The following is a 72,089-nucleotide window of genomic DNA, read 5'->3' as shown; positions in this document are numbered from 1 at the left end:
ATGTATGGATGTGGATGTGTGGATGTGGATGTATGGATGTGGAGTGTGGAAGTATGGATGTGGATGTGGAAGTATAGATTAGGATATGGATGTATGAATGTGGATGTGAAAATGGATGTATGGATGTAGATGTGAATGTGGATGTATGGATGTAGATGTGAAAATGTGGATGTATGGATGTGGATGTGTGGATGTGGAAGTGGAAGTGTGGATATATGAATGTGGATGTATGGATGTGGATGTGTGGATGTGGAAATGGATGAATGGATATAGATGTGAATGTGGATGTGGATATAGATGTGAATGTGGATGTGGATGTGGATGTATGAATGTGGATGTGGAAATGGATGTATGGATATAGATGTGAATGTGGATGTGTGGATATGGATGTGTGGATGTGGAAATGGAAGTGTGGATGTATGAATGTGGATGTGGATGTATGAATGTGGATGTATGGATGGGGATGTGGATGTGGATGTATGAATGTGGATGTGGAAATGGATGTATGGATGTAGATGTGAATGTGGATGTATGGATGTGGATGTGTGGATGTGGATGTATGGATGTGGATGTGAATGTGAATGTGGATGTATGAATGCAGATGTGAAAATGGATATATGAATGTGAATGTGGATGTGGATGTATGAATGTGAATGTGGATGTGTGGATGTGAAAATGGAAGTGTGGATGTATGAATGTAAGGTGGATGTATGAATGTAAATGTGGATGTGCGGATGTATGAATGTAGATGTGGATGTTGATGTATGAATGTGAATGTGGATGTTGATGTATGAATGTGAATGTGGATGTATGAATGTGGATGTGAAAATGGATGTATGGATGTGGATGTGAATGTGAAAATGGATGTATGGATGTGGATGTATGGATGTGGATGTGAATGTGAAAATGGATGTATGGATGTGGATATGGATATGTATGGATGTGAAAATGGATGTATGGATGTGGATGTGAAAATGGATGTATGAATGTGGATGTGAAAATGGATGTATGGATGTGGATGTGAATGTGAAAATGGATGTATGGATGTGGATGTGAAAATGGATGTATGGATGTGGATGTGAAAATGGATGTATGGATGTGGATGTGAATGTGAAAATGGATGTATGAATGTGGATGTGAAAATGGATGTATGGATGTGGATGTGAATGTGAAAATGGATGTATGGATGTGGATATGGATATGTATGTATGAATGCGGATGTGGAAATGGATCTATGGCCCCTCTCTTCTTTAGTAAATCCAACCATTCTTTATCCTAGATGAATGATTAATGGATAAAATCAAGTTTTTCATAATGTTTCTCTTAAATTAGTAGAAATTGTTTACATTAGAATGAATTAAATACTCTTGGTGAAATTCTAGTGATTTTAGGAAGTTAAAATTTGAAAAATGGTCAGCCATCCAAAGGAGGTTATGGCAAAATTTTCTAAAATTGTGTAAAAATAAGTTTTACTTTTTATTCTGAAAGTGTAATTCCTACTAAATTGGATTTATGCATGGATAGATGCATAAAGAATTTAAATTAATCCAAAAAGTGTTATTTTCATCAATTTTTATTTTATGCATAGAAAGATGCATAAAGAATTTTATTTTTAAATTTAATTTTTATCATAAATGATTTTATGCATAAATTAGATGCATACAAGAAATTCTTTTATATTAAAAGAGTGATTTTCATCATAAATGATTTGTATGCATAAACATATGCATAAAAGATATTTTTTATATTAAAAGTGTAATTTTCATCATAAATGATTTTATGCATAAATTAGATGCATAAAAGAAATTCTTTTATATTAAAAGAGTGATTTTCACCATAAATGATTTGTATGCATAAAAGATATTTTTTATATTAAAAGTGTGATTTTATGCATAAATTCGATGCATAAAAGAAATTCTTTTATATTAAAAGAGTGATTTTCATCATAAATGATTTGTATGCATAAATGTATGCATAAAAGATATTTTTATATTAAAAGTGTGATTTTCATCATAAATGATTTTATGCATAAATTAGATGCATAAGAGAAATTCTTTTATTCTAAAAGTGTAATTCCTACTAAATTGGATTTATGCATGGAAAGATGCATAAAGAATTTATTTTAACCCAAAAGAGTTATTCTCATCAATTTTGATTTTATGCATAGAAAGATGCATAAAGAAATCTACTTTTAGTTCAAAAGGGTTATTTTCATCAATTTTGATTTTATGCATGAGAAGATGCATAAAAGATTGACTTTTAATTCAAAAGTGTCATTCTCATTTAAAATGAATTTATGCATAGGAAGATGCATAAAATATTGATTTTTATTTCGAAAGTGTTATTCTCCTTAAAATGAAATTTATGCATAAATAGATGCGTAAAGAAATCTTATATCAAAAATAAGAATTCTCTTGTATTCTATAAATAGATATGAGGATGTGAAATGAATCAGATAGATGAAAAAGAATGAAGAATGGATGGAGATGTATGTATGTGAAAGAATGGATGTAGATATATGTATGTGAAAGAATGGATGTAGATGTATGTATGTGAAGGATGTATGGGAAAGGAAAGATGTATATGTATGTGATAAATATGGATGTGATGTATGAATGAGGATGTGGATGTGGATGTATGAATGTGGATGTGAAAATGGATGTATGGATGTAGATGTGAATGTGGATGTATGGACGTGGATGTGTGGATGTGGATGTATGGATGTGAATGTGGATGTGGATGTATGAATGTGAATGTGGATGTGTGGATGTGGATATGGATGTGGATGTATGGATGTAGATGTGAATGTGGATGTATGGATGTGGATGTGTGGATGTGGATGTATGGATGTGAATGTGAATGTGGATGTGGATGTATGAATGTGAATGTGGATGTGTGGATGTGGATATGGATGTGGATGTGTGGATGTGGATGTGGATGTATGAATGTGAATGTGGATGTGGATGTATGGATGTAGATGTGAATGTGGATGTATGGATGTGGATGTGTGGATATGGATGTATGCATGTGAATGTGGATGTGGATGTATGAATGTGGATGTGGAAATGGATGTATGGATGTAGATGTGAATGTGGATGTATGGATGTAGATGTGTGGATGTGGAAATGGAAGTGTGGATGTGGATGTATGAATGTGGATGTATGGATGGGGATGTATGAGTGTGGATGTATGAATGTGGATGTATGGATGGGGATGTGGATATGGATGTGGATGTATGAATGTGGATGTGGAAATGGATGTATGGATGTAGATGTAAATGTGGATGTATGGGTGTGGATGTGTGGATGTGGATGTATGGATGTGGATGTGAATGTGGATGTATGAATGCGGATGTGGAAATGGATATATGAATGTGAATGTGGATGTGGATGTATGAATGTGGATGTGGATGTGTGGATGTGGAAATGGAAGTGTGGATGTATGAATGTAGATGTGGATGTATGAATGTAGATGTGGATGTATGAGTGTAAATGTGGATGTGCGGATGTATGAATGTAGATGTGGATGTGGATGTATGAATGTGAATGTGGATGTGGATGTATGAATGTGGATGTGGATGTATGAATGTGGATGTAGATGTGGATGTGGATGTATGAATGTGGATGTGGAAATGGATGTATGGATGTGGATGTGGATATGGAAGTGGATGTATGGATGTGGATATGGATATGTATGTATGAATGCGGATGTGGAAGTACGAATGTGGATGTGTATGTGGAATAATGAATGTGAATGTGTATATGAAATGATGTGACGTCGATATGAGTGAATGGATGAGATGTGATGGCATGTAAATTGGGATGTGAATAAATGGTATGTGATGTGAATGAATCTGATGTGATGAGATGGAAAATGATGTGATTGGATAAGAATGAGTACACACATGAATGGAATGTGGAATAAATAATGTGCACTGATGAGAGATAATGTGGAAAGATGAGAGTTCATTATAGAAACTGTATTTGTAAACTATTTGTAAATGACTGTATTATGTCAAGAATGATGGGGAAGCATTTTGACCGTCTTGTGATTAAGGTCGTGGAGACCTAACTGATAAAGTTGCAACTGCTGTGACGGAGAGTCAATGGAGGACGTCTCGCGTAACAAGGCCGACCAAGGTCTTGACCAACCTCGATTCGATTTAAATGGTGAGCTTCCGGTACGGTGGATGAGGGACCAAGGAAGCGGCCTATGAGTGAAGCGCTAGGTGACCTGCGAGACGAAGGATCCTAGAGGGTGCTAACCATACGGTGCTCCGGCTCTGGGTCGCCGAAGATACCCACACGTGTGTCGTGAAAGATATTGGAACAAGGAGTAAGAGTTGTTTTCAGAAACCGAGTATGGATCTGGTTGATTGACCTTGCTGGTCCTCAACTGATGAGTCCATAGCTCTCTTATATGGATCTGTTGGTTGATCTTGCTGATCTTCAATGAGGATTCCATCTTGATTTTTATAAGTGATTATCTGGCCGGACACTATGAGCTAGAAACTATCGACGAAAAGGCCCTTGAGTGAACAGGTGGTGAGCGTTCTGGTTACCAATGATGTCATAGATTGTTAACCTATGACGGACATTGAGACGTACTATGTTTTACGTCATTAATTTAAATATTTTGAGTCATGGGCCGGGCTTGTCGGCACCATATGTTAAGGATAAAGGGATTGGGTGATCGCCGATGAGAGGTGCACCTTGAATATCAGCAGGGTAAGGGTTAGGATCGGCCGGCCATGTATGGGCGCCCATGTGTGAACGGCCAAGTCACCTATAAGAGTCAAATGTAACCCTAAAACCCTCATTCTCATGTGTTGTGAATACAAGAGTGCTCTTGCCTTATCTGCTTGGTTTCCTTCTCCTGTGTGTGTGTGTGTGAGAGACAGAGAGAGCGATCGAGCACTGTGTAGCGGCACGGCCGGCGGAGAGGCGGTAGAGCGACGACGATGGCTCCTTCTTCACTGCAACGTGGGAATCCTTCACGGCAGCGGTTCTAGCGGTGAGTGACACACCTTTTGCATTCTGTTTGAGCTTGCTTTCCTGGTTGTATGCTTGTAGCCATTCGTGGCTCGCATATGGTGTTCGGCAAGTCCCCAGCTACGACTTGTGCAGCAAAAGCGCACATTTTTGGCGCCGCTGCCGAGGAGATGCCCTGCACCAAGCTCCAATTTACAGCTCGAGCTGCTGCGTGAAGTGAAATTTACACTGTAGGAAAGGCGACTGTGTGTTTGTTGTTGAGGTGTTTCCGTGTTTTGAAATCTGTTTCTGCAATTTGTCTTCTGCAATTCTGTTTCTTTTGTTATTTTTCCGCTCCGCGTGCGTTCTGTTCTCTGGTTTTCTGCGTGTGAGGGGGTTTTTTGAATCCCCAGAGACCTGCGCTGTGTGCGAATTGCGCCACGGCAAAGACTGAACCCTAGAAAGAAACCCTAGAAAACTTATCCCAAACCAAAAAAAAAAAAGAGAAAATTAATTTTGAGAAAATAATAATAATAATAATAATAATAAATTAATTTTTTTTTAAAGAAAAAAACCAAACGTGTGAAGAGGAAAGATTTTTTATTTGGAGAAAAATTTTTGAAAAGAAAAACCCCCAATTGACCGACCCCGGTCTCGGTCTTTTGATATATATATATATATATATAGGAGAGTGAGCCTTCATAGCTTTCTTTCAAGTGAGAGCTTATGGGAAGTTGTGTCCTATATGTAGCCCACCCCCCAAGGAGTAAAGTGAGCATGTGGGATAAAGCCCTCACCCTTTCCTCCACAAGCAAATAGGCTTTTGCCCCTTCCCCACAAGGAAACAGACTGTTTTGAGGACTACAGGAGCTCTGGATAGGCGAACACGGTGCTGTAAAGCACGCTAGGACCCTTTAAACGATACGCTCATTTTGAGCTATCACACGCCCTAGTTCAGGTTCGACCATAAGTAAGGGGGTTAAAAATGGGTTAAAAACAATACAAAAACAAGTAAAAACGGGATGTGAAACACCTGAGAAACCACTTGGGTGGGCTTCAAGGGTAGTCACCAACACCCGTAGGTACCCACGTCATATGCATCTACGCTTTTGTCAGGTGCTAGAGCCTGAGCCACTAGAAAGCGTTTCAATTTACGTAGGCTCACACCATCCCTCCACGTTGGCATCTTGGCCTTCGGCTGGAACCCAAGGGAGTGCAACCCAAGATCCACGAATAGTGGATAGTGACTCGTCCTCTGACTCAGAAGCCATGGAAGGGCACCCTACCAAGAACCCTGAGGAGACAAGCCAAAACATGCCAGTTTGGGTCCCACAATCCGGATCTAGCATGTTTAGTCGTCTAATAGAGACCTTTAGTAGAGCTACACGCTCTGAACATGTGACAAGCGAAGTAAATGAAGAAGGAGGGGTAGTGGATTCGCCATTCACATCTCATGTAGACCCTATCCCCCCAAAGAGTGTCCATGTGGATATTCTACCCACTTCGTTTAATGAGGGCCCTACTGAGCTACCACCTTCCGACGCACCTCCTAAAGTAGAGGTCCCTAGAAGCCAATCCATAAGAAGTGACATTGCGTCCACTTCAAGAGAACCGTTTGGCACACCAAGTCTGGATGGGATATTTTTCAATGAAAATTGGGAATATGATCTACACACAGAGACTCTAACTGACCTATATACGGGCTACACATACCATGTAGGTTGGTTAGAAGTCCTACGATCTACATCTAGCGCCACTAATCTAGAGAAGCAACAACAAATGATATGTGAGGTTATTCATAGAATTATCCAAATTGAGAGGCAAAATAGGGGAGTGAACTTAGTTTCCACTGGCCCTATGAGATTTTTGGATACGGGCAAGGCCAAACAACCAATCCTTGGAGACTCGGTGAGTCCCATACACCCTTCGTATGTTGTTTCGCCTCGAGTCTCAATGCAAGTTGAGCCCACGAGCAGTAACTTTAGCTTTCCAACCTTGGCTCAACTTTCCATTAAGGAATCCACAATGCCTACCCCAATGATGAGTATGACGGAAGGCGCACTTGTTACCGCTGTAGTTAGTACGACGCCGCTACCTAGTGGAACAGTACCTACAACAGTGCGTGCCAGTACCTATCGACCATATGTACCTATCGCTACTCATGCTCATGTAGCTCCAACGCCTCTTAGTATACCAATGGCATATGCTCCACGACCGCCTTATCACAACCCTTATCCAAGAGGAGCTAGGCCTAGTCACATGTCATATCCTACGTCATTTGCCAACATACCCAGACCAATGCCAACTCCTATCAGCCAGGCTATCCCAGAAGTGCCTCCACCACCTATGCCTGCTCACCTAGGTGATCCCGCAACGTTTGCTCAGACGATCGGACGATCTATTGCGGAAAACATGCGGGGCATGCCTGAGAGAGAACCTAGAAGCAAGGCAGTACAAGTGGCTAAGCTCACTCAAAACTTCAGTGGGTAACGAGGATGTTAGGAAGCACATTGAAGTCTTCGAACACGTGTGTGATTCCTTGGAAGAGCACAATGAGCTGCATAAGTGTAAAGCCTTAGGCTTAACCTTGAGTGGGAAGGCCGAAGATTGGTATCGAACCTTAAGGGTTGAAGAGCGCACTCACTACCCCACTCTCAAGAGATTGTTCTTGAAAGAATACATACGTGAGGGTGTGCTTTGGGGAGTAGCATCTCAACTCCAAAAAGCTGAACGCGAGAAAGGGGAGTCAGTGAGAGACTTTATAAGTCGATTGAAGCATCTAAATTCTCGCTGCACTCCCGATGAGCGCTTCAATAATAACCAATTGCTCGATAGATTCATCCGAGGATTGCGCCACAAGGACATATACAATGGCCTAGTCATTAGAGGTCTTACAACGTGGGAAGCAGTCACTGCCAATGCAATCCAGCTAGAAGACAGGTAAAAAGGTGTCTTCGGAGACAAAATCCGTTAGTTCGCAAGTATCTGGGCACGAGCCAATGACGGTAAAACCTATTGCCAAGGAGCCCAAGATATCCAAAATGTCTGTGATGACCGACCTTACTAAGGCTCTCCAAGAATACTTTAGGGGTAATCGAGCTCCTCAAAATAGCCATATGTACCCAAGAAGAGAGCAACAATGGTGTTCAGTTTGCTTAGTACCACATAGCACGAGTGAATGTCCCACATTCAGAGTCAAATTCAATGGGAATTGCAATGCATGTGGTAAGTATGGCCATCAATCTAAAGATTGCCTAGTACTTAAGCGAATGTTGGCAAATCAAGCACCACTAGCCTGGTCAAACACACCTCAAGTACCCGCGCTAATGCCTGCACAACCTGTTGAGCAATCGTCACAGCACATAGTTCCAAGGAATCCGAATGTAGTCCAGTCTGTGTCGTTACCACCGCTAGTGCTAGGACCACAACCTCCACATCCAAGGATTACCCCTGTAAACCAGATGGGTTGTGAGTCACATAGTGCGTGTGGGGATTATGAAGAGGAGATAGACCCCACTGTTTCATATGGGATTGATATGTTTGAAAAATGATTCCCCAGTACTACATGGAGGATCATTTCGGGCAAGTCAAGCCTGTATATCAAGCAGCTGCTCTCGCCACAAGAGAGCAAAACCTTAATACCTTAGCGAGGAGACCACCTCTTCAATGCTACGATTGTGGTGGACCGCATCGTGTAGCGGAGTGCCCTAATAGGCTACAGAAGATCGCTACTCAAATGCAACCAAATCAAGGGAGCACATCGGGAATGCCGGTACTTACATGTAATCGTTGTGGCATAGATCATTTGATCGCTCAATGTCCACATAATCCTAATGCACCCAAGATTACGCCATTGAATTTGGTTGAGGTCACCAACCAAGCATGAGGAACCACACGCGAATGTAGTTACACGATCAATGCTTCAAAATCAAAACTACATTCTCGAAGAGAGGGATACTGCATCAGTCGCTCAGGCAAAGAAAAAGAAAATACGGTGGAAGAGATCGCTTAATGCCATGAGCTCCAAGCCTAGTTCAAAGACTAACATAGGTACAGGAGACGACCCCGTGTATATGAATGATCCTGAAGATGATTCTGATTCAATAGAAACCATGGGGACCAAAGCCATTACCTTAAGGGAGGAACCCACTCGGGAGCTCAATGAAGGAGAATCAAGCGAGTACATAAATAAGGGAAACGGAAGGAAACTTCCTCGGCCCCACAACCAAGTCAGTTAATGCCCTCTCGACCACCCAAACCGACTGAGACTCCCAAAGACAAGCCACGTGGGCCAAAGACCCTCAAGAAAAAGATTGGAACTTACCTAAACCTAGTTGAGGAGATTGAACAAGTGCAACACTTAAGGGGTTTGGTGGAAGAAACACAAAGAGAACTGGAGCCAAACCCCAGAAAATCAAAATTCCAGACACAGTGTTTCCTACACAAGTTCAGCCTCACAGGAACCATAAACCGTTAGCTATACCTAGTATCATTCGGGAAGAAAGTGAGGATAGGACATCAGGAAGTGAGGATAGGACATCAGGAAGTGGGCAAACACCCTTTTTGCTTGAAAGAATGTTAGTGAGGGAATGCTTGACCCCATCGAAGAGGAAGTGATTCCATCTTCACCAGTCCCTAGTCAAGGGGCGATGTCTCGAAAAGTACCGTTGAATGTGTCTAAGCTAATGGATTTCATGTCCTCTGAAATCAGAACCACGATCATATCCAAATTATACGGAGATCCTGAGCTATTCTTAGCTCTTCAGGCATTTCTCAATGGAGAACTAAAGGCGGGGCTACCACAATTTGCAAATATGGATAGACCCGACACGCTTCAAGATGAAGGGGAACATTGGGATCTACAACCCAACCTAGATGAAGATTCGGTCGTGGAAATACCTGTTAACAAGGTGGGACAGTACTTTGAAGGGGACGAATCTAATGCAACCCTCCCCATTACTACCAAGGGATTAACTCTAAAGGGAATCCTTGATGGTGGTGCTGGAGTGAGCATTGTGACTAAAAACTGTTGGGAATCCATGGGAAGACCTCACCTCGAAGTCACAAACATAATGGTTAAGATGGCAAATGGAACTATTGCTAAACCTATTGGAATGTTAAGGGTGTTACCATATTATAGTAGTGATGTGTGTGAACACACTTAGGATCGCCGGGGCACTTTTTCCCTCACTAGGAGGTTTTTTCCCCTGTGCATTGTATATACGCCCATTATCTTCTAGGACTTGTTATCTTTCATTTTTGGCACTCATAATACACTACTGTATTGTGCTCAAGCTTCCTCATCTTCTTGAAGTTGTGTGTGCATTCCTGCAACCCTAATTCCAACAATTGGTATCAGAGCAGGCTTCCTCCTCCCGGGCAGCATCACCGGCACCTGCCGCTTCATCTCCTCCGATTGCGACGAGGTTTCACGAGCGTCTGCAGGTTAGTATATGCCGTGGGAAAGCCCGTAGGGCTTGGTCATTTCAGAATTTTGATCTGAAGTCATTTCGCCCTCCGTTTTTGCATTCCAAGTACTGCGCAGGCAAAATCGTCCTACTGTGCAGATTTTCTGTCAAGATTAAAATCTGCAGGACAGGTGCCCATTCGTCTGTTTTGGGCTGTGCTACATAGCACAGGTCGATTTTATACAGGTTTACCTCTTACAGACAGCATTTACATCTAGTAGTACAGTCATTGGCCATGGCTGACAACAATGATGTGTTCCGCATGTTGGCTGCTGAGGATAAGTTGGATGGCACCAACTATCCATTGTGGGCATATATGATGCGACATGTATTGGTAGCAAAGGGGTTATGGAACATTGTGCAGGGTATTGATGCACGTCCTATTGTGGCTGGGAATGCTGCAAACACATCAGAAACAGGTACTGTTGATGATGGTGCAGGCACAAGTGCTGTAGCAGCTGTTCGAGAACCACCACTTTCAGCAGAGCAGATTCGTTGGGATGGTAGAGATGCGCAGGCTCATGCCTTGATTGCGCTGTCTGTCAAACGTACCATTATCCCACATATTCGCTCCTGCAGGACTTCTAAGGATGCTTGGGATGTACTTGCCACATTGTATCAGGCAAGAAATGAGGCTCGTGTTGCTTATCTCCGAAAACAGTTGGAGAGTGAGCATATGAACGAAGGTGATTCTATGGATAGCTTTTTGACAAAGATCAAGGATTTCAAAGAGCAGCTCATTTCTGCAGATGAAATCCTGTCTGACAGTTCACTTGTGCAGACTGTTTTGAATGGTCTACCAGATTCTTATCAGGGTTTTGCTTCCACTCTTCGCTTGATGATGAAAGGCAATCCCAATGCCTTATCATTTGAGGAGTTAGTTTCTGTTTTGCTGCAAGAAGACCAGTCAAGGCAAAACAGGAATATTATGCGTGTCGCAGATCAAGCTTTCGTTGCTAGTCAGAGAAGCGGGAAAGGTAAAGCTGGCTTTTCTTCTAGTAAGCAGAAATCTGCAAATGCTGCGCAACCAAAGAAGGAAGACAAAGATGAGAAGAAGGGTGACAAACAGAAGACATTTTGCAAGTACTGTAAGGGAAATGATCATGTCATCAAAGCGTGTCCTAAGCTGGCTGCGAAAGAGGCTAAGAAGAAAGAGGCTGGTATGGCTGTTGCAGATGCCTCTCCTTCTAACAATGAATCTGCTAATGTTGTGCTAGATACAGAATGGGCATTCAATGCGCAGTGCAGTTATGACCCATCTTTGCATGACACATGTATGTCTGCAGTAGATTCAGATGTATGGTACTTTGACAGTGGTGCCACTAAGCATATCACCTCGCAGCGCAGTTTATTCACTTTCCTTGAGTCTGCTCCCACAGGGAATACTGTCACTTGTGCCAATAACTCCTCTTATCCCGTTGAAGGAGTTGGACAGATTGTGCTGAATGTTGCAAATGGCAACACCTTTACACTTTTTGATGCATTGTATGTGCCAGGGATCAAAAAGAATCTGCTGTCAGTCTCCGCATTTGCCAAAACAGGTTTGGTTGTAAAATTTGTGGATGACAGATGTACTGTTCATGATCTCTCTTGTGGTGACATCATTGTAGCATCTGGTACACTATGTCGAGGGCTGTATAAGCTCAATATGGATGGCAAATGTGTAGAGGATTCAGCATGTGCTATTATGGATACGCAGGCTATTTCAAATGCAAAACTGTGGCATGCACGTTTTGGTCATCTGAATTTTGCAAGTTTGCTGCGCCTGCAGAAATCTGAAATGGTGTCTTCTTTGCCTAAGCTTGAGGCACCTGTCAAGCATGTTTGTGAGGGCTGCATATTGGGTAAAATGCAGCGTGCTTCCTTTCCCAAAGATGGATCAGTGAGAGCTGAACGCAGATTGCAGCTTGTTCACAGTGATGTTTGTGGTCCCATGCAAACTCCATCATTTGGAAACTACCTTTACTTCGTGACTTTCATTGATGATTTTACCAGGCATGCGTGGGTATATCCTTTGAAGGCAAAGTCCGAAGTGTTTTTGTGCTTCAAACAGTTTTTGGTTATGGCTGAAAATGTGTCAGAAAGTAAGATGGGCACCCTCCGTTCAGATCGAGGGGGGGAGTATATGTCTTCAGAATTTAATGCATTTCTGGCTGAGCGTGGGATAAAACACCAATGTACAGTGCCGTATACACCACAGCAAAATGGTGTGGCTGAGAGAAAAAACAGGTCTCTCATGGAAATGGCAAGATGTATGGTTAAGAGTCAAAGTCTACCACATGGTTTTTGGCTTGAGGCTGTCATGTGTGCCACTTATGTACTAAACAAGTGTCCCACCAAAGCATTACAGGTTGTCACTCCATATGAGGCTTGGCATAGCCGCAAGCCATCTGTTGGCCATTTACGTGTTTTTGGTTGCCTGGCATATGCATTAGTGCCTGTGCAACATCGAAGAAAATTGGATGACAAAGCTGTCAAATGTATTTTTGTTGGATATAGTGCTGAGAGCAAAGGCTATCGTTTGTATCATCCACAGACAAAGCGCATTTTGGTTAGCCGTGATGTTGTATTTGTGGAAGATGCAGTTCAGCCCTTGGTTTCATGTACTAAGGAGACAGATATCAGCTCACGTGATGTCTATGATACATTGTTGCCTCTTTTCAGTGGTGCACAGTCAAGTGCAATACCTCATGAGGCAGTTTTTCAGCCTATGCATGTTTTAAATGATGGCACAGATCAGCCTATATCTGATGCAGATGTGCATGATGCACTTGAGGATGAGAGACAAGAGATTGAGGGCTCTAGGAATATGCCTAGATGGCTGGTGCAGACTTTGCGTGACAGCAAGTTGGATGCCCCTTTGTCTAGTCGCACTCGTTCTGGCTCTCATGGTGCCTCTTATGCGTCAGATTGTTATGCATTGGCTGTTTCTAGTATGTGCGATGAAAGTGAGCCTGTTTCATTTGATGAGGCACAAAGTTCAGAAAATTGGATGGCTGCTATGCAAGCAGAATACGATGCTATTATGAAGAATGGTACATGGTCTTTATGTGACTTGCCCCCTGGCAAGAAGGCCATTGGCACTAAGTGGGTATACAAATTGAAGCGTAAGCCTGATGGCACAGTGGATCGCCATAAGGCTAGGCTTGTTGCAAAAGGTTATGCTCAAGAGAAGGGTATTGATTTTGATGAGACTTTTGCTCCCACATGTCGTATGACCACTGTTCGTAGCATCTGTGCATTAGCAGCTCATAATGGTTGGAATGTACATCAGCTGGACATAAAGACTGCGTTCTTAAATGGAGATTTGCATGAGGAGGTGTATGTATCGCAGCCTCGTGGTTTTGTTCAAAGAGGGCAGGAAAACAAAGTGTGCAGGTTAAAAAAGGCTTTATATGGTTTAAAGCAAGCTCCACGAGCTTGGTATGAAAAAATACATGCATATTTGACTGCACATGGGTTTCAGAATAGTCCAACAGAAAGCACTTTGTATGCTAAACGTGTGGATGGTGTACATCTAATCATTGCTCTCTATGTCGATGACATGCTGCTCACAGGACCAAATGAGAGTCATATTGCTGATTTTAAGGCTGATTTGAATGCCTCTTTTGAGATGTCAGATTTGGGGCATTTGCATCATTATTTGGGGATACAATTTAAGCAGTGTGATGGAGGTATTGCTTTGTGTCAGACAAAGTATATTGAAACATTGTTGCGGAGATTTGGCCTTGAAGACTGCAAGCCTATTGCTACTCCAATGGAGACAGGTTTGAAGTTGAGTCTTCATGATGCTGGAGATCACTTTGATGTCACACTCTATCAGACAGCTGTTGGTTGCCTCATTTATGTATGCATTACGAGGCCAGACATTCAGTTTGCAGTCTCACAGGTGAGCAGATTTATGCATAGCCCAGGCATTAAGCATTGGCAGGCAGTGAAGCGTATCTTTCGCTATTTGAGTGGTACTCGGCATCTTGGGTTGTTTTATCCCAAGGGGGGATCATTGCCGCCAGATTTACATGCTTTTTCAGATTCTGACTGGGCTGGTTGTTATGACACACGCGTGTCCACGAGTGGTTTTTGCTTCATGCTTGGAAGCTCATGCATATCATGGTTGAGCAAGAAGCAGCCTACTGTGGCCACTTCTAGTTGTGAAGCTGAGTACAGGGCAGCTTTCACAGCTACGGTTGAGTGTGTGTGGCTCAGACGCCTTATGGCTGATTTGGGTGTTGGGCAGCCATCTGCCACCACCATCTTCACTGACAGTCAGAGCGCATTGGCAGTTGCGCGGAACCCAGTGTTCCATGCTCGTACGAAGCACATTGAGGTGCACTACCATTATGTCAGGGAGAGACTCTCTGCAGGAGAGATCAGTTTGGCTTATGTGCCAACACAGGATAACCTTGCAGACCTTTTCACAAAGGCTCTGCCTCGTGAGAAGTTCGAAGCTTTTCGCAAAGCTTTGGGCTTACTCCCTTTTGTGGATTCGTCCACATAGCTAGACACTTCCCTATACATGAGTGCTAGCTCTTGTTCACCGCATCACTCCAGGGGGGATTTGTTACCATATTATAGTAGTGATGTGTGTGAACACACTTAGGATCGCCGGGGCACTTTTTCCCTCACTAGGAGGTTTTTTCCCCTGTGCATTGTATATACGCCCATTATCTTCTAGGGCTTGTTATCTTTCATTTTTGGCACTCATAATACACTACTGTGTTGTGCTCAAGCTTCCTCATCTTCTTGAAGTTGTGTGTGCATTCCTGCAACCCTAATTCCAACAAAGGGACCTTAAGATCAAGGTTCTGGGATACAAGGTAAAACATACCTTCATTGTAATGGATTTCTCCAAGCATCCTATGTCATATCAAATGATCTTAGGACGTCCTTTCATGAGGGAAGCACAAATGGTACATGACTGGTCAAAAAACCATGTCTACCTACAATTCCACGACTCTGTCATTCGAGTTGATCTTGAGAATGGTTGTGCGCATCCTTTAGGAAGCAAGGTTATCATCGATAATCGATCGGATACCACTGTTCACTCCGCCCCATTAAGATATTGCTATACATGCAAAAAAGAGACTGATGATGGGAAAGATTCTCCTTATATGGATGTCCTACCGGGTATGACTGAGTCGGATAACGTGGATTGGGTACACCTAGCGGCAACCATAGACACATGGGGAAATAGAGGCACAAGTTGGGTAACACCTGAGGGGCAAGATATGCCACCGTTCGTGCCAATAAACATGATAGGTGTTATGCACTTGACTCCTGATGGCGAGAAAGTGGCAAACTCCACTGACACTGAAAGTAGCGAAGACTCTGACCAATGCAACTCTGAGTATGAATCTCAAGAAGAAACTAACTCTGAGCCTGATGGGGGGGATGAATCAAATTATCACCCAAATGTGGAAGCAAGGTGCTCAAGGCCTAGGACAGTGACCTCCTGCAGTTCATCCGAAAGTGAGGGGGAAACAAGTGAAGATCGACCAAGTGAGTCCGAATCTGATAGAAACAAAAATCAAAAACTTGGTAAGAAGAAAACGAGACATAAGCGCCAACGCTATCGAGCTAATGTACGCACTGCAATAAACAAGGAAAGATCCACTGCAGAATGGCTTAGTTATGTAGGAGCCATTGATGCTCATCGGAAGTTAGCGGATAATTGGGAACAATACCTCCAAAGTGTCATGTGGTGTATTCCGCAACCTCATGATGTCGCCCAATTAGAAATCGAAGAGAAGCCAAAACTAAGTCGTACTGCAAGAAGGCGGCAAAACCAAGAGTTGGCTCAGCAACAAAAGGAAGCGGAATTGAAAGAAAAAAGCCTGGCACAACAAGAACCAGTAGACTTACACCCCGCACCCGAGCATTTCAAATCATTTACCACAGGGGAACATAAAGTGGTCTACACAAAAGCCCAAGGAACGCCTACCAATGGGAGTAGCGGTGTCTACGATGGCCCTGTGGTAGTTAAGGAGATAGACTTAGCAGATCCGGGTGAGGAGTCTAAACCAATTTTTATTGCTCAAGACCTCACCAAGGCGGAAGAAGCTGCACTTACGAAGCTTCTTAAAGAATTCAAGGACATATTTGCTTGGACATATCATGATATGAAGGGTGTTCCACCCTCGGTGGTGCAACACACGATTCCAATGATTAGCACTGCTAAACCAGTCCAGCAACGTCCCTACCCAATGAATCCTAAGTACGCAAAGATTGTACAAGAGGAAATTAAAAAGCTTGTAAAATGTGGATTCATATATCCTATTGAGCACTCAGAATGGGTTTCTCCGATAGTCATCGTACCAAAGAAGAATGGGAAACTCAGAGTGTGCGTTGATAATGCAGCCACCAGAAGGGATGATTACCCCTTGTCATATTCTGAACATGTGCTGGAAAGAGTGGTAGGCAAGGAGGCATATAGCTTTTTAGATGGGTACTCGGGTTACAATCAGATCACAATTGCAGTCGAGGACCAAGCTAAAACAGCATTTATCACAGAGTTTGGAGTGTTTGCCTTTCGCATCATGGCTTTTGGCTTGACCAATGCACCTGCAACATTCCAACGATTGATAAACACGGCCTTTAAGGAATATCTAAGGGACTTCTGTGAAGCTTTCTTAGATGATCTTTGTGTTTATTCCTCTTGGGACGAGCACTTGATGTGTTTACGAAAAATATTTGAAAGGTATAGATTATATCACATCTCATTGAATCCTTTCAAATGCCAATTCTGGGTTAAACACGGAGTTATCTTAGGGCATATAGTTTCCAAAAATGGGATTTCCACTGACGAGAGTAAAATCAAGGTCATTCTGGAATTACCCCCACCCACCAACTATAAGGGAGTCCAACGCTTTATGGGCCACGTTGGTTATTATCGAAGATTTATTCTATTCTTCACCGAGATAGCTCGACCATTGTATAAGCTTCTCATCGAGTTTATTTGGACCGAAGAATGTGACCGTGCCTATGAGCTATTAAAGAAGGCCTTGGCAAGTGCTCCAATCTTGAGAATGCCTAACTGGGATTTACTCTTCCATGTGCATATTGATGCATCAAACTTTGCTATTGGGTGTGTGTTAACTCAACCTGGAGAACACAAGCTAGACTACCCCATTAGCTTTGCCAGTCGCCAGTTGAACGATGCTGAGATGAACTACACCACTACGGAGCGAGAAGGGTTGGCAATGATATATGCAGTAAGAAAATTTCGTTATTACCTCCTTGCCACCAAGTTTGTTTTCTATGTGGATCATCAAGCATTGTTGTATCTGGTAAACAAACCATGCTCCACAGGAAGAATCACACGATGGCTATTGATTCTTCTTGAGTTTGATTTCACTGTTGTTGTGAGACCTGGCAAAAAACATGTTATGGCTGATCATTTGTCTCGCATACCTAATGGTGAGGCTCCTATGGGGGTCGATGATGACTTACCTGACACTTCCTTGTTCATGGTGGAGACAATGCCTGAATGGAGTGAGAAGATCGTTAACTTTTTGGTTAATGGCTTTCCACCCAAGGAGCTTCGTAAAGATCTAGCTCAAAAGCTGATCAAAGAATGCGAACCCTATTGCCTGATAGCCGAGACTCTTTATAAAAGAGGAAAGGATGACGTTCTTAGGCATTGTGCCCAAGAGGATGAGTATCTATACATTTTGCAAGAGGCACATATGGGTGTAGCCGGTGGTCACTTCTCAGGAGACTTAACTGCGCGAAAGATCTTACAATCGGGGTATTGGTGGCCCACTATGTTCCAAGATGCATCACTCTTTGTGAAGGGTTGCGACGATGAATGCCAACGATACAAGAAACCCCAGCGGAAAGATCAGATGCCCCTACATCCAATCAAAGTAAACCAACCATTTGAAAGGTGGGGTTTAGACTTTGTAGGTCCAATTAGCCCAGCGGCCCGAAACACACAATCTCGCTATATTATTGTGGCCATTGACTATATGACCAAATGGGCTGAAGCGAAAGCAACACGTAAGGTAGATGCGAGGACAATAGCCAAGTTCCTCTTTGAAAATATAATCACATGCTTCGGTTGTCCTTTTGAACTTGTGAGTGACAATGGGACGCATTTTATAAATGACGTGATTAAGGAGCTCACAACAAATTTCATAATATCCCATCATAAATCTACTCCTTACTATCCGCAAGCGAATGGCCAAGTCGAGAGCACCAACAAGACCTTAATCTCTATTTTGACAAAGACAGTTGAAGCTCATCGCACAGATTGGGATCTAAAGCTTACGACGACAGCTTTATGGGCCTATCGTACTGCATACAAAGTGGTTATTAATTGCACACCATTCAAAATGGTATATGGCCAAGAAGCAGTCATGCCGTGGGAATTTGTCATTCCTAGTCTTCGGGTTGCTACTCAAGAGGGTTGGGATGGTAATCCCTTAGCAGAGCGTCTGTATATCCTTGAGCGGCTAAACGAAAAAAGACAATTGGCTGTGTACAATGCCCTTGTGGAGAAGGATAGAAGGAAAAAATGGTTTGATCGCCACCTAAAGGACAAGGACATCAAGGTTGGGGATAAAGTCCTGATGTATGGAGTGCGAAACGAAAAGAAGAAGCTCAAATATGCTGGTAAGGGACCGTATAAAGTATGTGAAATTACCCCGCAAGGTACCATCAGAGTGGAGACTCTCGACGGAGTTGAAACCATTGGATTCCTTAATGGGAGTAAATTCAAAAGATACTATGACCCCCTGAGCCAAGAGGAGTTACATGCAATCCATCAGAAGAAGGCAGCTAAAGAACAAGCTGAGCTTAAGAAAATACAAGCGAGAGTTGAAGCCAAAGAACATCAACAGCGTGCTAGGCGCCAACGAGAAGCCAACTTGGGAATTACGCAAGTATTTTTCGAGGAGGCAGAGGAGGATTCACTGGAATCTGACCCACCTCTAAGATACCCAATTGAGTTACAGAGTCCTTACGGGGAGGTGCTGTATAATGCATTATTGGATACAGAAGTTCAACACAATTTGCTATCATATGGCGTGTGGTGTCAACTTGGAAAACCACCTTTATCCAAGAGTGCTATCCAAGTTCAAGGTATCAACAAGAAGAAAACCCTTGTCTCAGGAATTCTGCACACTCCGGTTGCCTATGACAAGGGGACCGTAATTCAAAGCTTTTTGGTTATGCCTATGGGTACCAGATGCATAAGAGAAATTCTTTAATTCTAAAAGTGTAATTCCTACTAAATTGGATTTATGCATGGAAAGATGCATAAAGAACTTATTTTAACCCAAAGTGTTATTCTCATCAATCCTTGCTGGTCCTCAACTGATGAGTCCATAGCTCTCTTATATGGATCTATTGGTTGATCTTGTTGATCTTCAATGAGGATTCCATCTTGATTTTTATAAGTGATTATCTGCCGGGTACTATGAGCTAGGAACTATCGAAAAGGCCCTTGTAAGATCCCCGTCCCCACCGTGTAAAGGATTCTAGGTGCTAGCAGCGGAAGTAGCACTTCTTGCGTGGGGCAGGGTCCCACACTCGGGGCCTCGCCCACGGATATCCGGACAAGAGACTAATCCATCGGTTTTTCCAAAACCGAACCCGGAAAAACTTCCTTTGCCCGGAAAGCACAGGCGATTCCACCAGGATAATTTTTCCCTAATGTAGTCAAAAGTCTTAAATAACTGAACTGATCTGACCGAACTCGTAAGTTCCATAGTCAGATCAAGGGACAGGTTGCACTTGGATCATAGAGACCAACGCTTTTTTTCGCATTGAGAGAGACAGCCGTTGATTCTTTTCCATAGAACAATTTTTATCCGGGATTTACTTCATCTATCGAACTAAACAGAAATTGAGTCTCGATTTACGGATCCATCAGTCCAGCCTAACCCCATCCAGTCCCATGGGTTAGCCAACTGCCCAACCACTGTAGTGATGGGATCCAATTTATAATTTGGTTAGGTTTTGTCCCAGGTATACCAGGGAAAGGAGTTCCCAGGCATCAGCTATCTTTAAAACAATCCTTTAATGAAACCATTATGTCACTTATCACAATCCTCAAAATCTCTGGTTGAATCCTTATTTCCAATCAATCCTTCATCGGTGTGGCATCATTGGCAACCAGAACACTCACCACCTGTTCACTCAGGGGTCTTTTCAATAGTTCCTAGCTTATAGTACCTGGCAATATAATCACTTATAAAAATCAAGATGGAATCTTCGTTGAAGATCAGTAAGATCAACCAACAGATCCATATAAAAGAGTCATGGTGGACTCGTCCGTTGAGGACCAGCAAGGTCAATCAACCATATCCATGCCCGGTTTCAGAAAACAACTCTTACTTCTTGTTCCAATATCTTCCACGACGCACGTGTGGGTATCTTCGGCGACCCAAAGCCCGAGCACCGTATGGTCAGCACCCTCTAGGATCCTTCGCAAGTCACCTAGTGCTTCACTCATAGGCCGCTTCCTTGGTCCCTCATCCACCATACCGGAAGCTCACCATTTAAATCGAACCGAGTCTGGTCAAGACCTCGGCCGACCTTGCTACGCGAGATGTCCTCCATTGACTCTCCATCAGCAGTTGCAACTTTATCAGTTAGGTCTCCACGACCTTAATCACAAGATGGTCAAAATGCTTCCCCAGCATTCTTGACATAAAACAGTCATTTACAAACAGGTCACAAATACAGTTTCTATATTGAACTCTCGTCTTTCCACATTATTCCACATCAATCCATATTACTTGATCCAATTCCAAATCATATACGTATCCATTCTTGACCAGATACATCATTTTCCATCCCATCATATGCGTATCCATTCTTGACCAGATACATCATTTTCCATCCCATCACATCAGATTCATTCACTTCACATAACATCCATTCTTATCTTTCTTAATTTACATTACGTCTCATCACATCCATTTCTCATTATATCTCATTCGTTCAGATCTTATATTATTCATTCACATTCTGATTCACATTACATCTCATCTCATCCATTCGCTCATATCGACTTCACATCCATTCACATTCATATTTGCATTCATTATTCCACACACACATCCACATTCACATCTACATCCATACATCCATTTTCACATCCACATTCATACATCCACATCCACATCCATATTCATACATCCACATCTACATTCATACATCCACATTCACATTCACATTCACATTCACATCCATACATCCATACCCATATTCCACATTCATACATCCATATCCACATTCCACATTCATACATCCACATCCACGTTCACATCCACATCCACATCCATATTCATACATCCACATCTACATTCATACATCCACATTCACATTCACATCCATACATCCATACCCATATTCCACATTCATACATCCATATCCACATTCCACATTCATACATCCACATCCACATTCACATTCACATCCATACATCCATATCCACATTCCACATCCTCATTCACATTCACATTCACATACATCCACATCCACATTCCATATCTACATCCATATCCCCATTCACACATCGACATTCACATTCACATACATCCACATTCACATTCACATTCACATCCATATATCGATATCCACATTCCACGACCTCATTCACATTCACATACATTCGCATCCACATTCCATATCTACATCCATATCCACATTCACACATCCTCATTCACATTCACATACATCTACATCCACATTCCATATCTACATCCATATCCACATTCACACATCCACATTCACATTCACATACATCCACATTCACATTCACATTCACATCCATACATCCATATCCACATTCCAGATCTACATCATTTCCTTCACATACATATAACTACATCCATTCTTTCACATACATACATCTCCATCTATTCCTCGTTCATTTTCATCTATTTGATTCGTTTCTCATCCTCATATCTATTTATAGAATACAAGAGAATTCTTATTTTTGATATAAGATTTCTTTAAGCATCTATTTATGCATAAATTCCATTTTAAGGAGACTAACACTTTTGAAATAAAAATCAATCTTTTATGCATCTTCCTATGCATAAATTCATTTTAATTGAGAATGACACTTTTGAATTAAAAATCAATCTTTTATGCATCTTCCTATGCATAAAATCAAAATTGATGAGAATAACTCTTTTGAACTAAAAATAGATTTCTTTATGCATAAAATAGATTTCTTTATGCATCTTTCTATGCATAAAATCAAAATTGATGAGAATAACTCTTTTGGGTTAAAATAAATTCTTTATGCATCTTTCCATGCATAAATCCAATTTAGTAGGAATTACACTTTTAGAACAAAAGAATTTTTCTTATGCATCCTATTTGTGCATAAAATCATTTATGATGAAAATCACACTTTTAATATAAAAAAATATCTTTTATGCATACAATCATTTATGATGAAAATCACTCTTTTAATATAAAAGAATTTCTTTTATGCACCTAATTTATGCATAAAATCATTTATGATGAAAGTAACACTTTTATAATAAAAAAATAATCTTTTATGCATGAAAATCAAATATGATAAAAGTAACACTTTTATAATAAAAAATAATCTTTTATGCATACTTCTATGCATGAAAATCAAATATGATAAAAGTAACACTTTTATAATAAATAATAATAATCTTTATGCATACTTTTATGCATGAAAATCAAATATGATAAAAGTACCACTTTTATAATTAAAAAAATAATCTTTTATGCATACTTCTATGCATGAAAATCAATTATGATAAAAGTAACACTTTTATAATAAAAAAATAATCTTTTATGCATACTTCTATGCATGAAAATCAAATATGATAAAAGTAACACTTTTATAGTAAAAAGATAATCTTTTATGCATACTTCTATGCATGAAAATCAAATATGATAAAAGTAACACTTTTAATTGAATGCCTTTCTTAACTTTTACTTTAGAATATAGATACGCACACACTCCTCTTTAAACTTTAACTTATAAAACAATCCATTGACAAACAATTACTGGTTACACATATCATAACTTTTTCACAAAACAGTATCACTCTGGACTCTTCGTTGAGACCAGCGGGTCAACAACGAGATCCAGTATACGCATGGGTGTCCTCTCGACGCCGCGAGCCCATGCATCGCGGTCAGAACCCTCCAGGATCCTCCTTAGGTGTCCTGGCACTTCACTCAGGGACCACTTCGTCGGCCCTCGTCCATCGTACCGGAAGTGCACCATTTTAACCATACCGAGGCTAGTCAAGACCTGGGCAGGCTTTGCCACGTGAGCTGTCCTTTGAACACTCCCCGCTAGCTATTGCAACCGAACTTCCCTTAGAAAAAACACATATACCAAATGCTCCCTCCAGCATTCTGGCGTAAGACAGTCCTTTAAGAAAACAAGGTTTCTATGAAAGTTTTCAATTTTGATTTTCTTTTGAATACAATGAGTATATCTTAATTCCGCATCCCAAGACTTCTAGATCACAGTCTGGATTCCCAAGCAGAATTCCTCGAATTCTGAATTCTTGATCCTCAGATCAAAATCAAAGGTCTCAACTTAGTTTCAAAATAGGGTGGGTGATTTGAGTGTAGATTACTGAACTTGTCACATCGTCTTTTCTTGAAACTAACGAAAGGGTTACGTCTTGGTCATAGTTTAATTCAGGTTTTGAGTCTGGAAAGGTTATTCCTGAACTATCTTGATCAAAGGGTAATATTTCAATTACTACTTTATCGAATTTAAATTATACGAATTCCTATGAGGAATCATTTATCTAAATTTCTGATTTCAATAGTTTTTCTGAAATCTTCTCATTACCATCCTAGAGAATATGGAACGGTAGAATTTTCTTTCACAGAGTATTTACTTATTCATTTACCAATATTCATGGGAATTAGACATAGGATTAAAGAGAACTCTTATTTTGATATAACAATTCTGTATGCATCTAATTATGTATAAGAATCAATATTAGTGAAAGTAACACTTTTAAAATTTAAAAAAAAATCATTTATGCATCATTTTATACATAAAAATCGATATTAGTGAAAGTAACACTTTTACAATAAAAATATTTCTTTTATGCGTCATTTATGCATAAAAATCAATATTGATGAAAGTAACACTTTTATAATAAAAAAAATACTTTTTTATGCATCTATTTATGCATAAAAATCAATATTGATGAAAGTAACACTTTTATAATAAAAAAATACTTTTTTATGCATAAAAATCAATATTGATGAAAGTAACACTTTTATAATAAAAAAATATTCTTTTATGCATAAAAATCAGTATTGATGAAAGTAACACTTTTATAATTAAAAAATATTCTTTTATGCATCTATTTGTGCATAAAAATCAAAATTGATGAAAGTAACACTTTTATAATAAAAAATTATTCTTTTATGCATCTATTTATGCATAAAAATCAATATTGATGAAAGTAACACTTTTATAATAAAAATTATGCATAAAAAATCAATACTGATGAAAGTAACACTTTTATAATAAAAAGTATTCTTTTATCCATCTATTTATGCATAAAAATCAATATTGATGAAAGTAACACTTTTATAATCAAAAAATATTCTTTTATGGATCTATTTATGCATAAAAATCAATATTGATGAAAGTAACACTTTCATAATAATAAAATTATTCTTTTATGCATCTATTTATGCATAAAAATCAATATTGATGAAAGTAACACTTTTATAATAAAAAGATATTCTTTTATGCATCTATTTATGCATAAAAATCAATATTGATGAAAGTAACACTTTTATAATAAAAAGTTTATTCTTTTATGCATCTATTTATGCATAAAAAATCAATATTGATGAAAGTAACACTTTTATAATTTAAAAAAAATATTCTTTTATAAAAAATAATCAATATGCATCTTTTAATGCATAGAACTTAATTCTATTGAAAATCACTCTTTTATAATAATAATAATAATAATAAATTATCAATATGCATCGTTCTATGCATGAAAATGACACTTTTAGAATATACAAACGGTAGGGATTACTCTTTTAGAATAATAAAAGATAATACTTATTTCACCAAATTTTAAAAAATTTTGCCATAACCTCCTTTGTATGGCTGGCCATTTTTTAATTTTTCTATCTTAAATTTACTTAAAAATTATCCCTAATTGATTTTAAGCACTCTAAACTAAACAAATTTCACTTTTAAAAGAGAAACAATATGAAAAGTTTAATTCCAACTGTTAGATCACGTAACTAGGATAAAGAAGGGCTGATTTTAAGAATGAGAGAGGGGGGGGGAAGCCTTTCCAGCAAGGCATAGCATCAAAGTTTTCAATTTAAACAAAACAAGATTAGAAAAACCGTTAAAAGAATAGGAAAAGGCAAAATTACTAACTTACATGAATTCTGGGAGCTTTCCTTTGGCTTGATGGTTTGAGGGTTCTACTCTTGTTTGCAACAAGAGTGGCCACCAAATCTTTAGAAGAGGGAATGGTCAAAAACTAGTGAATTATTAAGAAATTCACAGTTCTTGGCTCTTGGGAGGAGTAGAGTAACAGGGCATAAAACACTATTAAACTTCAACAAAGGGGGAGGCTTCTATTTGTAGGAAAAAGTGAGGAAATCTTAACCTTTGGAGGAAGGTGAAAGAATGGATAGAGGGAATTTCAAAGCCACATGCTAAACTGGGAAATGAAATAGAGGTCGATGCCTTGCAACCTTAGAGGATAGTAATTGTCCTAGGTTCGTCTAGATTATCATCAATCAATTGGGACATTATTATGAAAATGATAACACGAATGTTACCATTTCTATCTACCATAACAGATATTAAGCTATGATACGAGATGGTGGAATAGAAGTGAGTATCATTATAACTCTGATCCTAGATGGCGGACTAGGAGTGAGTATCATAACAAAAAAAATGCTAGGAAATATGGAAAAAAACCTGCCTTAGAACGAACGGATCTTGTTGTAAAGATGGCCAATGGAACATGATCAAGACCCATGAGAGTCTTGCAAATATCTCATACTAAAAATCTTTTCATTTTGATATCATCACCACACATTCATAGAGTGATGTATTTCTTGTGCCAACCAGATTTGTATGATGTGATACTTGACAAACCTTTCATGAGGGAGGCCAAGTTGATGCATAATTGGGCCCAAGTTATAAAGATAGACCTACCCTCTTTAAAAGTGATTCTATAAATGACTAACTAAACCACATCATTACAAGTGTGCAAACCAAAAAAAAATATCAACATTGGTGGGGAAAGGAAGATGTGATGTATGCATACCTCACTCCTCCAAATTTAAGCAAAAACTAGATGCAGTAGTTTTCAACAGTTGATGTAATCCTAGTCAAGAAACAAAGTACATTGATTTGGAATTCCTAAGAAGGTTCCTTTGGACTTACTAAGAAGGCTCCTTCAACTTCTGCCTTTATGATAAAAGTTGGGACTATTTATTACATTTCAAAATCAAAGTTGTCAACAAGTTTTCAAAACAAAGTTGTCCACCAAAAGGGACGCGCACCGAAAAGATGGTTAAAGCAAGAGTGTTATCAAGAAGACATAACAATTTATTATATGGAGTAAATTAACACATGCACAGTGGTTAAGATACGTCGAGGCTACAAATGTGTATGAAGAGTTCTCTCAGAACTAGGGCACATAACTGAAGAAAGGCACTATCCTTGGTAATACACACAAGAGAGACCCCAATCTCTAAGAACTAGGGAAAGGAACTAGAGAAAGTTATTATCCTTGTTAAGACACAAGAGATACCCCAATATTCGAAGAAAGTTGAGTCACGTCTTTCTATATCAGAAAGGCACAAGTGAAATAGAGCCTTGGCAAAAGTAAAACGAGAAGCCCAAGATGATGATGGTCCAAACATAGGCAAAAGAGGATGATGGAACGAACCTAAGTTTAATCCTTGAACACTATAAATCCTTGAACATTGGTTTGATTAGATAATCGTTTCATGATTAGATAATTGTTTCCCTTAGAGCACAATGATCTAAGGAGAGTCAGCAAGGTGTTTCATATGACGGACTCATGGAGGTCAAGGAAGTGGGCTAGCCAAACCAGTGTTCAATACTAAAGATATGAACCCATAGGAGGAAAGGGAGTTGGAGGAGTGTTAAAGGAGCTTAAGAATTGCTTTTCTAAAGATATGATTGCAGAGGAGAAAAGGAAGCTAGTGGAGTTGTTTTAAAGGAGTTTAAGGATTACTTTATATGGAAACATATAGACATGAAGGGAATACTGCTTGAGGTGGTATAGCACATGATCACTTTCATTAAGGAATCAAGACCAACTAGGCAAAAGCCCCTTCCAAATGAATCCCAAATATTCATCCATTGTACAAGAGGAGATTGACAAACTCATTACTGTGGGATTCATTTATAAAATCAAGCATAGTATCACCCATTTTCATCATGTCAAAGAAGAATTGAAAGTGTTTGGACTTGAAAAAGGTATAAAAAAGGCTACACACAAAGCTCATTATCACTAGAATATATTGAACATGTTCTAGAGAGAGTTACTCTAGTGAGGAAGCCTATAGCTTCTTGGATGGTTTCTCATGCTACAATCAAGTGTCCATCACTCTTGTAGACCATCACAAGACCGTATTCACCACAATGGGACGCACATTTGCCTATCGGGTTATGCCGTTTAGAATAACCAATACCCCCATAATATTTGAGTGGCTTATGTGCACAACATTTAAGGACTCCCTATAAAAGTGGTTGAAAGCATTCATTGATGATTTTTCTGTGCTCATTCCAAGTGGAAGGACCACCTTGCTTGCTTAAGAAAGGTATTAATGTTAAATATCCTTAAGCCCATTGAAATATCATGGGGTCATATTGGGGCACATCATGTCTAGAAATGGTGAGAGTAAAGTCCAATTTATTTTGTAATTAGCCCCAACCACAAACTTCAAGGGAGTACAAAGATTCATGGAGCATGTCCGATACTACAAAAGGTTCATTATATTCTATGTAAAAATTGCATAGGCTATTGTATAGACTATAGTACAAAGATTCATGGGGCATGTCCAATACTACAAAAGGTCTGTTATATTATATGTAAAAATTACAAGGCTATTAAATAGACTATTAGTAGTTTTTTGAAAGGATTGAAGAATGCCAATAGGCATATAATAAACTAAAGAGATCCTTAGAAAGTGCACCCATCTTGAGACCCCCAAACTACGACATAATATTTCATGTGGATATTGATGCTTCAAACTTTTCCATTGGTTATCTGTTGGCATAACCGAGGGAACACAAATTGGACTAGCCTATTTGTTTTGCTAGTAGACAACTTAGATGAGGCAAAGATAAATTATATGACCACAGAAAGAGAAGGGTTGACCACCATGATCTATGCTATGAAGAAATACAAGCATTATCTTTTTGCCAACAAATCTGTATTTTGTGTGGACCACGAGGCATTGTTATATCTCATAACAATCCTCACACAATGAGACAAATTACTCGATGGTTTCTTTTACTTTTGGAATTTGACTTTACGACCACTATGAGAAAAGAATAGCAACATGTTTTAGCTCATCATATGTCAACAAAGTCCTAATGGAAAACCCACTGGAGTAGATGGTGATCTTTCAAGTGCATGTTTTTTCAAGAGTGACATGGTGTCTATGACTAGAGTGACAAAATTGTTCGAGTGGAGATGAAGGTAGCAACACACACATAGGTGCAACAAGTGAGGAGAGATAGAAAGAAACATAACACTCAAAGTAGATTCATGAGAATAAGTGAAGTAACATGATAAGGTCACTTGAACACACTTATAAGAGAGTGCACATACACTTGGGAGAAAAAACCTCCTAAATAGGGAAAACGTGCACCCGTCCCTTCCTACGTCCACACATCACTACCATATAAATGGCTACAAATTTCCCCTATAGTGATGATGTGAACATGTACAGGGATCATATGGCTTATCAATCCCCAAATGGAAATAAGCTCGAATCTTTGCAAAAATCTTTGAACTTATCTTATGAGAGAGCCTTTATGAATATATCTACAACGTTGTTGTGTGTAGAGACATAAGCCAGGCTAATCTTTGCAAAAATCTTTGAACTTATCTTATGAGAGAGCCTTTATGAATATATCTACAACGTTGTTGTGTGTAGAGACATAAGCCAGGCTAATCTTTCCTCCAATGAGCCTAGACTCCCTAACATAATGATAATGCACCTCAATGTGCTTTGTGCAAGCATGAAACACTGAGTTCCTTGCACTTTAGCTATTAGTGAAGATGGAGGTGAGGGACAACACTAAGATCTGTCAAAAGGCATATAGCTATCTCCAGCGAAGATGGAGGTGAGGGACTATTGTTAGTGAAGATGGAGGCGGGGTGCACCCTAGCTATCAGTGAAGATGGAGGTGAGGGACTATTGTTCGTGAAGATGGAGGCGTGGGGGACTGTTGTCCACACTAAGCATTCACTCCACAGCTAATATAAAAGTTACCCTATATTCAGCTTCACACCTCAAAATGGGGCGATGACATACGTGAATCTCCAAGATTAAAGCAAAAGACACTAATGGACACTCTTGTTTCATAACATCCATCCCAATTGGAAATATTGAAAGCATGCAACTGAATATCACACTCCTTGGCATAGAATAGGCCAAGGGGCTGAGTACTTATAAGTATCAAAATACTTGCTTGGTAGCCTACCAATGTTTTCTTATGGGAGTGTCCATACACCTGCTCAATTTGGGAGACCCTATAATAAATGTTTGGCCTCCCTGGCAAAACTTTTAGTTATTGTTTCAAAATTTGCTAGTGTGAAGGAAAGGTTAGGCGGCAAAAAGAGTTCTAACATCTCCTCTTTATCATTTAGTTTGGTGGAGTTCATGAGCACTCCACCAAACTAGGATTTGAGGTTTTGGACTATCGGATGTAGGGCATATGTATGCATGGTTGTATAGTCACTAATATAAATATCATTATATGAAATTCGGCCATGATGATAGTGGGGTTTGAATCTCTATTTGAATTCTGTTGCATCAGTCCTATATCTCTCCTTCACTAATATCTATATCATATTGTAAGAGAGAGAGTGTTAGTGATGAAAAAAACAAGGTAAATGTATGAGGAGGGGGCCTTGAAAACACTATCAAGGAGGCCAATTTGTGAGGCATACTCCACGAGTTGTTTCACCTTTTCATTGGGCCCTACTTGCAGCTCTTGATTTTGTGACAGTTGCTACTCTAACTCTATGATTCTTGCGGCCTCTTTATTAAGAATATTATGATGGCTATTTTATGACTTTCTCTTATTTGGAGGAGATTGGCATAGGTTTTGTTGGAGACTTGGGCTTGTCTTGTTACCTCTTTGAGTTGGGCTAGTGCTTTCTGAAGAAGTCCCACTTTTTCTTCATTCAGAGAGTTGGTTAGATGGCTTACCACTTGTTGTTAGTGGCTGCTGATTGTTAACTCCATCTGCTCTTACCCGTTTGTACTTTAGCATATGGAGGGAGTGGATAGCTTGTGCATGAGCTTTGTTCAGTTCGTCATGCTCACCTTCCATGTGTGCTATGCACTACTTGTGAATTTCTTTGGTCGTTTGAAATTCCCTCAGGTGCCTTAAGCAGGCTGCTCGAGTATGGTTTGAGAAGATAAAAGTATACTTGGTTGTAAATGGTTTTTGCAACATGCTAATTGAGACTACTCTCTATGTTAAGAGGAGTAAAGATTGTTTTTTAGTCATCATTTTATATAGTGACGACATGCTGCTCATCATAGGCCCTAATGAGGAGAAGATTTCAACCTTTAAGGCTGAATTACATGTCATTTGAGATGATATATTTAGGCTCATTGCATTATTATTTGGGCATATAGTATATGCAACATGATAATGGTATTGTGATGTTGTGACTAAAGTACATATAGAGGCTACTTGCACGGTTTGGTCTTGAAGACTGTAAACCTATTATACTACATTAGTAGAGACAAAAGCTAGGCTTAGTCTCCAAGATGCAAGTAAACCAATTCGATACATCCGTGGGTGCAACACATGGTTAGCTAGAAGCATATGACACTCATAAGCACCTAATTTTACATGAAAGTACCATGTATCATCCCAATGGTATACTAAAGCTCTACCAAAAAAATATAGACATCTGAATCGAATACTTGTATCTATAGCGTATGAAACCACGCCATTTCCACCACTCACATCTAATGAGGATAGAGAAGGTGATAATTCATATAATTATACTTATCCCTTTAATCGCCATCTCATAACTTAACTCATAACTAAACTCACAACTAAACTCATTCCTTCACGTACACCCTCCCCTAACAACAATGAGATACAATATACTAACTTAACATCTTCTTTTCACATTAAATTACCCACTCACACTCTAACCCCCAAAGAATCACCAGTAGCAAGGCCTACAGCGAGTGCATCCACCACAGAGGTAATTACCAACGCATTATTATGATAAAAATGTGTTGGAAGAACTCCCTATTGCATATTATGAGGATATGATCAAAGTTGGTAATCCGCTGCTCTGTGGCCAAAATTGTTCTTCAAGGTCTTAATACTGCAGATAATGACATGCAACCCTACAACATGGATGTTATTCCCATTTTTGGTGGTTAACTAGGTGGATGACTCTGATAGGCCCCATTAAAGTTTATTTTTATTGCCAAGAGTTGTGGATAAAGTGCCCGAGTTCCAAGAAGTACAAATGTTTGGTGCTTTGTAATAATGTCAGGCCCAGGTGGACACTAGCCACTTAATGGTAGTAAATGAGGAAGACGGATTTGATGGGCTTCTTTGACACATTTTTTAGCAAAGTCAGAGTCATTACAAGTGATGGGCATCAAGAAATCTATACATTTGGGTCACTGTAAATTTGGCCACTCGAGCAATTTTTTAACACTTCTTGTAAATCTATTAATTTTGTTGCTCTAATGTGCTCATAATGATGTAAACAAGGATAACCAAGAATTTTTTTTTCTCACTTCATGTAAATCTCTTACATTTTCGACTTGAATTTTTTTATAACAATATAAATCTATTAATATTTCCACTGTAATGTGCTCATAACGATATAAACAAGGGATGACCGAGCTAAGTGTAATTATGGCATTGACTTTTGAAACAACAAGAAGAGATGTTGCAATTTGCAATAGAGATACAAGAGGATAATCTGCAACAACTACAACTTTATGCTAATTAAAAGTGGTTAGCTAGAATTTTGGAAGAAGGCAAATGAATTCACTTCGAAATTCCAAAGATTCTTAGGTAATTTGGCACTACAATTCACCCTTGAAACAACAAGAGATGTTATAATTTAATACAAGAGGATAGACTATAACTATAACACTATGCCAACTAAAATTGGTTAGCTAGAGTTCTAGAAGAAGGCCAATGAATTTACTTTAGAATTCCTAAGAGAATTCCTTAAAATTCTTAAGAAATGAGGATTGGAAGAGTTTATAAGTTATCTCTAAGGTATTGTGAACCTTATTTGATAAGATTAATGAGGGGGCTTAGAATTTGCATACACCCTATCTCTTATGTTGATAGACCAAAATAGATATATTGAGTGCAAGAGGTATGACTAAGGGCTTGCAAGACGTGCAGATTTACATAATTATATTTCCCATGAGTCGGTTATGGTTGTTTAGCAAATGAACTTTTAAAAGCATGATGGTTTTTGAGTGGTAGATTAAATGAATAGATTGTGTGGATAAAATATGGATGAAAACACTTGAGAAAATGTTACTTCATTTTGGAGTTGGTTTCTAGATTTTATCTCCCATTCGTCCTTTTGTTAAGAGGTGAAGAATGTTATGTCTAGTTGTTCAAACACAATGGACCTATCTTAAGGCCCTTAACAAATCATTATGGAGTGAAATGGGTTATTGGGCTATTATATAATTATGTTGTGGCTTATTTTGAAGGGAGTTTTTGCTTGAGACTCAAACATTAATAGAGGAATCTCCTAAGGGCAACCATGGGTTAGCCTAATGTTAGGAGATGTTGTGTAGTTGTTCAAACCTAATGAGGCTATCTTAAGGCCCTTGACATTTGTGAATTGGACGGTCGGGCTATATAATTATGTTCAGTGGCTTGGGGAGTTTCTCCATGGGATTGCCTCCTAAGGGCACTATTGGTTACCCCAATGGCTAGTCTAATTAGTGATAGTTGTAAGGTACAAGGGTGCATGGTATGGGATATGCATGCCTCTATGACGTGGACTATGCTAGTCTCATGACTTATTATTAGCCTATGGTTCCCCCACACAACTGCATATTTTTAACCCCCACACAACTGCATATTTTTAAGATACCACAAAATAGACCAACCCAAAATTTGGGGGGCCATCTGCAACTTTCAGAATCAAATAAGTTTTTTAAATGGCTAAAAAAAATCTGAGTACTTACCCGTGCGAACTCTATGAATGTGCAGTGTACTTGATGTTGTGGATGGCACACATAAGAGAATGAGTATATCGAAGGTCCAGCTTCAAGCTGCAAACTAAGGAACATGCTCATGTCAAGATATACATGGGAATCATATTGCGCTTCTCATTTGACCCATGGGACCAAGTAAAAGCACTGGCTCGTAAAGGTCTCGAAACATGATCCAGGACAACAAATTTCAATTTTTTCTTAAACTACTCTGCCAGTGTAACTTCATGGCCTAGAGATGCATCAATCGAAGTCTCAGTTTGATTTGGAGATACAGTTCCTTGGATATAATAGCTTATCCATCTCTGGATATTTACCCACTTACGATCTTGCGAGCTGCTCAAACCTGAGAGACAGAGAGAGAGAGAGAGAGAGCAATTGAAGTGCATCAATGCTAAAACAACATTCATTCCTCAGAATTTTATCTAGATATGCTATCAAACACATAAATACATTGTTCTTGATTCATTTCAGAAAAGCTACAAATTTTACACGGTACTGCTTGTCCCATAGTACCATTATATTGGGAAGTTTCTCCCATGGCTAAGTTTGCGTCCTGAGGATCACATATCCAGGCATGTGCCTACGACATGAACGAATCCTTCATTCTTTCTTCGGTAGCAGCTTCATGATAGGAAGAGAATAAGAGAGAGAGCCCTTCTCAACCTCTTCTCAAGAGCCAAGAGCCATTTGCTTTCAGCTTTTATGGGGAAGAGGTCCATTGATCTTGAATCTGTCACTGCATTAACAGATTTCAAGGGCAACAATACAGGTCCATCCTCGCCACCTTCCCTGTCAGGCTGCAAGGTGGGACCACACTCAGCTGGCATCAATTAGGTGTAGCAATGCTTCATTCTTGCTAGCTTGCACTGCGTCCCAGTGCCCATCAACGACAGGGAGAGGATAAACAGGCTATGTATGGGACTGTAACCAGCCTAATGCTCTTACAGTGACAGCGTTTAGCTTTTGCTTGATATAACTACCTGGGCTCTAGAATCCAAGCAACAAACTCGTGCAAGAGTTCAAACTCATGGTAAATTGCGATGTTAAGGAAAACACGCATTCTCTCTTGGAAGCTGGAAAATATCTCAGTGCATTTGAAAGCTCCTGCACATGCACATTGTTCAGCAAGATGGGAAGCCTTCACCTGAAAGAAGAAAAATGGAGATTTTATTGGGCAGATCCATGACATGAAAATTTTTGAACTAGCAGCCAATTATCATATCAGCTATTAAGGACATCACTCACCTGGCGGCACTTTAAACAGACGAGATCCTGCAGATGATAGAGGCGTTCTCGCTGGCGAACTACTTGAATCAGAGCATTTTCAATCCACTCCCTATCATAGGGCTGCCCACATTGTGAGACAGAGCACCTCCAATCTCGCTCTAGAAGAGCTGCATCTCGACAAATGTCTAGGTCCCTGCAGTCATTGCAGTAACTGGGCAGAACCACAATTTTAGTTCAAGAAAAACCTTCAACACAACCACTTCAAGAATGCCCTATTTGCTTCAAATAAATATGATTTACTGAATAATAAGGGTAAATTGAAGAATTCAACCATGAGCTCTACCTGCATATTACATTAGGAAGAGTAAAAGAGAGGCATGGGTCATGGAATTGAGCCTCTGAAGAAAATTCTTTCACACGGACCAGTTTGAGAAGATTCCTTCTCATAACCTACAAAGATCCAATGGACATGTTCCATCACAAGCGAATATAAAACATGCTTGAAAGTTGTTCTTATGTGCACCTAAAAAACAAGAAGGAAGGTAACTACAGATCACTTGCACAAAACATGAGAAAATCAACAGAATTGTGATCTTGCAATCTCGCATTTCTGGAGCAGTTCACATTTCTCCCATTTAACATCTATTTCCCCGTAGCCTTAGTGTTGAACCTTTGAGGAGTCTTAAAGAGATCCCAAGTTCATCTAACATGTGGATTCCCAGGCATCCTAGTCACCGCGCAAAAATGGCCATGGTACAGAGTATCCGATAGGAGTTTCTCCAGCCGTATCCACCTCTTGTGAGTATTTGAATGCCACATGTCATCTCTCCTGTGTTGGATGATAGAGTGAGGGAGTAGGATAGGTGAGGAGATGCCTGTGTTGCAGACCGGATGGTCATAAAGTGAGGGCAACGTTGAGAACACCAACAAACAACAAGACAGCAGGGTGTGCAGGTCAGAGAAGTTGCAGACTCTGAAAAACTGCTGCTGGATTGCTGAGTTGAGGATGATTTGGACACCTTTCTGGCAGCTTAATTCAGCTCAAAGAGGGATCAGGGTTGCTGAATGGAATCAATGACATGAGGAATTGGGGGGACCCTTCATAGGCTCCCCCCCACCTCACACCTCAAACAGGCCAGTTGGGCTACTCCGTTGCCTTCCAAAATAGGGGATTTTCCCTCTTGCCCCCTATTTGGGCTAGTTCACATGCCCTGGACCATGTGCACCTTTTCAAAGCTGTTTCAAGGCCTTCCCATGGGAGACAAGACCTGCTGCCTCAAACTACTCCCTCTGTTGTACAAAGTATCCAGCTGTCCATAAGGCTCTTTTAGTTCCCAGCCTGTCATTCATACTCAAATTGCCTTACGGACTTGAAAACCCATCAAAGGTGTGCATCTTATTTGCCTATGTGCAAAAAAGATGCATCCTTAATCCTCACCTTCACAAGGCCTCTCCATTCACAGCCCTAAACCCATCCCTTCCTAGTCATGACACAGCGGATGATGCATGTGACAACAGCAGACTCAGCCATAATGAAGGTTAAGCCTTAACAGATGACTTGCCAAACCACACACAGACACACACTTACAAGACAGGGTTGCTGGCCAAATGAATGCACCATCTTGACAGGAACCAGCTGACTGCATCTTTGACAAAGTGCCAACGTATACTCTGATATGTTCAGGTTAACCCTTAGCTTAAACAAAACTCAATCTTCAACTTTATTATGTTTCTCATCCTTACATAGTCTTTCAATTGCAAGGAAACGCCCAGTTCATGTTAAACCCTTCAAATCAAGAAGCAGCAGTAAGCATCCTCCAGATTTCTAACCATGATAAGTAAATCTAGAAACATACCAGCGCTTCATGCTGAACCCTTTGGTCCAACGAAAATACAGCATGAACATATTTGATGAACTCCAAAGCTGGATCTCCCATCTGCAGGTGGGATCCCGCCAACTTTGGAAAGTCACGAGCTAGTCCTGCCTCCATGTCTGCATCCTCTCTCTTCTTGGCACTCATGTGACGCAGCACATCACGAACAATCCTGAGAAGCTTGTCTGTGAAGTAGGAGGTAATCTGCAAATTATGGAGTTCTGTGGTTACTTGCACACGAACTCACATTCAATCACTATCTGCAAAAAGTTGCTGAGAAAAGCTTCCTTGAACTTGCAGTTACCTGGTCCTTGAGAAAGGCTGTCTCTGCATACTCAGCATTGGCAGCTGCAGCCACTGTAACAGAAGGCGTACAGGATGTGCTAGCACCGGCTTTGGCTGCAGCACGTAACATTGCCTGCTCTTGTGCATGCTTCCAAGGAATGTACAAGAACTCTGATACAATAACTATGAAATAATCCTGCATTTTCAGAGAAAAAACTTCGATATACTTGAACTCAACATAACCAAAGGCTTCTGAAGCATATGACAGAGGACATATGTTGACTTACAAGTTATGCCTTTTACAAAAGCATACCTGAGTCACTTTAGGCAGATACTCTGCAATATTCCAGCTAGAAATTATGTCCGGCTGGGCAAGTTCGGATTCATTTTGCGAGGGATTGTCCTCTGGCAATCCTTCAGCAGTAGACTTCAAATCTAAAAGCTGGACATCTTTGACTTGTATACCGCCATAGTTATACTGCAAGAAATGTTCCCATATTATCTTACTAACACAACAAAGCAAGGGCATCAAAACATAACTCAGCTAGTCCAACATTGCAGCAGTGTCTCAAGCATTCTGCACAGGTTACCTGGTCCATGAAGAGGAGAGAGTGCCAGTATCGTTGAGGGTCCAATTCAATCCACTCAAAAAGATCCCTATGAAGTAACATAGCATGTCATATTGTGTCCAAGACGAGACTTTAAAGTGCATGTTCTTTTTTGCAAAAAAAAAAAAAAAAAAAAAAAAGGAGGAGAACGTTGCATATCATCAAACAGAAATAGAGACAAAAAATCAAATCCCTCCAGAGTCATTGGTACCTGGTTTGAAGTGTTTTCACTAGGTATTCACAGTAACCTTGTGCTGCTTGAACATTTGTTTTTCCAGTTGAAATGATGATTCGAGAAAAGTCTGCAAACACAATGGTTGCCCCTAGCTTACGAAGCTCTGCCAGAAGCAATGCAAAAACTTTTTGCATCACCTGCCATGGAAAGGATTTTTTGTTATTATAAAGAACTTTAAACAACCAATGCTAGCTGCAAAGAAACGTATTATGGTCATCACCAGTCGAGCTCCAATGAAAAGGACAAAGACTATGAGTTAGCTTTCATAGAGGAACAGCCAAACTACTGCTCATTGAGCCTTGATGGTGGTAAATCTTCGGCTGTAATAGTAAACACCTTGATTGACCTTAAGACACTTTTTGCATTCTATTTCGGGTAGAATGAGCCACAGACCTTACCAGCCACAGTTAACCACACATGGAGCAATCCACATGCAATTCTTCTGGATATCTGAGAAGCTGGAAGCCTTTAGATCTGGAGAGCCCAGAGAGCTACAAAGCATGTCTCAAGAGCCAAAAACAGTTGTGCACTGTCCAACAGGTGACATAGCCATAGACAGCATCAGTCCCAAAACTGGACTCGGATACTTGATAGCGCTTCTGCACTCAGGACAGCAATACCTTCTTGCAAAAATGGTATGCGGTCACCTTAACAAAGATAAGTCCGCATCAAATACCCGTAAGGGTCAACAAGGCTTCCACCCTTTTTGCCTAGCCAAAGTTCTTCAAGGCTTTTAAAGAAAGGCTAGATGCCGAGCCCAATGAGATCATCGTACCATAATGAATGCCCATGCAATGATGTTATGAAGCAGAAATCATTGCCCACATAAAACACCACTCAAATGGAGCATCTCTCTCATCACAAAAGGTGCGTAAGTCTTGTAAGAGTAAATAAATAGAAAGATAGCAGGGTTCGCAAGACAATCAGATTGAACTTGAGAAACTGGCATTCAGGCAGGAGAGTAGACCAAAACCCTGTCAAATGCAACCATTACCCACCCCACTATCAAGATAAATGAGCCCTGTCTGAAGGTTTTAATCTGACCAGCAAGAGAAATGAATCAAACATTTGCCTAGAGAGTAAAGCAGAACTATTTGGGCCATACTGGACTTTTGTGGTGGGCCCTATGGCACAGTCAATGCAAAAAATAAACAAATCCAAGATAATGACTTCAATCAAATGCCGTGTTACCTAAAGATTCACAAGTCACATGCACTAAGGATCTCCATGGGTCAGCTTCCGGTGTCATCACATAGGCTCCGCATCAAATTAGGGAGAGGCATGCCATCCACATGTGAGAACCAAGAGCTGCAAACATGCACAATATGTGGTATGCATGAGGTTGACACCGAGGAACATGCCATCCTTCGAAGCCAAGCATACTATGATTAGGGGCTAGTTTCACTTCCTATTCAAAAAAGGATTTGGTCCTCTTCGGAGTCATGGAGCATGAGGACCAAAGGTGTACAGCACTCTTTCTGCATGAGCTATAGAGACACAGAAATAGACTCATGAAAGGACGAGGCAAGAAGAACACAGCCAATGCCAAATCTTTCTTTGAGAACGTTGGACAGTGCCAAGCTCAAGAGACAGATTACGAGGAGAAGACACAAATGCACCACATTAGGGCATGCATAGAGAGACTGCCACAAGGAGTTTCCATGCTGATGTCCAGATGCCCTTGGACGACAACTTATAAACCCATCCAAGAGCCAAGAGACCATCCTCCATGCAGCTCCACACCCAAAGATTTCACTACTCCAAGATAAAGGACCATTTTCGATCTTATGGCGATCCACCCCCTCCTCACGGCAAGGTCTTGAGACTGCTCTGCAACCCTATTAGGGATTGACATATCACGCCTTCATTGTCCATCAGTGTCTATCATCACTAGTCTCAAGGGCCATCCCACCCCTCAACGGCATTAATAAACCTTTCTTCCTTCTTTCCACACACCCAAAAGGTGTCACAACCTCTAAGTGCCTTTTTCACCTCTATAGAACAACTAAGTGCCTTTCACCTCTAACCTCTAAGTGCCTTTTTCACCTCTATAGAACAACTAATCTATATCCATGGTTGTGCCATCTAAAGTTAGAGCTTAGCGTCTGGGTATATGCAGTAGCTAGGCTGGGAGAGATGTGCATCAACAATTATCGCTTGGAAGACTATTAAAAATCTTCCTATGGATTGAAGACTTGCATCCACCCAGCACCTCAAGGCTCAGAGGGAGTCCTAGATAGATCGATCAAATTGATGTAGCTATACCTCATGAGTGGATTCCTAGCACATTTCACGACCAGCGTCATCCTAGGTGGCTGGCTGTTTTCTCCTGGGCAAGAGTGCCATTATAGGTGTTAGCCTTGTTGACTCAAGATGATGAGGGCAATTGTGATTTTTATTATGTCCAGCTAGGATGGAGATTGTTGAAATGTGACATGGAGGAGATATTCCTCGCACTGCTGTAACTCGCGGCGGATGCCCGGGGGACTAGGGCCTTTGACACACTTGTTGATACCATCAATGCATATTAAAACATTTAAACATGGCCACAACCTTAACACATATCCATCATCACTTTGCATAAAACATAAAGCTGGACAAAACATCCACAAATGCTGAAAATGGAGCTTGCACATGTGACACCGCATAGAGGCCGGAATGGACCGACCCCCCCCTTGGAGTATTTTATTATCCAAGGAGAATAATATCATGTACAAGCTTTGAGGGCCTTACTCTCCCCACGAGAGATGCCGGATTATCCATATACAAATGCCATAACACAACCCAACACGAGGCAACCAAGCCGGAACATAGAATGTAGAAATACCGAGCCAACAATATAATCCATATACCTCAGTGTGGGTACTGATTCTTTCCCAAAAACCACGGGTCTTCATGCAATAGAGGTGGTACAGCAAGTACAACTCTCCATTCAGCCGGTACAGCAAGTGCAATGGCTGGTACAACCGATACAATGGCTCGTACAATAGGTACAACAAGCACAATGGCTGGTACAACCGATACAATGGCTGGTACAGCTGGTACAATAGATGGTACAACAAGTACAAAGGACTAGTACAAGGACTAGTACAGCCAGTACAATGGCTGGTACAATAGATACAAAGGCTGGCACAGCAGGTACAAAAGCTGGTACAACCGATACAATGGCTGGTACAACAAGTACAAGGGCTGGTACAACCAATACAATGTTTGGTACAATAGGTACAAGGGCTTGTTCAGCTAGTACAATGGCTGGTACAGTAAGTACAAGGGCTGGTACACCAAGTACAAAAGCTGAAAATCATAATAAATGATTAAATACCCTTGCCTTCAATATTTCTTCGCGATGGAAGCCTCCAAAACAGTCCCCAACAGCCGGTATTCTTCATGGGCAGCCTTCAAGAGAGAGAGAAAGAGAGTAGCCAGCCTTCAACGGTGGTAGAGGCTAGTGTGCAGCAAGAGAGCCTCTATTAATGAAGAGAGAGGGCTCCAATTTATAGATTTGGGCCTCCCATGAGCTAAAATGGCAAGAGAAGGCTACAATGACAAGTGGAGAGCCACACAATAGCTGAAGTGACAAGTGTAAAGCCACTCGTCTCACTTTGATCCACTTTATAACAAGTGTCAGGCCACTTGTCTCACTTTGGTCCACTTTCTTGCCACATGTCCCAATCTAAGAGATGGGTCCTTCCATAATCTTTACCTCTAAAAATATCCCAACTGGTAGACATTCTGTCATAGGCACTTTGCTAACTCTTGGTATTTGCTCAATTCCAGATGTAATGACGTGAACAGAATTTCCATCGGAGTCAGGCCAAAAATAGCAACTCTCCTAAATTTTAGGAGTGTGATCCTTTGTATTCTAGGATAATCCCCCATTCCCAAAGCTTGTACTTTCCAAATATTTAGACATCCTAGAGTCCACCAGACCCTTTCATACTGGGAAATGTCTAGGCTGGTGACATCCTCCCCAGCTTCTTAAAAGTTGTCCGCAACTTTAAGCTTCAAGCATATATTCAAGATATAATCATGTCCCATCAAGTGAGCGAGACGAGACAGTCTCAAAAATCCAATATATCTGAAGAATCCATGTTCCAAAGAAATGGGTGAGACTAAATAAGTCTCCATAATAGCAATATCGTGTCCCAAAATAAATGGGCGAGACAAATTAGTCCCATAAGTCCAGATATCATAATCCATGTCCCAAGTAAATGGGCGAGACAAAATAAGTCTCCTGCCAATAAGACAAATCAGTCCCATAAGTCCAGATATCATAATCCATGTCCCAAGTAAATGGGCGAGACAAAATAAGTCTCCTGCCAATAAGGCATCGGTCCACAGGACCCTTGGCATAGATATAAGTTCCGTGCCAACCAGGCGTCATGTCCACTTTACCACTTGCACTCCGTGTTGGTACTCTGACCACACACCTTGGATGAGAGGTGGGCTCAAGTAACAAGATAAAACAATCACTCGCAGGCATAGATAACCTGGTGTTCCATAAGCATTTCTACTACACATAGTTTATAGACATTTCGGCCACCAACTCACACTACCCTCTCAAGTGCCCATGTTCCCTTCCATCTGCTCTCTATTGTTCCACCCAGATATGGTAGAAACAATCTTCAAGAGAGCACGTAGGACAAGAGAACACTACACATGGCATGTTGTGCTCGACACTACCCTCTGAAGTGCCCATGTTCCCTTCCATCTGCTCTCTATTGTTCCACCCACACATGGTAGAAACAATCTTCAAGAGAGCACGTAGGACAAGAGAACACTACACAGGGTATGTGAACCATGAGTTTCATAAGTCCAATGCATCCCAAATAAAGGGAGCTATAAAGAATAATCCATCCTAGTAAAAGGGAGTCATAAACATAATCCATAATCCTGAGGATCGAGTGCGCCCTGATGATCAGCATCCTTCCTAGTGTTAGTACACATCTTGTCACACTAGTAGTCGACTGCTTGAGGAAGGATTGGTTCATTGACCTTTCTCCTAAGATGACGACTCTTGGAGATTATGGATTTATGGCAGTTTCCCAATCAGATATCTTCATTGGGATCCTGGTAAGTGGAAGTAGATTGATGACAATAATCCATGAAGAGTTTCCCTTTCTTCAAGTACATGGTCAGGAATGCAATGCTTTCTTTGCTAAGACATGTTCAAGGCTCCTATTCTCAGACCACATTGGGAAAGTTGTAAGATCACTCCAGTTATCCAAAAGAAATTTTGGTATAGACTTTGGCATTATGAAAGGAGGAGGCAACCTCCCATTTCTTTTAGTTTATTTACATGGTGAACTGCCATGTTAATCAAAGGAGAATTATTTTTGGTGCAGACTCATCATGCCCTAGATGCCCAGCTGCTAATGAGTCTGTACAGCATTGCACTTGGAGTTGCAGATACTCCTGGATGATTTGGTGTTCTGTGGCCCAACTCATCATTGGCAGATTCACAGAAGACCAAGTTTACATCACTTGCAGCTCTATAGCAAGATTAGCCCCATATTTTGAGAGTAGGAATCATGACCCTGGCCTCGTAGTGCATAGAGGGGTGGTTAGTGATGCCCTTTGGAGCAAGTTCCTAATTGCAATTTATGCTGTCCTGTGGCAGATTGGACACCTATTGGGAGATAATCTCCAGTATCGCAGATTTGGAGGGCTAGATGCATAAAGGCTATGGATGGCACTCAAAAAATGGGCAGATATTATAATATTCTTCTCGCCATTTGGGATTGTATACAGGGACCTTCCAGATCTATGCAAGCTAGACGCGTTGCTTTTATGAGGGAGTGTGACCATGGGAGGTTCTTTTAATCTACTCTCTCTGGACTTTCGTAGCATCACCGTATCCCAGATTGGCTGCGTAGGCCATGCATTTTGGGATGATGTTTCTTCCAGCCGATGGCCGTGATTTTGTGTCGATCTATTCATACTTAAATAGTCTCGTTCTCTTTTTTCCTTTTTCAGTGTTGATTGGCTCTTTGTATGAAGTGAAAGAGATTGGAAGGGAAAATATTCAACTTACAAGCTAGGGAGCTGTGCTTTCAGTGAAGTGCTTGTAGCATTACCTTATGCAGGACACGATGGAGGGCTGGATCATGCAACTTAGATTGGGGACTGCAAACAAGGATCAAAAGTGTGAGACTCATAGACATAGAAAACTCATAAGCATGCACTGGATCAAGTAACAGTATAACCTAACAATAGGTTTTCCAATCGTTTGAATAATCAGCCTCAAAAATAGGCTCTATCAACAAAACATGTGAAATCTATGTCTAAACAAGACTTTTTGAGAACATACCTACATAGCCACCGGTACAGGTGCTGAAGCAATGCATCAGCAAAAACATTACCAGAGTTCACTGCATCAGCTACCCAACCCTGGACCATTTGCTTCAGCACCCGGAAAGCAGTAGAACATGAACTGCTCTCATCCCAGGTTGCAAATCCAGCACTTCCTTGTGCACCTCCTAATTTGGCATCGAGTTCAAAACCCAGCAGAGCCCCTCCTTCCATCTCATTTATCTGATTACACTTGAGCAAAGCATTTACCGCAAGATGAAGAACCTGCAAATTTAACAACCAAGTGCATTATTACCAAATGGGCTAAAATTTTGGCTATAGATGTGAATGATTTAAGGAGTTTTGACTAATCTGAGCCACAGAAGATGGGATGTATTAGCACCAAGGAGAAGAAATGAGACCTTGAGCTCTATAACAATTGTCCTGTAAGCACCTGCAAATATCAAAGAAGGTTGCTGCACCTGCATTTCCCACACTGAAGAGGTCAGATACATGGAAACTACGAAGCACAAAAGAAGCATTTGATCTAGTAGTGCCTTGGCATTAACATTGCCCGGAGCTGAGAGGTTTTGGCAAAAAAGCCCTACTTATCTAGTATCTGCTTATGTCATAATATGACCAAAAGGAGGTCCTTAGTAACACACAGTAAAAGAGGGCATTTCAAGCCAAAAGATGATGAAAGAAATTTCACCTCATCGGCAAAGCTGGGTTCTTCTTCTGGAATACCTCCAAGATCAGGCACCCCATCTTCAGACACCCACAGCACCTGAAAAGATAATACTGGAACTGTTGATATACTAGGAGTCTATGCACACTGAAGAGGCATAGCACGTTGAGTTTGTGAAAATGGAAGGTCTATGGCCTCATTAAGTGCCACCTTACCTGTTGGTGATCACGAAGGGCACGAGCATAAAAATTGTCTGCTGTGGAGAGTATCCAGTCTGCTTCAAAGTTTCCAAGAGGCACCTGGAAAGAAAGAAGGTTTTAGGACTCACATAATATATAAAGAAATAGATTTGGTGTTGAGCGAGTTGAGTTCTCAAGTAGTGCAAATCAACAATACATGTGCATATTTGGAAAGCGTTATCCTTTCTTGAAGCCATGAAGAGGACGCATGGCAGCGTTGTATGGCTACTTTTGAGGCAGAAGGCTGCCATCCAAGAGCCTGTAAACAACAAATGGTTGTCTTAAATTCAATCCTTCTCTAAAAAACTTCCAGCATTTTCTCATCACCATTTAACTAAATGAATAATTCAGCACTTTGGCTCACCGGAAATTGGCTGTCCCGGGCATTGCAAGCAACTTGGATGCAAGGAAGGTCAGCGAGGATAGGAATAGATTTCATGATCTGCTCTTTATTGGGACATTCAATGACAGCAATAGTTGGTCCTCTGTAATGATCCCTATTTGAAAGCGGGAAAAAAAAAATGAAGTTAGGACGATTTCTCTTCTCCACCATTCAAGCATCATCATGCTCAACAGCAAAACAGACCCCTGCATGTTGCATCCATTTTCTCAAATCCCAATGGAGGCTACATAGCAGTGGATGCTTTTAATGAAACAACACTCTTGGTGTTGTCTTAATAGGGCACATGCCTGTAACCAATCAGTGTCCTCTGCAAATGTCTACCAGCCTCTACATTGTTTGTCACATATTCAACCTGAAAATAAACATCACAAAACTTACATGTCAAGTGACATGCCAGCACCTGAGACTGCAAAACATTTCCAAGCAGATATTTTCAGGTCAGCTAATGATTTAAGTACCTTAAATACCAAGTCCAAGGTGTCATGTCTGTTACTTGTTGGATTCAGACGACCAGCATCGCGAAAATGCTTCTCAAGCTGCCCAGTTGAAACCTCTTTATTGTTAAAGGGGTTAACAACAATGATCAATACTGTGCTGGATGATGGGGTATACAAGGCATATAATCCCCTTACATCCGATGTGCTGCAAAGAAAAACAAATGCACATAACTCTTAACAAAATCCTGGTGCATTTAAAGCCCTTTACAGTCTAGAATGCTTTATGAATCAAATTTCCTAGAAAGTTAGAAGGCAACCTGTGGTACAGGTACAAGAAAGAGAGAGACTCTGACAAGTATGGACATTCAGCTGTAGTCTTCATCATCAAATCCTCTGAGGACCAACCTTCCTTAATGCCCTGGTTGCCAGTTTTCCCATCAACAATGCATACGCAGCCAAGCTGCATTACTGCATGAAACATGAGAGGCATCTTCGTTTCATATACCCCCTGGTTCAGAGCAAAACCTTATCTATTAGAATACAATTTTACAGAGAGAAAAAAAGATGAGGGAATAATTGTTCACAATACCTTGCGGTCACAATAACTATTCTTAAGTCCAGACAGAGATACACACCTCAACCTCTGGATCTGCAAGGTGAGCAGCTAGCTTTCTCCCAGCAGCCTTGAATTGCTTCTCTTCAACCACCACCTATGGAAACAATTAGACTGTTTAAAGTACAGATGTAAGGAAACTAAATGTACAATCCTGAAATAATCGAGTACTACATAAACTATCACACTTGAAATGTTAATCTGATAAAAACTTTATAACAACGAGGTACAAAAGCCAGTAAAATAGCCTGATTGGCTGGACTTTCAATGCGCTGTCCAAAACCCCATCACTTGGACTCGTTAATTACCTCGATAAGATTGAAGGGAGGGCGGCCATGTGGCAAAACACGAGACACTCGCTTTCCAGGATGTTCCTCTGCAAGGGATGCCCTTGTATTGATATAAAAATGTCTTGGAACTTTAAGTGGAACTTTGAACATGTCACCTCCTGCCATGACCCATGCGATAAACTCTCCTGGCTCTCGGCTAGTGGTGGTTAGTTGCAGAATCTGTCCAGAACAAGCCAGTGGGAAGAAAAAACTTAGCATAAAACACTAGTGTTTTATCACTTCAAACGCCAATTGACTTTCTACCTGCCAGTGAGAGTGGAAGAGAATAGCCTCTCGATTCCGGAAGAAAGCCCCTACACCAGTTTGATTCTTAGTAACTTTAAAAGGTCTCTCTACACTTGTGATCCTGGATTTTTCTACTAAGACACTTCCATTGTCCACAAGTCTATCCTGCCTGCACATAAACACCAATCAGCAAAACTGTATATGATTTACTCATAAGCATGCTTTACAGATAGATGGCTTCAAATTACTTATGCACATAGCTATACCAGCACAACAAAGTACTAAAAGAACTTCAAATTTTACAACAGGTGAGGTGGTATAGGGTCGTCCACAGTCAGGTTGCAAGTTTCAACCACCAATCCCAGTTTGTTAGGGCACTTGCCCTGAATCACTACCTTCTAATGCCCCACTGCAGTCTGCAGACCTTAGAAATGAAACAAAAAAGAAGGTGCAACATTCCACTATCTCGTACCTTTGCCTCTTTCTTCTCTCTCTCAACTCTTTCCATTTGTGCTTCTTTTGTTCAAGCCACTGCCCATAGTCACCACATTTTTCTTCACTCTTGTCCACAGCTCCATTTTGGTGGCGAGATTCAGTAAGAATACCTTCCTTCTGTCCTGAGTCATGAGCCGGTTTGACTGAAAGTGTCTTTAGCCCTTGCCCATTTGGACTATCAGTACTAGCCCTGTTGCTTTGATAAGTTTTGATTACTGCCCTTGGACCTGACCTTGGCAGGTTCTCTTTGTTACTGCCAAAATCTTCCATATCTGCATCCAGAGTTGGTTGAATATCCATCTTAGAATCCTTCTTGGAAATTTCATTGACTGAAGATGGCAAAGAGTCTCTTTGTTGTTGCTTGAGTCCAAACATGTCAAGGATATTTCTTTGGCGATATTTGCTATCTTTCTCACGGATTTTTTTCCACAACCAGTCAGGATGTGAGACTCTGGGAACAGGATTTGTAACCTGTAATTCAAAATTTATGAAACCTAAGACGAGGTTGGCAATTGTAGCATTTCTGGCTCAATTTCCCAATTAACACTTATCATATCATTGCATTGTCATTACAGAAGAACAACTTTAAATGAGGAGACGATGGACCTTCTGCATTGCAGCAGGGATTGAAATGATTTTCTGAATTGCAGAGCCAAGACGTTGACGGTAATAATCCCAGTCCACTATTGCCCGAATTGCAACATCAGATGACACTTTACACCACTTTCTCAAAAAAACTTTCATGACTTCTGCAATTTACCCAGCACGTAAACATTTTTAAGAGACTTGATTTGGTGTGGCTTGCACAATGAACAACTCAAGGAGAGTACCAGCATCATGGATAGAACTTGCCTGCTTCAGTCTCGAATATCACCACAGGTATGGCACGTTCACTAACTGGTGCCCCCTGCCAAGCCAGCATAATCACACGGATCATTACATTAAGTGCCTCCAAAGAGGATCATGAAGTAGCATATCCAGAAAATGAACCTCGTAACTTCTTTGATTAAAAAGGCTTTCAGTCAACTTTCTTAATAGCAGCTGGCATTAACCACATGCATAGCAGTTTGAGTCTAGCTAAGTCAATTTAAGTTTCATATGTTACTCTGAACCTTTTTAAACCTGCACAGTAAGATTATTGCAGCCTAAATTGCTATTCCCATCGTGTATATTAGCCGATTGATGCTGCAAAAATTTTGCCATCTTAAAACCTTATACAAGTGGGAAAGGTGCCAGAATATTATGTTGAGGAACCTTCGTACTTGTTTACCGCTAGTGGACTGCACTAAGGAGAGGTTTTGCCAAGCTCTGATGTAGCTTGGTATCTTTTGAACTGATGATCAAATGCAGCTTGATTTCCCTTCTTTCTCATCTAAATTCTCATTTATGCCTTTGGGGGGAAACCCTTGATGAAATCAAGGTCAAAGGGATAATGTTAAGAAGTCTACATTTCCAGCAGACTTGTACAAATGGGCAGATCTTGAAGAGCACTTTAACAGGGTAGCACCCATGCTTGACAAAAAGAAACATTATTGAACATTTGAACACACACAAAGCCTGCAAACATAGTTAGTAGTTCAGTAACTCTAAGGAGAGTTGTCCAGTCACTTTGAAGAGCAAGAGCGCTCCAATCAAAAGGACGCTACCTAAAGTGAGTTTAAAAGCCATATAAATATTTTGTGACATCAAAAACAAGTTGATTTGAACCTGTGTTGCACTAAGTTACTCACGGAAGTATGCAATCGTGATGAAAACTGCAAAGGACTCAATGACTACATTTTCTTAGATGTACTTCAAAAGAGCTTACAAAAAGGAAATCAACTCGGCTCATCTGTTGAAACAGGACATTAGTGTTTTCAAAGGAGATGGAAGGGGAGAGCATGTGCACAAGACAGAGTTCTGATATGCCACCCTTTACACATATAAACAAGTCATGGCTTGAATAAAAAGCAATGTTTCCAAGTTGTGGGCTTACTATTCAAGTCAAAATCTATCAAGACCCCAAGTAAAATATAAATATGTACATGCATTGAGTTTTTCAGTGAACAAACCTGAGGATCCTTGGCAACAATGTACCGGCAGCTAAGCCCTTTATCTTTCACCATGTCAGAACCAAGGAAATCAGCAAGTCGTTTGGCAGTTGTCACTGCACATGACTTCTGTTCTCCATAGTCAGCCAGTGACTTGCTCATTGTGCTTGACTCAGAGATGTAATCCAGTAGTTCACTATCAGCAATGTCGACTCCATGGTTCTGCAAACATCACCCCAGGCTTGTGAAAAATACCATCACAGATAGGACAAACAAAGACTGACCTTTAAATCTCTCAGAACCCAACAAGTTGACTACTAAGCATTACCTCAAGAAGATCTAGCCAACGATTTGCTACCCATGCTACTGCACCATAGCACTGCTCCAAAGTTTCACCACACAAAAACTTTTCGAACACTTCAGCCTGAAAGTAAAAATAGTCAGAAAATCTGCTGTATTTTTTTCACACAAACCATGTTGATTTTTGATCTAGCCTTTCAACAGAGCAAAGTCCAAATTTACATGAATGACTCTTAAAATGATGTTTCTCATTCTAGGACCAGCATCTGCAAAGCATGCCACAATGGCTCTGTTCAGTGATTGTATTTGCACAGGTAGGGCAGCCACGTGGGCCGTGGCTAAAGACGGACGAAAACACTAGAGCAAGTATTGTGAAGCCTCACAGTCTTAATAGCTATCATTATCGAGCAGGAAAAGGTCAGATTTCTCATAGTATGTCAGCTTCATGGATTGCTTATCCTTTTGCTAGAAAACAGTAACACGAATTCTTTAGGACTTGCCTCGCAATCTACAGCTTCAGAGACTCGGTTAAGGATGAGAACAATCATCAGGACTTAATGTAACAAGAATGAGGAGAAAACTAGATCACCTTAACTCAGATTCACTTAAAAGGAGTTACCTTTCTAGCATGCTAGTTGTAGAGGCTTGCCTACAACAAGGCTCCAATGACAGCTGGCGATCTGAACATACCAATTTATTGCAGTAGTTCATAGTACCAGATGTTTATTCTTCTAGACAGGCTTCTGGCAAGAAAGAAGATTGGATTAAGAGCCTCTAAGTCTCTAAGTCAAAGATGAAGCTTGCTATGAGCTTTAACTCTCAATGCTTTCATGTGCATAAGGATTTTAAGTAGAATATGTATTTCAAGCACTACTTGCAGATGCCTCTAATGTGCTCAGGTGATGTGTGTCCCTTATACCAATCTGCATCGGATTCTTCACTATGCAATAGATTGTGCTCTCCAACCTCAAAGCTTTCAAGGTCTTTCACAACAAACCATCAACTTCTATCACATGAATGGATAGTGCAAACCTCAAACAGCATACAAACGTAGGGTCAAAAATCTTCATTTATTAGCACTCCCAAGGGCGTGCGCTGGCCTTATCATACTAGCTCCACCAAACGTGATTTGCAATAATATGAGAGGCATCGTCCTCTTTTCTTCCAGTCTATTGATGTGATGTGAGAAATTGAGGATATTAGTGTAAACATCCTTCATCGAAAGGATCATGATCCTTTCTTTGAGAAATTTGGATAATGGAAGAGACACTGGCTCCTATCAAAATGCCAAGTACAATCTCTAGGCAAACTTCAAAGCCAGCTCCTTGAGTGGAAAAGCTTTATAATAACAAATATACTAGCTCTATCTTGGCATAATAATAACCTAGGGACACTTACTTGAAAAACTTTGATAAGCTTCAGCTCTCCACGACGTTTAACTTCAAAACCTTTCAGCTCAGCTAGTGTGCCATCATGATTAAAAACCGCATATCGTTTTTTTATCAGAACTCCTTCTTCCTTGGATGCTGGCAAGATCATAGCCTGAAAGAAACAAAAGCTTTTCAAAATTCTTTAGCCATGGCCAACAGAAAGAACTAGCAATGGATCTCTTCTGAAGACCATATAAATTGCTGATAGAGATTCCACCTTATAAGGCCCATCAACTTCGAACTCAATTGAGCATTCACTTCTTGTTGCGTAGGTCCGTTGCACTGCATCTGTTAAGGTCTGCAAAAAAAGGGTAAATGAGCTATGTGCTGTCCTAACAAGGCTGACCAGGTCCCAGTTAGTGAAACCTTCTTAGCCTATCAAATGACAATGAATACTGTAGAGAAGAAATGTAACGTTTATTTTCAAAGGTCAATATATGCTTGAAAACTCTTCCTGACATCTGTGTGATAGCTACTTAACAAAACATTAGCATATACCTGATATTGATCGTTTGTATTGTTCAATGCTACATCCACATTAAGCATTACACAGGGATAAGAGATGGTCAACTTCTTTTTGGCATCTCTGCATAGAATGAATCAGAAGAGTTTATGGTCTTTTGTACAGCACAAAAGGAAAAATATTGGGGTCAAAAACTAACCTATATAGATGGAAACCTAGCATGGCTACCTGCTGCACTAAGGCAGACAGGTCAAAGTTCACAAAACAAAATTTCTAAGACTGTACACATTAGAGTCTAAATGCACCCTTTTGCACATGTACTAAAAATACACACAGTCCTGGTAGCGAAAGTTTGGGTTGAGAGAAATACCGTACATTGTTTTAAAAACAAAATTCTCTGGAAAAGACCCAGGAAGGGCACACCATATTCCATCTGTGTCAAGCTCCAAAGGCTTTCCAATCTGCTCTACTAGTACTCGAGCATTTTGGATTATCTTGGCTCCAGTATAGGTTACAACTCCAGCCATTTCCATGGAGTACCAACGTGCACCTCTACAACCAAGAACAAGATAGTCATGTTATCGTTCAATGTAGTCATTGCCACTCTCCAGACATTTGAAAGGGAGCTTTTGATCCCTCCATCAGCATGGTAAAAATGCCACTTACTTTCGCATGACATAGCCATAAAAGGAGTTGAGAATGCACTTGTGTGCAAGCTGTAAAGAGTCGTACAGTACAACCATGTCCTACACAAACAACTCCAGTAAGCTTTTTTTCACAAGAGAGGCTGTCAATTACACACGTATGGCTTTTTGCTGACCTTAGCCTCTTGAATTTTCACAGGGTTTCCACTAGCTTTTGCCTCTCCAAGCTTTCCTTTCCAAACTTTGTTAAGACCCTTGTATTCATAGCGCCGGTCCCTAAAGCTGTTATCATGCACATCAGATTGCCTGTATAATAACAGGTAAAACAAATCAGTGGCTGCTGCAGCATTCAAACCTTAATACCTGCGCACCGTATCCACATAAAAAGGGTTTTCACGCATGCAAATGCCAGCAACCCGGCGCTCTGCAGTTGGCTTGTCAAGCACCCTCTTGTATACCTGCACAAATCACAAGAGTACAATAAGTTGTTAAAGCTTGTTCATCACACTGTCTGGCAACATGTGTTTGATTATGATAGGCAGCACCTTCTGGCAATACTTCTTCAGACGATCTTTTAGCTTAGATTGTTGCTCATCCTTTGGTAAGTCCCGAAAATACTGTGACGTTTGTCCATCTGCAGATGTGAACTGCTCAGATTCAATCTGATTCTTCAGATGATAGTATTCACTGGAAAACACAAGAAATGATACTGTAACTAAACAATTAAAAGAAATGCTAAGAAGGTAATGAAATGCTGCAGGGCATGTGGTTGACACAAAAAATCAGCTATTTTCAATTAAATTGTGGTAGATAAAGTGTAGCAGATAAAAAAGGATGAACCTTCTTTTTGCCATAGAGGATTCTCCTCTCCACACCCATTCCAAATGGCGTAGGCAAGTTTTTCCAGGACGATTAAAATCACATGCAGCACACACATCATCCGAAACAATCGAAGGAGGCTGAAAGAGATGGTTCACAAGCGTTAGGAAAGAGTTTTAGACTGAGAAATCCATGACCTGTATCTAATTATGTGCAGTGTCCTGAGCTTTTCAATCATATCACTCAACAAAACTTATTTAGACATATTTGTTCAGGCCCAAAAAGAATTACAAAATTTTTGAAATGCTAGCTTGGAAGGCATAAGAGTAGCTTTACAAATGTAATTTAGATGAGCTGTTCTATCCATGTCGCAAAGGTAGTAGATACAGTACTGTCATTTCGTTTCAGTTCGATGCCATGCCAAATAATCAACTCCATGTATATGATAAAGATATGTCATTTCATGTGTGACATGCACTACGATACAAATGACGAACACTTCCAAAAAAAGGAATAATTACGAGCATCTTGGGATACCTGCAAACGGTTGGTAAGAATGATATTTGGATACATGGCTGCAACATCCAAATGATATATCAACGGGCATTCTTCTCGGTTTGGTAGATCATGGAGAGCTTGTAACTGCGTACATTAAAAAGAGCACACTTGAGCAAAAACAATGGTGAACAAAGTAGCACTGCTGTGTGCAATAATGAGCCCTCTTTCAGTTTGCTTGCTCAGAGTTTGTTTTTTAAAGCAACAAGCCCTTCCACTTTGCCTGGTTGAGGTTTAAAAATGTCTTTAGGTCAGCGAAACTACAGAAACAGAACAGACTAAGCTGATCATTAGTCAGCTATGAAGAAAGGCTTACAAGGGGAGCTTTTTGCCTCTACTTCACAGCACAGGTTAGTGATACAAAAATGAAAAGGTATAGGTCTTTCTAACGCATGACTATGCTCCAAAAGTTTGTATTGAGAAAAATCAACTATGAGTCCTCGTTTACAAACGTCAGAGCAGGTGAATCAAGTCCCAAGATTAAAAGCATTTACCGTATCTACCAGGTCATCTGGCTATCAGACCCTTTCTTCTGTATCTTCTATAGCATGGTAGAAAATAATCAAAAAATGATTACGAGTTCATTAAAGATTTCTTGCACAGCGAGGAATACCTGTTTCTTAATGTCCTGCTTGACTTCCTCGTAGTTAACAACTGAATTAAAATCCATCTTGCCTTCAACCTCAATGGCATAACGCAAATCTCTGTCCAGATTGTCCATAAGTTGCTGCAAATTAAACAAGAGTGAGCCCACCAGAACATAGGGAATGATATCAAATAAGAATTCTCACAACGCAAAAAAGGACTTCCAGAGAAAATCTACATCACAAAGATCAGCAATAGCAGCCATTCACAGCATTTACAATACACTGAAATGTAAGGTTTCTCTTGTTTCCCGTTGCAACATATTTCATTAGGAAACCACATAAAATGTGAAACTTTCAAAGTTCAGAGAGGACCATTTGATGGCACCTGGTAAGCTTCTGGCACAAGGCGAAATTTGGTAGGTAGGTCAGAACGAAATACACCACTTTCAAGACATTCAACATGACCCCCAATGTATGTCTCACTCTCAAGAAGCCTGCCCTTATAGAACTTCTCGCTTTCTGCCAGATGCTTATTTGGGCAAATAATATTTGCCTTGAATGCCTGCAAGAGCAAAAGAATTACTTAAGCTTTCCCTACCAAGCACTCCAAATGTAATCTCTGTACAGCAAGCTTTGATTGATCTGAGGCCTTGTTATATACAAACAAGCCAAGCAGCAGAAAGAGAAATACTGAGATCATTATTGGTTAAAAGCATCATAATGCACAACCCAAATCCTAGAATGTTCTTATCACAAGAAGAGGGATGAAATCACTCTTCACCTGAACCATGAGAAGCATTTCGCATAAAGTCCCACTTCCCTTACGCAAAACTTCGTCAGGTGGCATTGGTATTATGGTTGCGAGAGAGAAGATAAAAGGATGTACATAAGTCATGTACAAGAAATATGTGGCAACTGCATCTGAAACTGAGTAGGACGCCATTGTCTGCACAAAGAATGGTGAACAGAGACCTGAGGATAAGAGTCTTCAGGATTGTTTGATGAGAAACTATAATTTCATCACTTCAACAGCCAGCTAATAAGAATGGATGTGTAATCACCTGGGGTTGTTCCATGGCAAATCGAACCATATCCTCTGGATTTACCTCCAGAGGGTCATAACCAAGCTTGGCTTTGGTCACAGCCTGCAAATGCAACACTCAAATCAGTATTCTGCCATGCAATTACCCCCACTTAGAACAAAAGATGCCGAAATAATATCAGCTGAGCTTGCCCATAGTAGCATTGAAATTACCTTTAAACCCTGGCTACCTTGAGGTAAGTAGCTGTCCCGTTTTACCCATGCGAAACAATCAAGATGACAAGCAAACTTCCCACGGCATTCCCCTTGGATAGCATCACAACGAAAACCAATCTCCTGCCAAAATTTAAACAATACCAAGGTACATACAGCCCTTCACCTCAAAGTTTAAAAATTCCAAAACTAGGAGGAGGAAGCAAGAATGTTGCTTCCTTGGCTAACTCACAAGTGTAATAACAAAGACGGAAAAAAGTAAGAGTCTAATAGAAATGCAGTGTCTGGCTTCTTTGAAAAGACTTCGAACATCAGAAGTACAAAATGCTATGCGACTAGTGAGAAAAAACAACCCCCATGAGCACAATGATGTCAAGGTTTTAATACTAAGCAATGCTTACCTCCGACATTCTCATCCCATGATGCTTTGCCCGAGCTTCCAAAAATGGCCAATCGAAAAAGTCACCATTGTAAGTGACATATATACCTGGTTTGACTTCCTGCATATGGCTAAACCAGCAGAGCAGCAATTCCCTCTGCAAGATCAAATAAGATCAGGGCTGAATGCCAAAGTAAGGAAGAACAAAAGCTTCTTACCCCTGTAAAGACTAACAGCTTCCTTTACCTCATTGGCCACATTAGTAACCTTGAAGTGACCTTCGAATTCTGGCTTGGGAGTGTATTCTAAATTTTCAATATCTTGACCCACACACTGCAGGCAAAGACTCCATCAGTTTGATCTAAAAATAACAGTTTCACGTGAAAGGAGCAAAACAGTAGCAATGCTTCTAGCATCACACAGAACTTGTGGTCCCTAATCACATCTGTGTTTTCTTAGACAAAATCTGATATCAGAATGTTTCCATGGCTGGCTAATGGCACTACAGCTGACCCAGATGCCTCTCTCCTTGAATTCTTTGTAATTTAACAGAAATATGATACATAGTCCTCACCTCACGATTAACTATAAGATAGCCATCACCATCAATCATGTATGAAATCATCATCACCATATCATAAGAAGCATCAGGAAATTTCAGAGGAAGCTTTGTAGTCTCGATATCAAAAGCACAAACACGAACTTCTGCACGCTGAAGTAGATCAGAGCGCTTTTCTAATTTTACATTGGAAGCCTCAATCTCCACAGTGTACCATTGCCCACACCTTACATCTGCAATAAACAAGAAGATATGATTGGGCCACCTGATGAATTGCCCTTTAGCTACACTTTTGAGTAATGTTGCATCCATTAACCTACTTTCAATACACGTAGGAAGGAGTCTTTGAGAGGAAAAGAAGCACTCACCATTATCAATAGCAAAGCGGACATGATAAGGAACATCATACTCGCGTATATCAAGCACAAAATCAAGATAATCCTGAACCTTTGCAGTCTCTTGTTTATAATCACTGCCAAATAATGAAACATCCACATAAGGATATAGTGACTCCTCATCCATTCCATCATAGAAAAATAACATAAACGAAACAAGAACGTACAATTGACAGAAGAAAGCACTAACTGTCTTAATATGTAGTAAAAAAAGGAAAGTATATATGCTACCCTGATATAGTGTGATTCGAATGCATCTGTAGTGACAGCATTAGGAATAGACGTGAAGCATCACTTATGAGACTCCATCAGCTTTTCTACTTTAAAAATCCAGTCAATTATACTAAAGGTGTTACGACAAGAAGCCCCGGACAAACTCACCAACAATTCATGAAAGAATGCAGAGCCAGTTTCCCCGGCAGCAATCAAGAAAGAGGACATTTGTGACCACAAAGGATAGACTCTCAACCTCCTGAAGCTCCAGCTTTCTTGCTTGCTTGCGCCCCCCACCCCCCCGGCCCCCGCCCCCCACACACTCCTTCGCTTTGAGTCCATGCCTTCTGCAGTGCTCACAAGGCTGCACCTTTCCCTTTCCCACATAATTGCTTCATTAAGCCTAGACAGACTATGGTAAAGTTCACTCGTAAACCTACTCATGGGAATTGTTGAGAGTAACCACAAAACACTGGAGACCATGACAAATTAACCAGATGGTGCTCAAAAGTCCTTATGGCTATGTCCCTCAAATATGTCCCATGGTAGATGTGTACCATCTTGCCAAGGCCTGCCCGGATATAAATTACTAATCGCAGCAGAAAAGCCTTGGAAGCAGCAGCAATAAAATAACAGTATGGCACACAAAAATCTTTTAATGCGCTTTCTAAAGATAAAATGTTGATGAATGTATGCATCTGAGTAGGACCAATGTGAGCTATTATGCTTTCTTCGAAGGATGGCTCCTTCCAGGCCCACCCCCTGGTTTCATCACTCAATCCATTCCCTTTCCACAAGTGATTGCTTTAAGGACCTTGTCATACAATCTCCAATGTTTCCCTCTAGCCTATAAATCTTAGCACCCAAAGTTTGTATGAAAACCCATCACCCATATTCATGATATCCTTCGAGTACTCTACCTCAAGCATTGAACATTATACGCTCTACTTCAACAACTTTTGCAAAAATGAGCTATTTTCAATCTTGGTTATTTGGCTAGGTAAGCCCAGAATAACTTGCCCTCAATGGAACTATCCGGCAAGTTTCCTCACGTATGGCTCAAATGAGGAATGGGTAGTCTAGGCTGCTTGCCGGCCCAAAGCTTTTGTTCCCGAGTGTTCTCCTCTAATTAGGTGGGAAGGAGAAGGAGGAGGGGGGGGGGGTTGAGGAGACGAGATAAATGCCGCACACTTGGGAATAAGACGCAACTAAGTTTCCACAGTTTCAAACTTGAAACCAAGATAAATGGCTTTACGGCCAGCCCTTTTCCGATGATGCTGATATCCCTGAGTGCCTTGTGATGCTCCCGCTTGAAATATATGTGATCAGTTACAAAAGATAGATCCATGCCTGGCTTCCGAGACTCCTCTCTGTTGTTACTAGCTAGCTCTGCCTCTTAGTCTGATCCTGAGAACAAAGTGAAGACACAAACCATAGGTTTCTTTCTCATCCTTTTCCAATGACAGCAGGTTGGTCAGTCACAGAATCAACAAATTGGCCAATCTTTCCTTGAAGCTTGGACACATGTTCACTGTAAGATGTAGTGGTCCAAAAACGACTCCAATTCACAGGCTTTACTTGCTTGACATTGGCAGACTCACACGATACCATCGGGCAATCCGGAAAGATGGAGCCCTAAACAGAGGCTAGAGAGATGTGAGACATAATTCCGTACTTGAGTTCCACAACTAATCCTAAAAAATGATACTGCATATCCCCAAAACGAAAGCATTCATTACAAGATCTACAGACTTCAGGTTATGATACGAGATTTGTCTCCTTACCAGGCAAATATACATGCTAGTGCAAAAGCTTACCTTGATCCGTAAAGAAAGGATTCATATGCTTCTGCAGCTTCCAACTTTGCCTGGTTTCGCTCCACAACCAGCACAAGATCACTTTTCACTTGCATCAAGTTTTGAACAGTATTGAAGCTAACCTTCAAGAAGGTTCCTTGAAGGCCAGACAGATGATTTTTCTGTACTTTCCAAGACACCAACAAAAAGAAGACAAGTTAGCAGCAGAATCCATGAAGTCAAAGGCCCCTTTTAGATGACCCTCATGGCATGATAACGAATACCTACCAGGTCAAGGTCCTCTTTTTCAACGACCTCAATCTTGGCTATGAGTCCTTCATAACGACGTCGCAGGTAAGCATCAACCTCCAATTCTAGCCCATGCTGCCAAGATAAAACACATTATCATCAAATTTTTCAAAGAAAGGAAAATGACATGAGAAAAGAAACAATTGCACTACTCATCCTGAATGTCTCTTCACAAACAGATGTTGGAGGCAAACCTTGGTTGCCAAGTAGAAGTAAGGTGCAAACTTGAACTGAGACTTGAATGTGGAGCCATCCTGCAAGGAACATCAAACAAAATCACTAGGGCAAGAGGGATTTGGCAAGCCGTTTCCTGAGCTCCAAAGTTGCAAAGGTGACTGTAACTAACCTGGCACATGAAATAGAGATCCACACAGCTGTAGGTCTGGCTTGTGTCTGGGTCATCTAAAGATGACTGCAAAAACCATGAGATGATTATAAGGTTAAGGTCATAGATAGTGCTTCAATTTGGGGCAACTGCTTCATTTCAGGCCTCTTCGAAGAATAGGGATGCAAAAATAATAGTTATCTTCAAGTGTGATAAAATTCATACTTCTGATACTCACTAAAGGCGCAGGGTGGAAAAGACTTCTGGTTGATCATAAAAGACAAAGAGCAGGGTATGCTTGTGAGTGCGTGCGTGTGTGTGTGTGTGTGTGTGTGTGTGAGAGAGAGAGAGAGAGAGAGACACACACACACACACACACACACACACGTATATGCGCACGTGTGTGCACGTAGCTCGTAATGTGCGTGTGATGATGAAGCGAAAGACTGCTGATTAAAGAAAAAAAATGAAGGGAAGCATGTGACTCACAGGTGAAAGTGTTACAAGCCATCCGAGTCGAGGTTCACCTTCGTTGAAGACATCAAACCCTAATCTGGACTCTAGAGCATCCTCTGCGGTTCGCCAGACCTTTGATCTGCCTACCCTGCGGATGGAGTCTCTGCCGATAGTGGATGTCACGTCCCGCTCAGGCTTTGATCCCTTCCCTCTTCCCTTTCCTGCACCTACATCGCTACCTGTGGGCGCATACCCCCTCCCACCCCTGCCTCTTCTTCCCGTTCCGCTCATTTTCGCCGTGCGAAACTCTTATCTGCTCGCTAGACTGTGGTCAGAACAGATGATGATGTCAAGACGCCGAAGTTGGACGCTCTCTGCCTGTTTTGAGAACCACACTGGACATGTCAGATTTTCTGGTTGAGCAGATAGAACCCTAAGAACAGTTGCTCAGCAGATACACTGCTCGAATTCGAAGAAGAGGACGATGCAAGGCCTGCATGGTCACTTCCGCAAACCCCCCTCTCTCTCTCTCTCTCTCTCTCTACCTCCCGCACGCGAGACAAAAGCGCGCGAAGAGTTTGAAGGCGCGGCAAAATGTCTAGTAGATCATTTAGTTGTTCACACGCGAGCTCAGCAGATTTGGTCCCGCTCATGTGCTTGGAGTAAGGATGTATGCGGGGGAATGGTCGCTAACAGGGACTTCACATCAAACGCGCCCCACTAAACAGACATTTTGGTGGAGATCCTAGGGCTTGGACTATCCTCACTTCCAACGAGTCTCACGTGGTGTGCATACTCCTAACACTTCCACTATGTATAATGCTTTTATAGGCACTAGGGCCCTATCTTTTATCCCTTGATAAGAAGCGGTTCACACCAAAAGACCTAAATAACCTTTCACACCAGTGAGACTTCGACTATAGGAAGCCAACCTAAACAAGGTCACTATTCTGAGGAGCCCACAAGTCTAAGCAAGCTAAGTTTTGTCGGGCTGCCAAACAAAGGCTCAATAAGGTCAAGGTTGAGGTAGAGAAAGAAGCGAAACTCAAAGAGCTCGCCGAGCCTCAAGAGGAAGATCTAAGGCAAGTGTGCGAGTACTTTAAGTCCTAGAACATTGGGGAGAAAGTGGTATATGGCAAGAACACTCAAAGAAACCTAGGTGAGAGAGCCATATACTTCGTGAAGGCTCCACCAAGGTCAAGGAAATAAATCTTGCTTGCCCACGTGAACAACCCAAGCTAATATTCAGAGCTAAAGACCTCACATATGGAGCAAGAAGGAGAATCGATAGTCTTGCTCAAGGAATATCAATAACATTGTACGAGAACAACATCTTGATTTGATGAGAACAAGATCTGAGTGATCTTAGAGGTGCAGAGATTCATGGGACACATAGGGTATTACAAAAGATTCATGGGGCACTTAGGGTATTACAGAAGATTCATGTTCTTATATGCCATACCTTTTATAAGCTATTGCTTATCTTTAAATGGATAGTGAATGCCAATAGGCATACAAAAAATTACAAAAGCATTAGCAAGCACACCCATCCTAAGATCCCCCAATTGGGATCTAATTTTCTATGTGCATATATCGATGCTTTAGCATTTGCTATTAGATGCATGTTAGCATAGCCAGGGGAGCATAACATAGACTTTTGAGTGACTTTTGCTAGTCATGAATGCAACTACACAACCATTTAGCCATGGTATATGCTCTGAAGACGTACATGCATTACCTGCTAGCTACCAAATTCGTTTTCTTTCAACCATCAAGCATTGTTGTATTTGGTGTGAATAAACCTTGCACCACGGGACATATCACCAGATGATTGCTTATTCTTTTGGAGTTTGATTTTCACCATCACTTTGCGAAAGGATTCTATGCATGTCCATGCCAACCACCTTTCCATAATTCCAAATGGAGAAACCCTATAGGGGTGGAAGATGATATTCTCGATACTCCACTGTTCCACGTTAAACCACATATTGGAATAGCGTGGAGATATTCTTGTCCAATGGGTTTCACGTTGTTTATCTTATCAAAAAGAATAGAGCTGGACGTCTCATTAGGAAGGCGATTCCCTATCATTTGATAGGTGGCACCCTATCAGTCGATAGGGTGAATGCTTTACAAGAAGGGTCAAGATGGCATCATGAGGAAGTGCATTCTTGAAGATGACTTTGCTGTTGTCGAGCCCTCTTTGGAGACATAGTTGAGTTTGTCAAGAACTGCAATGAATGACAAAGGTTTACCATAGTCCACGAGAGAGACCAAATGCCCCTAATCCTTGCAATTTTGGAGCAACCATTTGCTCTATTGATGCCCGAATGCAAGTTGAAATTGTGTGCCATTGTGACAACCACCTTATATGCTATGCGGTAGGCCCATAGAGCAGAGTGCAACTTATGCTCCCAATCTCTCCTTGATGCCTCCACCATTTTAGTGAGAATAGTGCACAAAGTTTTGTTTATGCTTTTAGCATGGCCGTTCTGCTTGTGGATAACAAGGTGTCAACTTTTGTGCACCACAAGGAACTCCTTGAGCAAAACTCCACCACTTTATTTATAAAACATGTACCCAAATCACTCACTATTTCTAGTGGACAACCATAATGGTTGATCACATGATAGAGAAACTTAGCAGTAATTCTCATGTCAGCTTTTTGCATAGCTTTGGCATCTACCCATTTTGTGAAATAGTCTATGGCAAATGTGCCTAGGTTCCATTAGCTGCGGGGCTAATGGGACCCAACAATTATAAACCCTGTTTTAAAGATATATGTGGCTAACTACATTGGGGGGAGCTTCTTACTGTATGCTATTAGTCTACGATTACATTAGGAGGATGCGAGTTTATTTCCTTCAGGATAAGGTTGAAGCTTTTGGCAAGTTTAAATAGAATTGTAGGGCATGCATAACATGGACATAGTGGGGAAGTGCACAAGCTCTTTCAAACGAATGCCAACCACCTAGTGATTCTTCATGTGGAGCAAGGCTTATTGACAAGGTATAGTAAGGTTTGATGATCAACATAGAAAACAAATTTATTAGCTAGCTTGACGTAATCATGCCAATGGAAGACTTGGTTCCAAGCCTCCAAATTGTGGCTAGACATAACCTCGAGGAAAACCATCTCACGGATAGGTTAGTTACCTTAGAGCAACTTAGTGAGAAAAGATTACGATTCGCTTATGGATTGAATGAATTGATAGTTGAAAAACTACGATGTAAGCAATGGTTTGAGGACCAACTTAAGGATACATGTATGAAGGTAGAAGACATGGTGTTGATGTATAGTGTCAAGAAAACCAAACAAAAACTTAAGTACAGAGGCCAAGGTCCTTTCCGATTAACAAAGATTGCTCCTCAAGGCATAGTATAGATAGAGACCCTAGATGGGATTAAGATAGAAGGATACTTTAATGGTAGTAAGGTGAAGTGCTATAATGGACCTCTCACCTAGGACACACTCTTCCAAACCCATAAGAGAAAAAAGAAAAAGAAATGAGACACTAATAACAAAAATTGGAGGGCACACCTTGAGGCAGCCACCTGTAAAAAGAAGACCCAAAGAGGTTGTAGACCCCTAAGCATATAGATCTCTGTTTATGCAACTGATCTCCATGTGCCAAAATAGAAACACTCATGGAACTCGCTTGCCTTGAGCTACAGTTTCCCCAAGAAAACCATCTAGCAGCATGGCCAGACCTGGTAGACACTGGGGCTAGCCACAATGTTTTGTCTTGGGAGACGTGGACCGTTAGGCCACCCACCCCTCACACCATTTGCAGTGACTATTAGCCCCTGGGTAAACAATTCCCAATCCATGACTATTGGTTGTTTTGAAGCCGATTTTCTTATTCAATCTAAACTTGCGTCATGTAAGTTTTCCATAGGTGCAATGAGAGAGAGCATCATCCTCGAAATCGGATGGATACTATACCTGTGGTTTACGAGGTCACACCTATCAACATCCCAATCTCCTACTAGGGTCCCACCTCATGTAACCTCTAACACAACACTCTCGCCTCACCACATTAGCCACCCCTTCTAACCTATAGGAGAACCAAAACCCCACCGATAAAGACAAAGACCTCAACCTCAGCAACCCTTCAAGCAGGTCATGAAAAGAAGGAATGGGTTACATGAGGTGGTGGCCTCCTACTAGGCCACCACCTTATGTAACCTCTAACACAACACTCTCGCCTCGCCATATTAGCCACCCCTTCTAACCTATAGGAGAACCAAAACCTCACCGATAAAGACAAAGACCACCGCCCAAACCTCAACCTCAGCAACCCTTCAAGCAAGTCATGAAAAGAAGGAATGAGTACCCAAGAGTATCTTGGCTAGCTAGGGAAAGAAAGACGCCCATGCAAAGACCCAATAGCCACGATTTAGCCCAAAGCCCAAAGCCCAACCATGAGCAGAGATTTGCTAAGGGGGAGGAGCCACATGCAAGAGAGTTCTACCCAAACCCCAAGCCCCGTTGGATCTCTGCCAAGTTGCTAGAAGCCCAAGGCTTCTACGAAGGGGACCCATCCGTTTTGGGCCCCAAAAATCTCATCATTCGCACAATTCCAGAGGCCCAAGGCTTCTACAAAGGGAACTCGTCCATTTGGGTCCCAAAAACCTCATCCCGTTTGCACAATTCCATAATCCAAAAAAATAAGTGACAGCCTTAGTACGAAGGGAACTTGTTTGTTTGGGTCCCAAAAACCTCACCCCATTCACACAATTCTAGAAGACAAAAAGATACAAGTTTTAGCTCAGTACTGAGTATCACCCCAAAAGTTTATGCTTAGTTGGATCCAGATAAAATTGCTAGAAGCACAAGGATTATACGAAGGAAACCCCCCATCTGGGTGCCAAAATTGAAGAAATCTATGCCTCGGACCTCGTAAATGTTGCATCCTTGAATCCAAGTGGGTGTGGAGACCCAAGTTCTTGCCTCGGACCTCGTAAATGTTGCATCCTTGAACATTAAATCCAAGTGGGTGTGGAGACCCAAGTTCTTGCCTCTGGCACCATTCCCAAAGTCTAATTAGGAATGGAGAGTAATGACAACACCCCGATGTGCATGCTAAACATGCCAATGAAGCAGGTGGAAGAACCCTTAGACATGTCATCAATTCCATGTGTAACCCATACAATTTTGATTTTTGATGAGCCATGCAGGGTTCCAAGTGTTCCACCATGCCCCACAATTGCATCCTAGTTCCAAAGGAGTCCCCACAGCACCTAGCTCGCCCACAATATCAACTTGTCGACTCAAAGACTGGAAAGATTACTATAACAAAGCCGATCATAGTGACATCTAAGCTTTTGTCGTGGATGGGCAAGCGATTCTCCACCCTCACATGTTGAGTGTATGCACGTTAAGCCTCAAACCCTAAGCTAATATGTACATGTGTAATGTACCCCCCAAAAAGAAGACCATCTAGCAGCATGGCCATACTTGGTGGACATTAGGGCTAGCCACAATGGTTTACATTGGGAGATGTGGACCTCGTTAGGCCATCCCCCTCTCACATCATTTGTAGTGATCATTACCACGATAAAGTGATCATTACCACGATAAACAATTCCCAATTCATGACCCGATTGTTTTGAAAAAGAATTTTTTATTATTCACAATGATCATTACCACAGTAAAAAAAAATCCCATTCATGACCCGATTGTTTTTAAACAGTATTTTTTATTGGATCTAGACTTGCATTGTACAAATTTTATGTGACCCTCGCACAGGTGTAATGAGAGAGAGTATCATCCTTAGATTATAGCCAATAGATTGCATCATCAATTGGCAAAGAAGGACTACAATACTCAAGCTCCCCTATGGATTAGTTACTGTACCTTTGGTTCATCTCGAACCTATCAACATCCCAAGCCTCGTACTCCACTTATAGGCCATCACCTCATGTAACCTCTAACACTACAGAACACTCTCCCCTCACTGCATTGCCACCTCCTCCAACCCTATGGGAGAACCAAAACCTCACTGAGAGAAAGACGAATTCCACTGCCTAAACCTCAACCCATAGAAACCCTTCAGGGATGTCACAAAGAAAGAATGGATACTGAAGAGTATCTTGGCTAGCCAGAGAAAGAATGATGCCCATGTAAAGACCTGGTATCCACCATTTGGCCCAAAGCCTAACCATGAGCAAAGATTTACCAAGCATGAGCCCCATGAAATAGAGCTCTATCTAAATCATGAGCCCCGTTGTTGGAAGTGACTAGAAGCAGTATAGGGAAGCTTGAGCATTGGAGTCCTTCTTCGATGCAATCCATGGCCAGGATCCATCCCCTTCTAAGAATGATTCTCTCTCTCATTGCACTTACCAGGGTCACATAAAACTTTCACAACATAGGTCTAGATCCAATAAGAAACTTCGCTTTAAAACAATCGACGATTATATATTGGGAATCGTTTACCATGGTAATGGTCTTATTACAAATGGTACGAGGGATGGGTGGCCTAACGAGGTCTATGTCTCCCAAACCAAACAATTGTGGCTAGCCCTAGGGTCCACCAAGTCTGGCCATGTTGCTAGATGGTCTTATGGGGAAGGGGGGGAGTACATTACATATATACACATGGGCTTAGCGTTTGAGGCCTACCGTGTGCTTGTTCATCGAGCGAGGGTAGAGAATTGCTTGCCTATCCACCAATAGATGAAAGCGGATCAAAATCTTTTCTCACAGGAAAAACTAATCTCTCCGATAAGGCTTCCCTTAAGGTTATGTCTGGCTATAACTTGGAGGCTTAGAACCAAGTGTTCCATTGGCCTAATTGCATCAAGCTCGAATGCAAGAAGCTAAAAAGTTGTACTGTTGATAGCCACCTTATATGCTGTGTGGTAGGCCCATAGAGGAGAGTACAATTGGGGCTCCCAATTGCTCCTTATGCTTCTACCATCTTGGTGAGAATAGTGCACAATATCTTATTTGTGCTTTTGGCCTATCCATGGGTAGTAAGGCATTGACTTTCTATGCACCAAAAGGAACTCTTTGAGTAGGATATCCACTTCATTCATAAAATGTGCACCACTCTTGCTCACTATGTTTAGTGGGCAACTAGAATGAGTAATCACATTCTCATACGGGAACTTGGCACAGTAAATCTCATGTCAACTTTCTGCGTAGCTTTGGCCTCGGCCCATTTCATGAAATAAGATATGGTGACTAATGAAACGCACTTGGGTTCCCTTAACAGGCAGTTGGTGGGCTAATGGGACCATGAAGTCTAAACCTCATTTTTCAAATAGTTGTTTCAAAATTACAGGGGTTAGGGGCATTTGGTCCTTCTTATGGACTATGAAAAACTTTTGGCATAGCATTTAACAAACTCAAATGTGTTTCCAAAGAGTGTAGGCCACCAAAGTCCTACCTAGAATGTCCCCAGCAAAGTGTCCTCCACCTAAGTGCTCGAGAATGGAGACAAAGTCTTCTTCATGAACGCATTTCCTCATAATGCTGTCTTGACCCTTCTTGCAAAGCATTCTTGCTATTAATGAGATAGGGTGTTTCCTTCCTAATGGGGCATCTGTCTCTATCCTTCTTGATGGGAAAGTCAATGGGAAATCCATTAGCCGAGAAGTGTGATGCCTTCCCTCCATTCTAAAAAGTGGTCGATGTGGACTAATGGAGCATTGAGAAGATCTTTCACTTGTAGAGAGCATTGAGAAGATCATCTTCCATTCCTAGAGAGGGGGTTCTCCATTTGTATTTTTGGAAAGGTGGTTGGTATGGACGTGCACATGATGATGGTAAAATAGAACTCTAAAAGAATGAGCAACAATTTGGTGATGTGCCCCATGGTGTAAGGCTTAATTGAATATAACAATGCTTGACGGTTGTTGATAAAGAAAACAAATTTGGTGCCAAGAGATAATGCATGTACTTCTTCATGGCATATACCATGGCTAACCCCTCTCTTTTAGTGGCTATGTAGTTGCATTTGCATTATTGAGTTGACGGCTAGCAAAGGTTACAAGAGAATCCATAAGTCCATGTGCTCCCTCGATTGCACTAATAGGCATCTAATAGCAAATGCTAAAGCATCGATATGCACATGAAAAATTAGGGGGATCTCTGGATGGGTGTGCTTCTTTAGTTTTTTTTAATGCCCAATGGCATCTAATTATTCATTCAAAGAAAATCAATAGCTTATATAAGGGTCTAGCATATAAGATGATGAATCTTCTATAATACATTGTGTGCCCCATGAATCCCTTATAATTGATGGGTGGTGAAAACTCTATGATTACATGGATCTTGTTTATTCAAAGATAATCAACAGCTTATATAAGGGTCTATCATACAAGAAGATGAATCCTCTATAATACCCTACATGTCCCATGAATCTCTGCACCCCTTGCAATTGATGGGTGGTGGTAGCTCTAAGATCACATGAATCTTATTCTCATCCATAGAGATGTCATTCTTGGAGATAATGTGTCTACGGATGACATTGTGTTTCACCCAAAATTGACGTATGGAAGGGTTTAATGAGATGTGATAGAGTCTCCACTCTCAGAGACTAGCAAAGACAAGTAAGATGTTCCTTTCACTTGGAGTGCAACCATAGGTCATCGATGAATATTTATAGGATTGTTAGAAGAGGATGTATGCATCAAAAGCATTGGAAGTGGTTGGGGCATTAGTCAATCCAAATGGCATGATGCGATACACATGGGTTCCCCATTCCATAGAAAATGCTATCTTGTATGGTCAATCGTCACTTGGCTATAGCCTAAGAAGCCATACAAGAAGCTATAAGCTCTTTCTCTAAGGAATCTTTCCAACATGTGGTTGGTGTAATGCAAGGGGGACATATCTCACAAATTGTGGTAGCATTAACTTTTTGTTGATTCACACATACTCTAAGCTGACTATTCTTTTTGGAAATGATCATTATTGGTGACACCACCCACTTGGTGTGCTCGATTTCAGACATAAATCTTGTGTCCAATGAGCTTGTCTAGATCTTCTTTGACCATTTGACCTTCCTTAGCATTTATGATGATAAGCTCTCTATTTGGATGTGTTCACACCTTCATGGAGAGGAATGGTGTGTTTCACTACTTATGGTGAAATTACCTTCATTAAAACGCATCCTTAAATTTCTCGAGCAAGGCTATCAATTCTCCTTCTTGCTCACAGGAGTGAGGTTCTTGTTAATGAATGTTGGCTTAGGTTCTTCACCTAGCCCAGTGAGATTTACTTCTTTGACCTTAGTGGGGCTATCGTATGCCATCATTTGAAGCATGTGGCTCTTCATTTAAGCTTCTTTGAGCCTTCTTGTCATGTACATTTAAAGTACTCGTGCACTTGCCTTAGATTTTCCTCATAAGGCTTGGTGAGCTCTTTGACTTTCAATTCCTTATCTACCTCATCCCTGACCTTATTAAGCTTGCATATGGTAGTTCAATAGGGCTTGGCTTCCTCATAGCTCATAGCCTCCTCCTCCTTGTCACATTTATAGACCATTATCTTGGTCTAGAATGGTGACATTTTTCAGGTCATCTTCCCATTGTCAAGTGTAGGTTTCATGTGAGTCTATAACCTCGACATAGAGAAGCTAGTGTAGGTTTCATGTGAGTCCTAGTCACATTGAGGTGGGCTAGGACTTGCTAATGTGTAAGGGATATACACTGGTTCTTCCCTAGGAGGCGGTGCCTCTAAAGGGGAAAAGATAAAGTTGTCACCAATCACTAATCACCTCAAAGAAAATGTTATGGTAGTTATGATGACCCATGAAAGGCCAACTTTGACCTCCCTCATTACATTTAACAATGTGGAGCTTGGTTGGATTGTTTATAGAGGCAGAGGCTCCAAAATTGGTTCTGTTTGTAGCCCCTTCAAAATGGTTATGGATCTATCTGAGGCTTATGGGAAAACTTTACGTTTTCCTCACTGGATCTATGATTGGCTCTAGGATAGGGTATGGGATATGCTTAAGTGAGGTTTAGTAGTCCATACTCAACCACTTGGTCTAATACTAGGCTCTAGTTCAACCTGCACCTTCCCTCCTTGCAAGCTCTTGGGCTTATTTTATTATCTCTTTCTCTAACATGGGGTTGGGGGGGTACTCCTTGTGTTTCTTTGGAAGGCTTTCATACTTTTCCAGGTGAAGAGCAGGAGATTGCTATATGGAGGCAACTTTAGATCTCTTATATGAATCACTTTCAATTGTCATGATGTCGTTACCCTTGACAACTAATCGTGCATTACATTTCTATGCTTTTCGAGGTATTCTTTTTATAGATCTCTAATTCTGGCCCATTAGCCTTTTTCGATTTATGGTAGCTTTATAGCTTTACACCTCTAGCTCTTTACACAATCTTGGAAAATGATATAAATAAAAGACACATCCAAAATAAAATATCTCAAAATAAAATAGTGGGTGTCCCCATAGAGGTTATGAGACTAACTCCCTCTTGCTCGGGTTGTAATTGGCCTTAATTGCATGGATGGTATTAGTGGATGAGATTTTGGTAAGAATATAAAATTTTTTCTAGCATCCATTTGGCATCTTCAATAGGATGATTCTTGAAAGTCACAAGATACTTAACATAAGTGTTGCCTATGCATGTAGTGATGGTCTCATGGTCAACAATAGACTCATGCACAAGATGTTCTTTTTCATCTACTGATTTAGGAGGCTCTTCTAATATAGGATGAGAAGATAGAGGTCCTTTAAAAGGTCTCAAAAGACTAATGTGAAAAGAATTATGAATATGCCAATTGGAGGGTAGCTTAACTTATATGCAATATCACTTATCTTGGTAATAATCTTGAAAGGTCCATAAAATCTATGAGCTAACTTAACTACAAGATTGGTCTCTTAGACTTAAGTCTTATTTTCTCAATACAAAGTAGTACATAAAAGATGACATATTTATATTTACAATAAGTCTCAACCAAAAGAATCTATAGCCTCTATATAGAATATGAAAGTCAAAAATCTAGGAGCTAACTTAACTACAAGATTGGTCTCTTAGACTTAAGTCTTATTTTCTCAATACAAAAAGTAGTACATAATCATCTTCATTAAAGATGACATATTTATGTTTATGATAAGTCTCTAACAAAAGAATCTATAGCCTCTATATAGAGTATGAAAGTCTAGTCTAGTCGTTGAAGTTTTGAGAAAAAGATGTTGAATAAGCTCGAAGTATGAGTACCCTTAATTCCCAAAATTACCTTTGAATATTTCCTCTTGATTGTAGCTCTTGATGAAAAATAAAGCCTTTTGAAGCTTTGTACCTTGGCATATTCCTTTAAAAGCCTTTGAGGAGATAAAGATTTAATAGTTTTTGTGAAACTTAGCCAAAGGTAAGGTTGTAAACCTTTTTAGCTTTTAAATCTTAATGGAATAAAGCCTTTTGAAGAAAAGCACTTAAGCTTTTGAACGTAAGGCTTTGGAACTTGTAAACGAGATTTAGGAAGCTTTTTAGTATCAAGCTTGTAAGCTTCTCTCTTATAAAAAAAAAAAACTTACAAGCTTGTAAGCTTCTCTCTTTTTAGTATCAAGCTTGTAAGCTTCTCTCTTATAAAAAAAACTTAACGCACAGCAAAAAGGGAAAAGCTTTATAAGCTTTACAATGTAAATCTTGTTAAGCTTTTTAGTGCTTGTAAATATTTAAAGCTTTTTTGGTTATAGTTTGTAAACCGACTGAGGCATAA

General features: G+C 40.7%; 1 protein-coding gene across 1 annotated transcript; it reads right to left on the bottom strand.

Moving 5' to 3' along the window:
• Positions 1–34,344: 34,344 nt before the first annotated feature.
• LOC147607381 (DNA polymerase epsilon catalytic subunit A-like) lies at positions 34,345–60,937 on the bottom strand. Its single transcript, XM_086790696.1, has 50 exons — positions 60,426–60,937; positions 59,958–60,023; positions 59,806–59,865; positions 59,591–59,686; positions 59,324–59,484; positions 57,267–57,370; positions 56,914–57,131; positions 56,586–56,672; positions 56,362–56,496; positions 55,961–56,083; positions 55,767–55,850; positions 55,487–55,651; positions 55,091–55,267; positions 54,732–54,845; positions 54,101–54,205; positions 53,585–53,703; positions 53,290–53,431; positions 53,108–53,202; positions 52,921–53,026; positions 52,767–52,846; positions 52,476–52,652; positions 52,136–52,223; positions 51,855–51,935; positions 51,606–51,749; positions 50,236–50,331; positions 49,929–50,129; positions 48,730–48,784; positions 48,484–48,626; positions 47,855–48,348; positions 47,401–47,551; positions 47,116–47,316; positions 46,830–46,904; positions 46,512–46,702; positions 46,216–46,399; positions 46,045–46,109; positions 45,719–45,851; positions 45,512–45,613; positions 45,331–45,414; positions 45,140–45,214; positions 44,850–44,909; positions 44,447–44,712; positions 44,214–44,262; positions 38,113–38,273; positions 37,884–37,950; positions 37,607–37,771; positions 37,313–37,489; positions 36,991–37,212; positions 35,478–35,584; positions 35,153–35,345; positions 34,345–35,051 (listed from the first exon to the last, which is right to left on the bottom strand). The coding sequence occupies exons 1-50, from the start codon at positions 60,681–60,683 to the stop codon at positions 34,884–34,886; spliced, it is 6,870 nt and encodes a 2,289-aa protein (XP_086646822.1). The 5' UTR covers positions 60,684–60,937; the 3' UTR covers positions 34,345–34,883.
• Between the last annotated feature and the right edge of the window lie 11,152 nt (positions 60,938–72,089).

The sequence above is a fragment of the Cibotium barometz genome, chromosome 55 (genome assembly GCF_041138505.1).
Source record: "Cibotium barometz isolate CiBa-2024 chromosome 55, ASM4113850v1, whole genome shotgun sequence".
Classification (NCBI taxonomy): Eukaryota; Viridiplantae; Streptophyta; class Polypodiopsida; order Cyatheales; family Cibotiaceae; genus Cibotium; species Cibotium barometz.
This window is presented reverse-complemented; position numbering and strand designations above follow the sequence as displayed.

Coding starts and splice junctions, on each gene's coding strand:
- LOC147607381 (XM_086790696.1), bottom strand. CDS start 60,683: ATGAGCGGAACGGGAAGAAGAGGCAGGGGTGGGAGGGGGTATGCGCCC. Junction 57,132..57,266: donor CCGCTTTGCTATTGATAATG/GTGAGTGCTTCT, acceptor TGTTTATTGCAG/ATGTAAGGTGTGGGCAATGG. Junction 52,653..52,766: donor TATGGCTATGTCATGCGAAA/GTAAGTGGCATT, acceptor TCTTGGTTGTAG/AGGTGCACGTTGGTACTCCA.